General features: G+C 44.0%; 2 protein-coding genes across 2 annotated transcripts in view; one reads left to right on the top strand and one right to left on the bottom strand.

The window, feature by feature from the left end:
* The window catches only part of MAGED2 (MAGE family member D2), a 160142-nt gene extending 156328 nt beyond the window's left edge, over positions 1–3814 (bottom strand). The window contains 6 exon segments of the mRNA XM_046673272.1: positions 450–529; positions 793–856; positions 977–1285; positions 1917–2408; positions 2775–2846; positions 3728–3814. Coding sequence (XP_046529228.1) covers positions 450–529; positions 793–856; positions 977–1285; positions 1917–2408; positions 2775–2819 — 990 coding nt within the window. The 5' untranslated portion in view covers positions 2820–2846; positions 3728–3814.
* Positions 3815–11301: 7487 nt separating this feature from the next.
* ITIH6 (inter-alpha-trypsin inhibitor heavy chain family member 6) lies at positions 11302–40089 on the top strand. The gene is given in 17 exon segments (XM_046672873.1): positions 11302–11403; positions 12505–12656; positions 17289–17399; positions 18234–18291; positions 18293–18482; positions 18764–18768; positions 20660–20824; positions 25528–25644; positions 31102–31273; positions 32015–33330; positions 33333–33676; positions 33678–34074; positions 35898–35992; positions 37047–37078; positions 37262–37375; positions 38573–38955; positions 39880–40089. Coding segments are annotated over 17 exon segments (3963 nt in total).
* The last annotated feature ends 30067 nt before the right edge of the window (positions 40090–70156 follow it).

Below are 70156 nucleotides of genomic sequence, written 5' to 3'. Positions count from 1 at the left end.
TGTGTGTGTGTGTGTGTGTGTGTGTGTGTGAGTGAAATCAGTGAGATAATGCATGTAAAGCACTTAGCTAAGTGGCCAGCACACAGCATACAGGTAACAAACGTACTATTGTTATCAACATCATCTTCGTGATTAGTGGGAACCTAGGGAGACAGAGAAGGGGGAACGGAAGGGAGAGGTGAGCATCTGAAATACATTACAGGACGTGTCCAGCAGTGGACAGAAGCCTGGACTAAGTCAGGCGGCTTGGATCCAAGCTGTGCTTTTACGACTGACTTGCTCTGTGACTCTGGGCTACTCTGTGCCCCTCCCTGAGCCACCATCTACCCATCTTCACAGGGACGGGGCTGGATTAGGGAGTCTCTGTGTTCCCCCCAGAAGGGACATGTACACCTTTGTTCAATTCAAGGCTTCCCCATTGCGCCCATCCCCCAGGACTGCCCCTTCACCTTCTCCAAGGAATAGCCTGCTCGTTCAATGATCTCTGGGTACACATCAGTGTATTCTTTGATGATGTCCTTCAGCATGTCTGCAAGGGGAGAGTGCTGTGAGCAACTGGTCTGAGGCGAAGCCAGGTGGCCCCCATACCCAAGCTATAGACCCTTTGCCAACCCTGCTGTGGGTGATACAACATGTTCTGAGCTAATGAATAGAGATGCTAGTGCTACCAAATTAGAACTTTGGGAGGACAGAGGTAGAAGCAAGGAATAAGAACAAGGAATGTCCCTAGCACATGGCGGAGAGAGTAATGGAGGGCAGAACTAGGGGTAGGGAGGGCTAGCAGGACTCTACCTGAGCGTTTGATGGGAATCTTTGTCTGGTCTTTAACCAACAGGTACTTCACCAAATCATTTGCCTGGGAGAGGAGGAAGAGATGGAAAGATCAAGATATGTTCACAGAAGACTTGAGAGGATGGCAGAGAAGAGGGCAGGCAAGGTGGTGGATAAGGCAGAGTTCAGCAAATAGCATTCTTACCCTCCCTTGCAAAAGGGCCACATCTCGAGGTGGTGGTGCTTCAGGCTCTTGGGATGACTGGAGCTTGGCAGCTCTGCGGCGAGCCTTGCCCCTACGGGCCTTAGGTGACCTCAGGGAGAGCAAAGCTCTCCGGGCCCAAGCAGCCAACCGAGTCCTTGATGCCCTGCGGGCCCAAAAGGCTATGGGACCCCTTGAAGCCCTGCGGGCCATTGAGGCCATTAGGGCCTTCGAGACTCTTCGGCCACCTGTGGTTCCAGAAGCCTGACTCTGATCACTGCTGCCATCCTCTTCCCCATTCAGATGCTTCACCTGCATCAAGGGAAAGAGAAGGACAACATCGTCAGATGAAGCAAATGGTCCTTTTTCCCCTCATCCTATCTCTTCCAGGAAGGCCCCTCTAATCCCACCTCTGTAGTAACAGCCTGACTAACTAGACATTGGCCATGTTTGGTCTTGGGTTTGTCTTTCCACAGGCTTCCAAGTAGGAGTTTCATCTCCCCACCAGGCCAGGAGCAACCCAAGGGTAGGGTCAGAGGCTTCTTCTCTTCCTATCTCCACCACTAGCTCTGATTATACCACTCTAGATAAATCACTCAAGTCACTTTACTTCTCTGGGACTCAGCTTCCTTCTCTATAAAACTGGATTGCTTTCAGTATTTAACGAGATAACCTGTGTGAATGTGCCCAGTTAAAGGCCAAACACATGGTAGCTACTACGTAAATATAAACTGTATTACATTCAGACTGCAGCTATACATGTTCCTGTCTCATCTCCCTGCCAGTCTGTGGGCTCTCTGAAGACAGGAATTCTATCATATTCCTCTTAGTGTCTCCCACAACCTTAAAGAACACAGTAAACTGTCTAGATGTTTGCAGAATAAATGAACCAACTAAAAGAAGAGAAGTGGAAAGGCAAGGGTGATGATTGCAGAGGTCTTACCTTTCGGGCTTTCTTGGTCTTGACCTTGGGCCGAGTATCCTGATTCTCTCGAGCCTGGGCAGCTGCACCCTCAGGCTCAGGTTCATCTGCTGGAGCCTGAGAGGCAGCAGCCTCAGTCTCCAGGGCCTTTGTATTGACCTTCGTATCAGCCACACAGCTGACCTTTTTGGTCTCAGTGGCAGGCACTGTCACAGCCTCAGGGTCAGCATTCTGCATCTTGGTGTCAGCTGCTGGACTCTTCTTTTCAGCTGCCAGAACCTGGGTATCAGTCAGCTTAGTGGTAGGTGAGGCCTGGGTGGCAGCTGCCTCCTGGGCCTCTGGAGCCTTTGAGACCTCTGTGGCCTTTGAGACCCCGGCAGCATTCAAAACCTTCACAGCCTCTGAGACCTCTGGTGCCTTTGGGGCCTTCGGTGTCTCTGAGACCTCCAAGTTCTGGGTTACTGTCAACAGGGTCTGCATCTTCAAGCCACTGTCCTTTTCTGAGGCTTCAGCCTGCAAGAGAAAGCAGGGAAGCTCACAGACATTCCCCCCACCCCCAACTAGGCAACCGGCTTCAAAATTCCAGATCCTCACTTCTCTGACCTATACTAACTCCTCGCAGCATGCTCTGACCACCTCGGCCCTCCCCTTCCTCAGAGCAGGAACTGATGGCAGAAGAGGGGCGGGCCTTCCCTCCCTCCCTTCCTCTTTCCTTCCTCCCTCCCTCTCTTTCTCCTTTTCTCTACTAGGGGAGGGGGTACCCAGGCAGGGAAGTGGGTGGAGAAGTACAAGAATGGGAGGGGAGGTGCCAACGGATTTGGGGCAGCAACAGGGGCTGGAGAGGAAAAGAGCTAAGAAGAGGGCAGAAGGAGGCCTTACCTGGAAGCCGGTTGGGCCCGTACCCCTCTCACTCGTGTCAGACATGTCTCGTTGGCCTGGCAAGCGCTGAACCTGAAGGAGAGAAGGCCTGGGTCAAGCAAAGAGCCCACTGAACGTCCTCTCTTCTGTTCTAACTGGAGGCTGATCTTTACTTTCCCCAGGGCCCCAATCCCAAACCCCTCCCCCACCCCCACCGACTCCGTTCACAGATTCAGTAATCCAGAGCGTCTAGGTCTCAATTCTGTGCAACCGCACCCTCCCCTCCTCCAAGAAGATGTGCCAGCGCGGCAGCTCTAGGGACCCCGCCCCTTTTCCCAGTGCACTCCCCCCAGCCGCAGGTCTACACTGCGCATGCGCGTCCGCTGCAGAGCCCATCTCAGCCCCGCCCGCTTTCCCAGCACAAGCCTTTTCTTTGATGTTCACTGTGCACATGCGCATTCAGCAGCTGGCCCGCCCCTCTGCTGGCCCTTCTCTACACGCCCCTTTCTACCGATCCATAGTACGCATGCGCAATAGTCACGGACTCAGTCCAGCACCAGCTCACAACACACGCCCCTCTCCAGGTTCGCAGCACCGCTGGGTCCCGCCCCCTCCCCAACAAGCCTCCCTCTCAAACTGTCGCAGTGTCTGGTGGTCCTGGCCCCTCCCCTACTCACACCCACCCTACCAAGTCCAGAGTACTCGCCCGGTCCCGCCCCTTTTCATAACACGCCCCCCTCCAAACAGGGGCAAAGCGCATCTTGGTTCCGCCCCTTCCCTAATACACCCCCGCCTCAAATCAGTATTGAGCTAGTGATTCCATCTTGGGCCCAGCCAAGCCGGGTCCAGTCCCCTCCCTTTCCAGCCGGATGGATCCGGTACGATCCGGTCGCTACAGCAGGTTTTCTCCAGATCCCAGAGGGTGGGGCCGACCCCTACTGGGCTCTGATCCAGAGCTGGGGCCTGCTGCTCACCTCGTCCTTCTACAATTCCCGAGTGCGTTCACTCTCTCCAAGCCCCTCCGAAACTCGAAGACTACCCTCCCCGGTCCAGGCCGGAAGTGGTCCCGCCCCTTTCCGCCTCCCTAGGGGGCCTCCGTCCCAGCAAGTCTGCCCTTCCCCCGCTCCCTGCTCCTCATTCCTTATCCCCGCCCCCCTCCGTATTCCCTCTGTCTTGCTCCCTACTCTCTCTTCCCCCATCGCATTTCCTATTTACCCCACCGAATTCCCTATTCCCCTTCCTTACATCCTCCTTCCCTTTACCTCTGCACGCCCTCCTCCAATATTCCTTAACCCTTCTCTCCATCCCGTATTTTCTTCTCTGGATTTCCACTTCCCCTCAGTATTCCCCTTCCCCCTCATATTCCTCGTCTGCCACCCAACATGCCCGGTTGCCCATTTTTCTCCCCCTCCTCCTCCACTAGTCTCTGCTCCCCAGTACTCTAAGTCGTCCTCCTTGCCTACATCCCACTCCAGGTCACCTCTCCCTCAGCTGCAGTGGTGCAGTAAGAATTGCCCCCTTGCCTGGCTATAGGTTCGAGGGGGCTGGAACCACTATCTGGCTGCGAGGAAGCCCCAATCTTAACGCCCCTCACCTTCTTCTCGAGTGAGTCCGGGCTGCGTCTGCCCTCTCTCAGTCCCTCTGGAAGTCTCAGCCTCCTGGACTAGAGCTGCAGCCAGCCCAGCCCAGCCCATCCCCTTTCCGCAGCCCCCTGCCACCCCTCCTCCTTCCTTGGGGGTGGGGCAATGGGGCCCCGCTCAGGGCCGTCTGACGCCAAAGTCCGTGTTTATGCCACTGTACCAGACTCGGTCTGAAGCCCTTCCAACCAAAACCACCCCCTCAAAGCGATTTATTCATTGAATTTATTTATTTTTATATCTTTATTTTTTCGTATTACAAAGGTAATGTGTTGTGAAAATTCAAATAATGCAGAAATATGTAACATACCAATGAAAGGCCACCCTTATCTCATCCCCCAGAAATAACCACTATTAACATTTTGACATACATTCCTCCAGAATTTTTTGTATTCATAAACTGATTATTCGGGTTTTCTCCCCACCAATGGTACACTATACCTACTGTTCTGCAACCTGGTCCAGTTATATAATCTAAACAGCTTTCCATAGTGCATATTTTTCTGAACAGCTGCATTGTGTTTTCTTGTGTAGATGTCCCATAATTTATTTAACCAGTCCAGGATACATGGATATTTAGCATTGTTTCCATTTTTTTTTTACTATTAGTGTCCAAACAATATTACAAGGAGCATCCTTGTATCTGTATTGGGCTTTTTGTTGTTGTTGTTATTTGTTGTCTTTTTTGCTGACTCAAATGCTACAAAAAAGCCTTCCGTTTTGATACAAAATTTGTCAGCTTACTCTCAAAAGGTATATGGAATAACATTCCCACCAACAATGCATCTCAAACGTTTGTGTGGCATATATTACAAATATTTTTCACGTTATTTATTATAATCTTTGCTATACAAAAGGATTTCATTATTATGTAGCTAAATGTATCAGGTTTGCCTTTATCATGACTGGATTCTGCCTCATGCTTAGCGATGCTTTCCACATTACTATGCTATAACAATCCCTGGCTTTTTTCTAAGCACTTTTATGGCTTTATCATTTACATTTAAATGTTTGATCATTCCAAAATTTCTTTTGTATAAGGATTCAGCTTAATTATTTTCCAAAATCGTAGTCTCTTATCCTTACACCATGTGCAAGTTAATCCATCTTTTCCCCCACTGATTTGAAATGTCACCTTTATCATAATAAATTCACATAAGTAATTGGGTCTATTAAAGAAAACAAAATAAGATGTATAAATAATGGAAAGTAGACAAAATTATCATTAATTACAGAGTATATTAATGTAGACTTGGACAACCCAAGAGCATCAAGTAAAAATTATTAGAAACCATAATAAAATTCAGTACAGTGGTCAGTTACAGAAATTATATTCAATACCTTTCCTACATCCAAAAGTAATTCAAGTGGTCATAAGTCTTCTGCTTTATGAGGTCACCTTTTCCTTTACTGAGCAAATAAAATATCATGAATCCGTATGGTCTATAGATAACTCAGTGCACACACACACACACACACACACACATTACACACACTTCGTAGATATTCAAAGTGGGTTTCTGTTCTCCTGACTCCTCTCTTTGTCTGAACTGTTGCTTCCTCTAAGTTTGTGATATCAGCTCAACACTTTCTTGCCTCCTAGGTTCTCTCTCTCATCTGTAGGGCTTTATTTCATGCTAAACACAGCCTCTCCTTTTCTTCTACTTCTAGCGCCCCAAATTCCCATCCCTTCCAAATCATGGCACGCCTTGAATGCCAAGATAAGGACTTTGGTCTTGATCCTGAGAGAACTGAGAAGTTATTGAAGGGTTCTATGGTTGGATACAACATACATTTGTGTTTTAGAAAGAACGCCCTGGCTGCCTAATCCATAAGGAGTATGGAATAGATGTCTTCCTGCAGACAGAGTAGTCATCCAGGAAAGCAATGATTGTGGTTTAGTCTAGAGAGGGAGCAGTGGAGATGGTGAGAAGTGACTGAATTCAGAAGATATTAAAGAAATAAAAAGCAACAAGACTTTATGAATAATTGGATGTGGGGAAGGGGTGAGGAGGAGGAAAGTGTCAAAGGAAACTCTTGGGGATCTGATTTGAGAGATCAAATATGTAGATGGTAACCCCTTTCACTGAGATATGGAATACTAATGGAGGGGAACTGAGCATCAATTTTGAGGTACTTGTTGGATATCCAAATGGAAATGTCTCACAGGCATTTGGATATACACATCTGAAGCTCAGGAAGGAAGTCTGGGCTGGGGTTATAGATCTAGGAGTCATCAGTGTGTGAATGGTTCTTCAATCCATGGGAAAGGGCAAGAGCACCTGGGAGGAAGGTCAAGTCTTAGAAGAGACGAGGCCCAGGGAAGAACCCTAGAGACCAGTGACTATGGGTATAGGTGGAAGAAAAGCAGACCATGAGAGAGACGAATAAGTAGTGACCAAGGAGACAGGGAGAAAAGCGAGAGAAAGTAGTGTCACAAAACAAAGGGAAGAGAATGTTTCAAGAGGAGGGAGGGGTCAATAGTGTTGAATGCTACCAAGAGGTCAATAAAAGGCCTGAAAAAATGTCTAGGGATTTTAATAATCAGGTAGTGGTCTGGTCCCTGGTGACCTCAGAGGGGATAATTTCAGTATAGACATTTGTGGCATAGATTACTAATTGCTTATACCGATATCCATTCTCTTCTTCTTCCTTAGTAATAGACCATCTGATTTTTAGCTGGACACATAGCCTCCTGGAATAAAGGTCATAAGGACAAGGGTCACACCCTAAGGATAGTGGAGCAGTAAACTAAAAAGAACGTGGATCTCTAAGAATGTCATAGTGCCACGATAGCAACTTTGGACTGCATACCTCCGGATTTCTTTTAAGTGAAATAAATACATGTATGTCTTATTTAAGCCACTGTTATTTGGAAGTCTATGCCATGCAGCAGTTTCAAGATTGTAGCGAGATGAGATGTGAGTGGCAGGTGAGGTATTCATGACATGATTACATGACAATGACTACTCTTTCAAGAAACGCCTGAGCCTGATTTCGAGGCTCTCCCAAAATTTAGCTCTAATTACTTTTCCAGCCTTTTTCTTGCTATTTTTCTGAGCACTTTCTGTATTCCAACCAAACAAAACACTTCGCTATTACCAGATGTGCCCTGCTTTCTCCTGCTTAGGGGCCTTGGCTCATACAATTTCTCCCCCATGGAACACCCTCTGTTACAACCTCAACCGTTTTAAATTCTACAACGTTTTAAGTCCAATTTGTGGCCTTTGGGATCCTGGAGTAACTTTAAAGGAATACAGGGTCAGAACCATAGGAGATTCAAGGGACTAGGGAAAAATCTCATTCCAAATCCATCAGAGGCATTCCCAAAGATTTTCAAAGCCCAACTTCCCCAGTCCCCTCTCAATACCACCACCTTCATAACACAATACCATAACCACCCTTTCATAAGACCTGGGGATCAGAGGACAAGAGAAAACCTTATCAGGAAAGAAAAGACAAATTCGTTCACAATCTTCACCCTTTGACCAGACAGATTTCCTCTCACCTTCTTCTTGTGAACTCTTGGAATCTTTTGTTCTTTAACATCTACCCATAAACTCTGAAGAACCTAGGTCACTGGGTCCCAGACCAGTTTCCATCATCTGTAGATCAGCAGGTAAATACCTGAGATCATGTAGATCCTGCATATCAACTAAGGGTAAAGATGAAAAGCTGAGTTATCATCAGGCATATCTGTTCAGGAGATGAGGAAAGGCCGAAAGCACTAAAGATTGCTTTTAGTGCAGAACGTCAGGGGATAAAACTGCCTAATCCCAGAACATCCAAGATTTCAGACCCCTGAAGCTTAAATGGGAAGCCCAGAATATCCCCACCACCAATTTTGTCCTAGCACATTTCCCTTCCCCTAAACTATACAAAATCAGTACCTCTGAATTTTACAAAATTTCCAAAATTTGGAAAATTCAGAGGTAAGGCTGAGAGTAGGTGGCAAAGGTTTCCTTCCAAAGCCACCTATCACCTCTTTAGCCGTCTAAGTCGCACAGCACAGCATAGCAAACAACTTAAAATTGGACATCAGACGTTCCTGTTCTTCACGCTTCCACAGCCATTCTCACCACTGGGAAAAGCCTTATCCTGGGGCCCTACTCCCCACCGCTGTTGGGCCCTTTCTGTCCCCCAACATACAGAGGGGGCAGCTCCTCTCCTTTCCATTTCCAGGTTCCTATCCTATATCCTCTCTCTTGAGCTGCTAGTGGAATACGATTTTTTCTTCCTCTTATCTACAGGACAATTTAATTCATTTTGTACCACTCTAAGCCCTGAGGGCTATCTTTCCACAACCAAAGTAACCAAATTTTGTTAAACCAAAGCAAATTTCCCATAGATGAGGAAACCAGCTACCCAAGTGGATACCTGGGGAAAGAACATTTCAAACAGAAAAAACAATCAGTGCAAAGCCTCTGGAGTAGGACCATGCCTGGCATTTTTCTTCTCCTGCCTTTTTTTTTTTTTTTTTTTGAGGAAGATTAACTCTGAGCTAACATCTGCTGCCAGTCCTCCTCTTTTTGCTGAGGAAGACTGGCCCTGAGCTAACATCCGTACCCATCTTCCTCCACTTTATATATGGGACGCCTGCCACAGCATGGCTTGCCAAGCCATGTGTATGTCCGCACCGGGATCCGGACCAGTTAACCCCGGGCCGCCAAAGCAGACCGAGTGAACTTAACTGCTGCACCACCAGGCCAGCCCTCATGCCTGCCATTTTTGAAGGTCAGTGTTGCTAGACTGGTAGAGGAAGGTGGGGAGGGAAGTAATAGGAAATGAGGTCAGATAGGTAATAGAGGCCTAATCTTATAGGGCCCTGTAAGCCACAGTGGGATCCACAGGAGGGTTTTGAGCAGAGGTGGGAGAGGATCTGACTTGGTTTTAAAAGGATCCCTCTGGCCATCGTGAAAATATATTGGTGGGGGATGAGGTGCAGATGATAAAGGGGGAAGCAGGAGAACAGTGAGGAGGCTGCTGCAGTAATCACTTGAGTTGGATTCACTGTTTCCTGGGTTCACTGTTCTGGGCATCCTTCTTCAGCTTTGGAAAATTAACTTCTAATACGTTTTTGATAAATTTTTCTTCATTTTTTCTGTTCTTTCTGTCTAGGACTCCTATTATGCAGATATTGAACGTTCTGGATTAATCTCTCTCTCTTAAATTTTCTCTCATACTTTGTGTTTCTTTGGGGTTTTTTGCCCTACATTCTGGGAAATTTCCTCAATTTTATTTCCCAGTCCTTCTGTTGAGTTTTTTTTAATTTCAGCCACCTATTTTTCCATTTCTAAGGAGTCCCTCTTTCTTCTGATTGTTCCTGTTTTGTGTCATCTAGGTCTTGTTTTACTCATGTTACATCTTCTTGAATTTTGCTGAGAATATTACCATTTTTTTCTGAAATTCTCTTTTGTTTCCAAATTTTCCAGATTGCTCTGGTGTCATTGTTCCATTTGTTTATTTTAGGTTTTCTCTTTCATGATGCAGTTTCCCTTAATTTGCTTGAGGATCTTTGGTTATCCATTCTTAGTGAAGGGAAAAGGACTGGTATCTGATGTGGGTTTCTCTGTTGTTATATAAGCAGGGCTATTTTCTAGCTAGGGCTCTCCTCCATAAGGAAATTCTGACAGGAAACTTCATGTGGACTTGGGGGAGGTGGCAACCAACAGGCTATGGGTTGCCCAAATACTGAAATCAGAAAGCTTTTTTCTGTAGTACCAAATGCCATAAGACAAGTCTAAGTGTTCCCTACACAGTTCGTAAAACACCGTTAGAGATTTTGCCTAAAGGTAAGTGCTGGAGCTGCATGTGCTCTATGTGGGTGGAAAGGGCAGAGAGATAGGGGTTCTGAGTGATGCCGATATCCCATGAGCAGACCTTCAAGTAATTTCCTTTTTCTCAGCTCCACTCCTCACTCTCGCCCTCCACAGTACCTGCAGACACAGTCCAGAGCATCTGCGGGTTCCCACAGACAGAATGACAACCATCAACTTGGCATCTCCCCAGCCCTCCCACACAGGTCTTTGGAGGGACAGGAAGCTTCCCATACTTTTGATCTCAGTCAGGCCTCATCCCGCTCTGGTTCTAGCAGCTGATATTTCCTGAATTCTTACCATATGCCAAGCATTCCAAAAGTACAACCTCACTCAATCTTCATAGCAACTTTATGAAGCAGGTACTATTATTATTCATTTTATAGATGAGGAAACTGAGGCTACAGAGTGATTAATTAACTTGCTCGATATTACACTGTCAGTAAGTGGCAGAGCTGAGATTCAAACCCAGATGGTCTGAATCCAGTAGTTCTATTTTGAACCGCTATGTTATATTTTCAGTCCTGCCCTAGCCTGTCTTGGCCTCTGACTATTCTGGAGATTGTCTCATATCTGTGGGACTCCTAATTTGTTCTGGAACCCTAAGTAAGTCTCTCCTGTCTCAAGGCTAAAAAGTCAGTGCCAGAAAGGACCAGGATTGGGCCCTTGTCCCACCAACCCCTCTCTCATATCTGCTACCTCTTTAAGATGATCAATGCTAAGTGACCTTTCTTTGGCTTCAGTTACTGGGCTCCTGTGGATGTTTATAGGAAAGAAAAGCCCCACCCTGAGCCAACATAGCAAACAGACAGACCCAGCACTCTAGTATGTTTGGTTTCCATTCATTTTACAGCTGGATGAGGGGAAAACGGGAGGCATGGAACTGGCCCCTCTCCAGGCAAGATGCCACCCCCAGCTCTTGGACAATCTTGGCTTGTGTGGGCCTCAATGCCACATTCAGAGCCTTCTCCACCCTTAAGGATAGTCCCTCCCTCTCAAGAGAAGGGATACCTCGAGGTTTAAAAGAGCAAGAGTTTGGAGATCGGGCTCAGACCTTCTGGACGCAAACAACAGACCCAGGCCAAAGGCGGCATCATGTCTGAGTGGAGGTGCCTCATCTGTGTCAGCTTTTTGCTGACCATTCTACTTGAACTGACATACCAGGGACCTCCAGGCTGCCCCTGATCAAGCACAAAGGTCAGTTCTGGGATGAGGGAACAAAGCTCTAGGATTTGTGAAAAAATTAGCTCCTTGGGGGGAATAGGGGAAGGTTATTTGGTCTGTTTCCTCAGTCCCATGACTGAGAAGCTAGGGCCAAAGAAAAGAGTTACTGTTTGCTGAGCACATGTTAGGTGCTGCACCAGGGATTGTAGAGTTATTGTTCCATTTAGTCCTCAAAGCATCCCTGTGAGCTAGGCTCTATTATTATCCTCATCACATAGGGAGGAAACAGAGGCTCAGAGGTTAAGACACAATTAAGTGGGAGAACTAGAATTTGAACCTAGGTCCATCTGATCCAAAATGCCCTCATTTCCCACTGCCCCACACTGAGATTGAACTAGATGTACATTATGTGTGGGTAAATGGAGGGATCATGGTTTCAGAAAAGGTGAGGAAGAAGATTGATATCTTGCTGTGTGACCTCAGTCTCTGGGTCCAGTTAACACGTCCATAAAATGTGGACAATAATAGTATCTAGCTCATGGAGCTGATGTGAGGATTCAATAAGATCATGGATGCCAAATGGTTACCGTGCTTTCAGTGCATGATTGCACTTATCAAGTGCAATTCTGTACACTTGAGATCCTAAAGAGGAAAAAATATGTATATTTATCACAATGCCTTGTGCAAAGTAGGGCTCAGTGAATGACAGGCACTCTGTTATATTCTAAAGCCTTGCTGCTCAAAGTAAAATCTGTGGACCAGCAGCATCAGCATTACCTGGGAGCTTGTTAGAAAGGCACAATTTCAGGCCACACCCAAGACTTGCAGAATCAGAATCTGCATTTTAATAAGATCTCCAGGTGATTTGTGTGCATTTGGAAGTTGGAGGAGCACTTGTCCAAAGTTCCCTTGATTTGTGATCTTCTGTGAGTCTTTGGTTCTGAGACTTGGTAAAACTCACTAAAATATTAGGCAGATCCATGTAACGGATGATGGAGTCTGTTTTCCCTCTGTGGGCCTCAGTTACTCCACCTGTAGCCTGAGGCCTATCCAGGAGTCCTGGGTTCCCAAGTACTAGCCCATCTAAGTGAAGGATAGAGTCTACCTAACCCACTTCCCTATGTTTTCTCTCAGCTGTTGATGACAAACTATTCACAGTGTTCTACTGTGGTTTCCCGCTATGCCCACACCTTGGTCACCTCTGTCTTGTTTAATCCACATTCTGAGGCCCATGAAACTGTCTTTGACCTGGATCTGCCTCGCCTTGCCTTTATCGCAATTTCACTGTGTAGGTCTGCTTCCAAACTTACGGCTTCATCCATGCGTGCATACATTCATTCATTCTTTTGCTCGTTCTTTCAACAGAACATAGTGCTGAAGAACATGCACTCTGAGATCAGACTTCTTGAGTTTGAAACCCGGCTCTGCCAGTTATGGGACTCAGGACAAGTCACTTCACTTCTCAGTCTCATTTTACACATCTGTAAAATGGGGATAAAATTAGAACCCATCTGCAAGGATTAAATTAGTTAATGTATGTGATGATATATGCTAAAATCAGTGTCTGGCACATAGTAAGTCCTTGATAATGTTAACTTGATTATTTCTTTAAGAAACATTTCCTGATGCTGACTGTGTGACTTACACTGTGCTTGGTACTACAGAAAGAGGAAGATGAATCGCACAAAGGTCCCTGCTCCCAAAGAGATCACAGTCTAATGGGGGACATAGAAAAAGAAACAGATAATTTTTAAAAAGTATGCTTGGAGGAAAGAGAAGTGTGTGGGGGGAGGGGGTGGTGGGAATGGTGAGGCCTACCAGGAGACATTGGTCAGTTCCCACCCCTAGTCAGCATGAGAAAACCTCACAGAGATGACACCGCAACTGAAATATAAGATGTTCACCAGGCAAGCAGGATGAGGGCAGGGCTGGGGAATCTGGGCAAAAGGAGTACAGGAGCCAGTGTTCCCTCATTAGGGGAACTGCAGGTCCTTCAGTGTCACTGGAGTGTAAAGTACAAGCAGGGGTAGAAGAGTGGTCAGAAATGAGACTGGAGAGATAGGGAAGGACTGAGAAGTAGAGGGCTGCCAATGCCAGGGCACGAACCTGGCCCTTACTTGATGGTCTCCAAATCATCTTAAGGGTTTGCACACCCAGGAGGAAAAACTTGACCATGTACTCCCAAAATATGGCTATTTATTAATTTATAAATTATATAAATATACTACTGAACAAGTATATGAGGTACAGTATGAAGCATATGCAAAAATATAAATAAAGGATGAGGAAAAAACTCCTATAATTACAGTGTTAATATTCTTTCCACACTTCTTCAGGATTTGTCTCCAGCACCCCTTGGAGAAAATACATCCTACTTTAGAAATAACTGTGGCCATAATAAAGAGACATGGCAAGGTTTTAAGCAAGGAGTGACAATAATGAAGTGGGGGGGGGGCTGAAAGGGCCAGCCAGGAAGCAGGAAGAGCAGTAAGGAACTTGGGGCAGCATCCATATGAGGGATGCTGAGGGTTGGAGGAGTCCAGTGGCGGTGGGATTTGAGAGACTATAAAGAAGGATGTGGGGAGTAAGTACATATGGAGGATGCCATCATGGCTTGTCTGACCTGGTGGATGAGAGGCCTTCTTTGAGATGGTGAACGTGGGAGGAGGAGAAGATAAGGGAAAGCTTAGCGGGGGCCTCATTAACCCATATAACACCTTAGTCTGAGTTACAAAAACACCCCTGGCTTTGGGGAGAGGGACTCAGATTCAGCAGATGAGTGAGGATGGCACAGGCAGAGTTTCAGCCTTTGCTCAGACCCCCTCACTGGAGTGGGGCCTTGTGCTGTAAACAACCTGTAAGCCTTGGAAAAGCAGTCCTAGAGCCTGGGCTTCGTCATCAGAACCCTTCCTGGCCTTGATGGGCAGATGGCACTCCCCTGGAAAGAGGAAAGGCTAGAGGAGGTAAGAGGTGTGCTCCTGGCCAAGGAGTTCAGGGGAGAGGTGCTGAGGTAGTCAAGGAGGGCTTTCTGGAAGCAGGATTTCCATATGGGTAAGTTTTGAAGGGGCCAGGCCCACTTCATGTGGGAAGCCCAGGGAGACCAAAGGCAAAAGAGCAGGCATGGGTTTGGAGTACAGGGGCTAACCAGAGAGGTTGTTGGTCAAATGATCCAAGGGCCAAGCAGTCAGACAGAATTTGGATTTTTATTTCAATAGAAAAAACACCAAAAGAAATTTTTTTTAAAAAATTAAGCAAAGCAGGCTGGAGGAAATGTTCTTGGGCAGACTCTGTGGAAAGTATGCTGGCTGGAGGCAGCACACACACAGAGGCCCCAGTGTGCTGCTGCCAGACCAGCTCCACCCTAAACCCCTACACCCCCTAGGAGATTTTGGGGCAGTGCCAGCTCGGCCCACCCCCACACTAGCCCAGCCACAGTAATAGTCTGTTTCAGCTGCCTAGAAACACTTCTCACCTGAGTGGTCTCTTCTTGCAGGCTGCATATCCTCAAGTGTTCCTGGAAGCTGCTGCTTTGGTCAAGTAACTCCCTTCCCCCAATATTTATGCCTCAGTTTCTCAATTTGTAAAATAGAGACTTGTTCCTGCCTCTTACAGAGTTGCACTCACGTCCCCTAGGACACCGAGCTATCACTCCCTTCAAAGGCCAGCTGTGACCCATCCCTGCACTTTTCAAGATTTCTCCATGACTCCCCATTCTCCATAGGAAAAGTCTTCACTGCCATATGAGCTCATTGAGTCTGGTCTTCAAAGCCCTTTATTCTCCTTTATTCTACCCAACCACTCCAAGCTTCTCTCCATACCTCCTTGTCCCTGCCCCTCTGCTCCAGCCCAATCTAACTAACTACTTGCAGTTTCCTGAAATGCATTCTGTGTTTTCCTGCTGTGTGTCTGGAACGCACACTCCACACATAATTGTTGAGTGTCTGCTGTGTGCCAGGCCATAGTCCAGACACTGAGGACATAGCAGCAAATAGGGCAGAAAAGCTCCCTGCCCTCAAGGAGCTCACAGTCCATTGGAGACGACAGGCAAGGAAAAAGCAAACAAGGAAGCATATGTCAGTTTGTGTATAAGAAGTGCTACCAAAAAATAGAAAGTAGAGTAAGGGGGGTAGAAAGTGAGTGGGCAGGTGCTATTTTAGAGTGATCAAGTATATCTCTCTGAGGAAATGACATTTGAGCAAAGACCTGAAAGAAGAGGGGGTATAAGTCTTGAAAGATCTGGAGGAAGAGTGTTCCAGGAAAAGAGAACAGTAATTGCAAAGGCTCTGAGACAGGAGTGCACTGAACAAATTCAAGAAACAACAAGGAGGTCAGTGTGGCTGGAGCAGAATGAATGTGGGAAGAGTAGGAGATGGGGTTAAAGAGGTGACAGTGAGCCAGACTGTGTATGGCCATGGGGGCCCTGGTAAGGACTTTGGCTTTTACTCTGAGTTGAGATGGAAGCCACAGAGTTTTAAGCAAGAATGGGACATAGCATGACTTAGGATTTAACATGACTGCTCTGACTTCTATGAAGAGAACAGATAATAAGGAGGCAAGGCTTTACAGAGGGAAGTTAGTAGGCTACTGCATTTATCTGAACAAGAAATGTTGGTAGTTTGGACCAGGGTAGCAATTGTGGGAGTGGTGAGAAGGAGTCAGATGGTGGATGTATCTAAAGATAGAGCCAAAATTCCCAGATGGATTAAATGTGGAGTGTGAGAGGAAGAAGGGAGTCAAGCATGACTTTAAGATTTTCAGCTGAACAACTATGTCCTGAGATAAGGACAACTAGGGAAGGAGCACATTGGAGAAGTGGGGGAGATACCAGGAACTTAGTTTTGGATATATTAAGCCTTAGGTGCCCTTATTGGACATTCTAGTGGAAATGTCAAGTGAGCAACTGGATATATAGACCTGGAGTTCAGGGGACAAGTTCACATTGAAGATACAGATTTGGGCATCATATGTGTACAAATGATATTGTAGCCATGGGGATAGATGACCACACCTAGGGAGTCACTACAAAGAGGAGAGGAAGGAGATGTTGAAAACAGAGCCTCGGAGTGTCTCAAAGATTTAGAAGTCAGGAAGGGAAGGAGACTGAGAAGGCATGGCCACTGAGGATCATGTATCCAAATCCTCCCTGTCTTTCAGGTCCAGCACAAAAGCCACCTCCTCTAGGACCCTTTCCTGAAGACTTGGGCAAAAGTGCTCCCTCCCTTCTTTGAACTCCTTTGCCTTTTATTACCTTCCTTAGAGCAATGGAAAAATGGGTGTTAGCAAATCTGAATTAGCATCCCATAAGTCTCTGAGCTCTCTGAGGTCACGGCCCCCACCTAATCAAGCTCAGATGCCTTTTGCATTCTGCTTTCATAATTTTTATCACCTGTACCACCCACCATGTTATTTACTTAATATGGTTTCTTTAAATAGGTACACTTTTTAAGATTACCTAAGTTAGTCTTATCCTAAGCAACAATATCTGTGAGTTCATGGGTTCAATGTGCTAGTTATATTTTTAATACACATTACTTACTGTAATGTTTTCACTAAACATAACAATTATAATAAAAACATTCAGTTGTGTCCCACCTAAAATTATTTTATATTCCAAAACATGGAATTCATTCAACACTTGGGAAACATAAAGTCCTAACACAAGGTCTACCATATGCCAACTGTGTGGTCTCTATCTCCCATCTTACAAATGGAGATAATGATAACTGCTTCACTTGGTTTTATCTCCCTCACCTCTCCTCTCTTCTCTTGTTCCTTCTCTAACTCTGGCTTTATGGTACTATTTTGCTCTTTCTCCCCATCTCCCATCCTCCTCCTCCTTCTTTGTATGTCTCTTTCTCTCTGTCTCTGACCATCTTCTTTTTCTCTGTCTCTGTCTTTCCTCTTTGCTGTTCCATCAGGACCATCAACAATGAAGTCTACATTGCAGAAGTCAAAGAGAAGCATCAGGCAAAGAAAATCTATAAGGAAGCCCATCAGCAGGGAAAGATAGCTGCTCATGTAGGCATCATGTAAGGCTCCATCCAGTCTGAAACACAACAAGTTCATCTTAGCCCTGTGATCAGGGGCTTACACATTGTTTTCTCTGGGCCTCAGTCCCTATCTCTGTAAAGTGGGGACAATGATCTCTACTTCATAAGATTACATGAAGATGATGTGGTTAATGAATATAAGAGAGTAGGTGCTCAACAAATGGGAGTTTACTTCCCCATTTCCACTTTCCTCCTCCTAGCAGGATGAGGCTTATTTGAGAATTGGTACCTTCTGGTAAGGTTATGTTCAAGGGAGGTTTTTCTAAATCAAATATTTTTTACTACCTGAGTTCCATTCTGCTGGCAGAAATGTATTGTCTTCTTTCAGTGTTTTCTCCCAGCTTCCAAGAATTTCATTAAGCACATAAACTTTAGGTTTGGGTACTGCATGCTGAGGAATTAATGCCACATAAACAAGGTTAATCTAAAGCATGGGGGGGGGGGGGCGTGAGGGACTATTTGAAGGGGAAAAGGCATTGTGTATAAATTGAAAACCCTTTTTGTAAAACAAATCATTAGCCCCTTATTTTTCTATTCTGGATTCAGATTTTCACCAACAGAGTTTCTTTATGGGTAAGCTGCCTGTGATAGAGTTTCTCAGGCAAAACATTTAGGAAGGTGAAAGAGGAAGAGAGAGAGATTAATGAGTGGATGAGTGGATGACTAACTGTGGGCGAGAGACTTAGTTGAACTAGAAACCTGGTCAGATCTGGTGGGGCCAGGGTCAGGGTGGGAAGAACTAGGTAATCTAGCAGCTCCCCTCCCCTTTAAAAGATCCCATCCCCTTCCCACTCTCCTCCCTTTCATGCCCAGGGACCCGGAATCCGAGAAGTTCCACATGTCCACCAGCCCAGCAGCAGGCACAGAGGTGAGAATTTTCCCTGGCCTATGAAGAGCTGCTACAAAGGCACCAGGGTCAGTATCAGCTGATGGTGAGCCTGAGGCCTAGCCAATTGATGAAAAGGCTGAGTGTAGAGGTCACACTGTCAGAAAGGATGGGCACTGGCTATGTTCACAAACCACCTTTGAGGACCAGTCGCCTGCACACCAACATCCATACCAGTATGTGGACAGCACTAGGGGTGAACCATCAAACTGACCTTCCCTGAATGGAAACCTACCTGTTTTCCCTGAGCTTCCCTCCGGTACTACTTCTGCCCTGTGCTCACTGCCAAGATCATTCCCCATTCAAACAATGGAAAGAGGACATGTTTGGAGTTGAAGATATTTGGTTTACAAACTTGGTCTGATCCTGGCAAGCTGTATGAAACCAGCAGTTCAATAACTTCCCAGAGTCATGATTTCCCTCAGGAAAAAATAAGGATTTGGGGAGGGATTACTAGGTGAGGTCCATGAAATCATGTGTTGAGAATGCAGCAGGTTTCAGAAGCCACACTGGCCAAAGCTTGCTTTCATCTGGAATCACCACTGAGAATGGAAGGGCAATGGGAGGACAGTGTGAAGTTCAGGCTGCCCTGGAGGATGCCATCTCAGGCCCTGTAGGCCGGAGAGATGTCCTGTCTGTCAGCCGTGCTTCAAATTTTCTTCTAGAGGTGTTTGAAGGCCAGAGTGGCCACATCAGGCTCACTATGTGAACTGTTGGAAATGTAGATTCCTGGACCCGACCCTTCTGGAGTCTTCTGGTTCGGTACCTTGGGGAGGCGCCCAAGAATCTGTTTCTGACCAGTTTGCAGGAGAGGGCAATGTCCAGCCAGATTGGAGAACCACTGAGCTGGCCTACCCACCTCCTCTGAGAGATGAGTGGACAGGCACAGAGAAATCACTCATGTCACGTGGCCACCCTCGCCAAACTGTTTTGCTTTGGAGGTCCTGCCTAATTTGACCCTGCTGGCCCAGAGAGACAGTGCGGTGCACGTAGAGGAGAGAAACAGACACACAGATCTGGGTTCAAATCCCAGCTTTGACTTTCTCCTAAGGTGGGACCACAGGCAAATCACTCAATCCTCTGCTTCACTTTTCCCATTCGTACAATGGGGAGATGCCATCCATGGCTCAGGACCATTGTGAGAATTTGAGAAAATTCCTCCCTGCGAATCAGTGGTAGAGAGTAATGAAGATTAGATGGTACCTGTAATCATGAGCATGATCGAGCACTTACTAAGTGGACAGAGCCAAGTACGGTTCCAAATGCTTTACATGAATGGTCTCATTTAATCCACACAAACACTGTCTATGAAGTAGGAGCGATTATCATGTCTGTGCTACAGACGAGGAGACTGAGGCTTAGAGTGTGGGTAACTTGTCCTCAGGCAGCATCTGAGTCCTTGGAGCCCGCACGCTTAAGCCCTAAGCTATAAATGGCAGCTCCCTCCCCCTTCTCCTTAAAGGTTAAAACAGAGGGTACAGCCAATCCTGTGGGGATAAAACAGAACAAAGACCTCTGAAAGGAAGGAAGCCAAGGGAACGTATGGAAGCAGGCGCCTCAGAGAGTATGGGGGCTCAGTTTGCCCCTAAGCTTCCTGACAGCTGTAGCAGGAAGGGGAGGGGAGCAGAATTCCCAAGTTTCCATTTTCTGGGAAAAAGGAGGCACAGAGACATGTCTAAATGGACATTTGTCTTGGACTGAAATTCCAGAGGAGTTGATCTTGTGGCCAGCTCAGCAAACATCCGGGACTAGAAATTCATCTGCGATTTCATGAGGCGCTAAAAGGCCTATTCCCACACGTGATTCTGAGAGTCGGAAGGCAGCGGGGGAAGAGAACACATGAAATTCCATCCCAGAGGAGAACCTTGCTAGACTGCAGTTTCCCACAGCAGTAAGGGGGCATGGGAGGAGACCTAGGCCCTGTCTGTGTGTCTGGATCTCTCCACAACACATCCCACACGGCCCTTCTGGGAGGAGACCCAGGCTCCTGGTCGACCTGGGAATGTGACACTCCTCCAGAGACTGGGCCCCAGGACGGATGGCAAGTGAGCCAGGGCGAGGTCGTGAGTGAGGGGCAGACTGCCAGAGCCTGGGAGCTGAGGGGAGGGCTGGGTCTGCCAGGCTGGGCTTGCTGGAAGAGGCAGAGCATGAGGAGGTGGTTGTAGGGTTTCCGGAGGAGCGTGGCGTTTGCGCAAGTGGAAGGGCATTGTAGGCAGGAGGAGCAGCAGGTGGTGTGGGGGTTATTTCTCACCCTCCCCAGATATTGCCCCCTTTGAGGTCCCTTTACCTGGCTTTCTGCCTGGTGAATCCTCCTTGCCACCCCACCCTAACCCTCCGCATCCACACGGGTGAGGCTGACTCGCCCCCATCCACCAGGACTGAGAGGGCAGAGATCCGTGTCCGAATCACTTTCTACCCGACACTGCAAGACCAGTCTGCCTTCTCCAGCTCAGGCATCACGGCCGACTTCACAGTCCAGTATGACGTAGTCCTGGAGGACGTCACGGGAGATGTGCAGGCGAGGGGGCTAGGGGAATGGAAAGAGCACGGGCTCTGGAGTCAGACCGGCCTGGGCAATAATCTGGCCTCCCCAAGTTGCTCATTTGGTTCTTCCTAGGGATCAGTGAGAACTAGCGAACCCGGACAGGATGACGTGTAACGACGTATGACTTCACACCTTGGGAGGCACATGTGCGCCCTCAAAGGGTTAGAGACCTGGAACTCTGTAAATTGAATCAAGCTCCAAATGAATCCGTTCCTGCTTGAATCCGGTCATAGCCCACTCTTAACCAGTCCTTTTGGAAAGTGAACCGACGGCCAGTAATTGGTCTCTCACACTTTCGACAGCTCTGATATTCTCACGTTCTCTTGGACTTTTTTGCTGTTTCTAAGTTTTAGAAATTCTTTTTGCCTGAGTGAGCCATCTGCCTAAACAGAGAACCCTTAAACTCTGAGCTCACACACTCATGGAGAACATAGCGAGGTCCCACGCTGTACCAGGAGGGTAGAGGACTGGTCCAAGACCCTGGGCTTGACGGCAGTGACTGCACGGCAGCCTGAGATGTCTGGTCCCAGCCTGCCTTTCCCGCCACACCTCTCACCACCTCGAGCACACAAACCACCCTCCAGCTGTCCCACACCACATCACACCACACCCCTTTCTCCCCGAATACCCAAACCTGCCGTTCATCCATGTCTCAGCATTTGTTCATACTATCTGCTGCCCTGGGAATGTCTTCTCCCTCCTTTCTTCACTGGTCAGTGTCCTCCTCGTCCTTAAAGACCTTGTTCAAATGCCACCACCCTGGTGATCCCACTCCACTGACAATTCTTCTCTCTGCTCTGGGCTGGTATACTGCTTTCATTACACCTCCCCCGGTGCACTTACTCATTCATTCATTCATGGACACATCTCCACCGAGCAGAGTAACTCTAGCCCGCTCCTGTCCTCATTGACTCTGAGAACTCAGAAATGAGTGGGACACAGCCCCTAATTTCCCTCTGGAATGTCCCAGTCCTGAAGGAGTCAGATACATAGAGGCCGAGCAGTCATAAAAAGTTCTAAGTGCTGTGTACAAATCTGTAACGGGCTACGTGAGGATCCCCTGAGGAAGGGTTCAGGAAAGCCTGCCTAAAGGAGCATCCTTTAAATTAGCATGGGAAAAATGAGTAGACTCTACCTCCACCTAGGCCAAGAGGGGGAAGGGAAACGCATGCAGAGAGAGGGGGAACAGCATGTGCAGAGACAGAGAGGTATGGCACAGCCTGTTGCGTAGGAGGAATAAAAGTAATTCACCCTCTCAGAATAGGAACTGAGGGTATCCTGCCAGCAGGTGGCAGCAGGGGCCTTAACCTAGTGTTCTGCCACGTGTGTGTTAGTTGAGGTAGTTGTCTGCTTGTCCATTGTTTGTTTACCTATGCCACCTTTGCCTGGAGTGGAAATACAGATAGAACAGATGGAATGAGGCATTAAATAGCATGATCGATAATCCCATCCACTGTGTGCCCTGCCTCCTGCGTCCTCCCACCCAGAACCCCTCAATTCACCTCCCATTCCTGCGTGAGTACGCCCACCTTTCAAAGCCCAGCACATTTGCCCCTTCATTCACTCAGTCAGGACTCCCTGGGCACCTAATCTGTGTCGTGCCCAGTGCTGGCTGATGTCGGGCAGCCCGAAGTGAATCGCACACAGACTTTATTCACTATCTCCGGGTGAAACAGAAAGAGGCAATAATGACACGAGATGAGAAGTGCTCTTTCAGTGACAGCACAAAGGATGATGGAAGCCATCACGAGGGGAAAGGAACTTCGGGAAGACTCCCTGGAGGAAGTAAAGACCGACCTGGGTGTTAGAGAACGCAAAGAAGCGTACCAAGCTGGGAGGGGTGCTGTGCGAAGGGAAAGGTATTCTAGCAAACTAGGGGCTGCATGATACAAGGAATGGAGGCTGGAAATATCCTGGGTGTCTAGGGAGCTTCCAGTGGGTTGGAGTTCCTAGAGCGTTAATTTGAGGCACAAGAAATGGTGAGAGGTGAGTCTGAAGGCGGTGAGTGCTGCAGGGGCATGATAAGGAATGTGGAATTTGTCTTGAAAGTGACCGGGGAACCCCGAGAGGGAATGACGTTATGAGGTCAGTGTTTAGAAAGACCAGACTGAGCAGCTGCTGCAAAGATGCATGCACAGGAGGGGCCGCAATAGAAGCAGGGAAACTGGAGAGAAAGAAGTCCCTAATTTGGGCTTTGTTAGTTTGGGGTGGAGAGGACATGGACCTGAGACATATCCAGCAGCTAAGACCAGCAGGAATCTGTGGCTGGTTGGATGTGGAGAGTGAGGTGCACAGGAGGATTCAGGGGTGACACTCAGGTTTGTATCTGGAGTGGCCACGTGGATGATGGTACCTCTAAATGACAAAGGCACACAAGGCCAGGATGGGGGGTGGGGAGAAGAGAATGAATTTCTTGTTTGGGTAAGATACGTTGGAGGCATCTTCAGACATCCAAGGGAACAGGTCCAACAGTGAGTGGGTATGCAGCTGTGGAGGGCCAAGAGAGGAGAGCATTGCACTGGAGAAAGAGATGTGGAGTCATCAGGGGAGACCCATGGATTGAAACCGAGAGAACCAGGCAGGTGACCCAGGACCAATGTGTAGAGCCAGAAGAACAGATCCAGGATGGCAGTTGCTAAGGCAGAGCTTCTCAGTGCGGGAGCCGGAGCTCCTCAGCCTTCAGGCTGTCTGGCCCCACCAACTGCCGACAGCCTGCTCAGAGCTCTAAATCCCCACCACTTCCCTCCATTGTGCTACAAAAACGTGATCATTTTCTCTGCATGCCATGACTGAAAAATATTGGGAAGCACTGCTTAAAGGACAGGGAGAGAAAATGGAACCCAGAAAAGCAACTGAATCAGGTGGGCCAGAGAGCTGGTAGGAGAATAAGGAGAGTTCATCATCTCAGAATCCCAGGGGAAAAGATTTCCTGGGGACCAGAAGCAACCACCAGCTGTGAAATGCACGAGGGAGGTGCAGTCCGGTGAGAATCAAAACACACCCATGCAGTTTGGAAACCAACTAGTCATTGTTGCCTCTAGTGAGAGAAGGGTCAGTGCGTGGTGGTGGGGGGAGCCAGTCTGTGGTGGGCGGAGGAGTGAACTGGAGGTAAGAAGACCACTGCGGGTGCCGATTTCATTACTGTGGCATGGTACAGGGAGGAGAGAAGCTGTTTTGAAGTTTGGGTGTGCTTGGGATCAATGGCGGCTGCCCTAGTGGATGGAAAAGACACAAACATTTTTATATTCTAAGGAAGTCCCAGTAGGTAGTGTGGCGTGGGTTGGAGAGAAGGGGCCTGACTGGTGGAGGAGGTGCTGGAGGCTCGGAGCGCATGGAGTCCAGGGCAGGACTGTGCTGTCCTTAAGTAGAGGAAGAGGTATATGGGGATGTGGACCCTGTGCAAGGGTGGGGCGGGCAGTCCAAGAAACAGGGCCTGGGGCCCTTAATTTTCTTCATGAAGAAGGAAGAGAGACATTTCCTAGAGTGGGGTGGCGTGACAGCTGAGGGGAGTGTGAGAGGTTGGTGACCTGGGTCGTGCCTCTGGCTTATAGGATATGAGGTTTGGGGCCACCGGTGAGAGGGAGGGACCATGGAGAGGTAGGCATGTGATGTTCCCAGAAACTCTCACCTGCCCAGGTGTGGGAGGAACAGAGGACGGCAGCCGGACTCTGCCTTTGGCTTGGGCAGTGGCAGGATGCTCGACCCAGGCCTTTGGGAAATGCTGTAGAATGCCAGGAGAAAGTGGAGACTGAGGCTGCACTTGCACTTGTGAACTAAATCACAGGCTGGGGTCGAGAAGAAGAGAAAGATGCCCTCCCATCTCCTTCTCTCCCCACCGAGAGAGGAAGAGAGAGTGTGTGCAGCCTTGTGATCAGAGAGTGCCTGAATGGCAGAGAGGAGAATAAGCTGGTTATCGCAGGGCAGAGCCTGCTTCAGGCTACTAGGCAGCACAGACCCTCAGCAAGCCCATACTTCCCTAGGCTGAGCTGCCACTGGTCCTGGGGGCCCTCCCAGCTCCCCCTCCCCTTCCCTCAGCTGTCCCAGCCCCCAGGCTCTGCAGAGGGTGAGATGGAGTGGGGAAGGGGGTCAGCAGCCAATCACATCCTGGACGGCCCAAGGCATCTGCACCTGGTCTAACCAATCCCCTCTGAACAAACAGCTCAGTCAGCCTCTACTCCCTCCTCCCCTCCCTGCTCTGCCCAGCAACAGCAGAAAGGAGGTTTAAGGAGGAGAGGGAGGCCCTGCAAACTCCCAGCCCCTGGCAGCAGTGGAGCTGGGCCCCAGGCTCACTCTATAGAGGGAGGTCAAAACAATACTTACAGTTCCTGGAGCCCAGGCAAAATGTCCCCAGAGGCCCTCAAGACTGTGCAGGCCCAGCCCTCATGGACAGGAACTCAAGTATGACAGAGATCCTGATCCTTGGAGCCTTGGGCCACCAGCCAGTCTCATTCACTCCACAGCTCTGAGGCAGGCCCTGGGCTGACAGCCTGAACAGCAGAGATACAGATCTGGTGGAGGAGATGGACGTTGAACAAACAATTGCACAAATGCCTGTTTAACTAGAAACAGTGATAAAGCCTAGGAAGGAAAAGAGCAGGCTGTTATGCGGGAGAATAAGAGAGTCTGATTTAGACTGGCTTTCACGGTTCTTGTTGGTTTCACTTCGTTTTGTCCAGATTTACGCTGGCTATTTTATTCATTACTTTGCTCCCAGAGGCCTCCCACCTGTCGAGAGAAACGTGGTGTTCGTTATTGACGTGGGCGGCTCCATGTTTGGTATCAAGATGAAACAGGTAACAAGGACCTTTGGGACCTTTCATAACTCTTTTTCTAGAAGGCTCAGAAAGCAGAAAGTGCTGAAACAGTGGTTCTCTGGGGCCAGAGACCATCACCCTTGGATCTTATAGGCCTGAGCCTACCTTAGGGTCCTGGTACCTTCGTTGTCAGGAGCCATGTAGACCTGGAGCCACAGAGTCCTTGGAACATTGAGGGGTCGGCCCCGTGGCTGAGTGGTTAAGTTTGAGCGCTCCGCTGTGGCGGCCCAGGGTTTCGCTGGTTCGGATCCTGGGTGCGGACATGGCACCACTCATCAGGCCACGTTGTAGTGGTGTCCCACGTGCCACAATTGGAAGGACCCACAACTAAAATATACAGCTATGTACTGGGGGGATTTGGGGAGAAAGAAACAGAAAGAAAACATAATAGATTGGTAATAGTTGTTAGCTCAGGTGCCAATCTTAAAAAAAAAAAAAAAGAAGAAGAATCCTAAGAACATTGAAACATTGAATAATGGAGCCTGAAACAATTGAGACCCTCAGCCCCAAAACTCCAGGTCTCATAGGGGCCCAAAGTCATAGAACCTTTGAGCTAGAGTACTCTGGTATCATAAAAGCTGTGTCAAAAAAATAAAACCTTAGTCGTTTCAGACTCTGAAACTTTGAGAGGCCACAGGTTTTTGTTTTTTATGTTTTATGTTTTTACTTCAAAGCCAAAAAAATACGGTGCACTAGCATTAGAGTGCTTAGAAACCATAGAGACCTGGATCCATCTGGGTTTAAATCTTGTAGGTCTTCTACTAGAGCACCCTCGAAACAGGTCTTGAGTCTTAGACCAAGGAGATTTTGACTTTAGAGCCTGAATCGTAAAGTTCTGAAAGCAGCATTTTCAAACCATAGTACTCTGGGGCTCTAGAATTGTAAGGTTCATGTGTTCTAGGCAGTGTAGGCTTTTTACCTTGAAGTTCTGAACCACAGAGCCCATGGAACCTAAGGCTCACTGACTTGTTTTACCCGAGTGTAACCTAACTGGGGGAAGGGAAATATTGAAAACTGTCTCCCTCTAGCCTTCAGTGTAGGGGAAGGCATATATCCAACTCCAAATTTTTCTAACATTTCCATCTCATCTAAGGTGAGAAAGAAGCTGGGGAGCACTCGTGAAGGTCATATTCCAGGGGCACAGGCACCCTAAAAGACTGAGACCTAATTATAGATCTAAGGAATGCTTCCCCTCCCCCTACACATTACCACCACATCAACTGGCCTCCTGTTTAACCAGGAGGTTACAGCTGAAAGAACTGGAAGCCTAGACTCTGTTTAAGAAAGAGTCTCTAGGGAAACCCAAGACAATAGAGGAGACAAAAACAAGGACCCTAGAAGAAATTTAACTTCTGACACCTGCAACTGCAGCAGCCAGCAAACACAACCTAACTCCTAGGCTGATAAACATAAAACCTCACACTAAAGCCTACTTACCTCAGTTACTTTTACCTCATACACCACGTCTGGCTTTCAACAAAAATTTACAAGGCATGCTAAAGGGAAAAATCACAGTCTGAAGAGATAAATCAAGCATCAGAACAAGACTTATATGGCATAGATATTGGAATTATCAGACTAGGAATTTAAAATAACCATATGCTAAAGGCTCTAATGGGAAAAGTGAACAACGTGCAAGCATAGATAGGTAATGTAAGCAAAGATGGACACACTAAGAAAATCAAAAGGAAATGGAAGAAATATAAAACACTACAACAGGAATGAAGAATAGCTTTTTTGGGCTCATTAGGACACTAAACACGGGCAGAGAAAGAATGAATGAGCTTGAAGATATGTCAATAGAAACTTCCCAAACTGAAAAGCAAAGAGAACAAAGGAATGAAAAAAAAAAACACAAGAGAGTATCCAAGAACTGTGTACAATTACAAAAGTGTAACATACGTGTAATGGGAATACCAAAAGGAGAAGAAAGAGAAAGTAACAGAAGAAATATTTGAAGGAATAATGGATACAAATTTTCCAAAATAAATGACACCCACCAAACCACAGATACAGGTAGCTCAGAGAACACTACGCAGGATAAATACCAAAAAAATCTACACATAGTCGTATCCTATTCAAACTACAGAAAATCAAAGACAGAAAATCCTGAAAAAAAATCCAGTAGCAAATAACACCTTACTTATAGAAGAACAGAGATGAGTTACATGGGACTTCTCTTAAGAAATAACGCAAGCAAAAAGAGAGTGGAGTGAAATTTTTAGAGTGTTGAAGGAAAAAGCCACCAGCCTAGAATTCTGTATAGCAAAATTATCCTTCCAAAGTGAAAGAGAAATAAAGACCTTATTAGCCAAACAAAAATTGAGGGACTTGTCAGTAGACTTGCCTTGCACATGTAAATGTTAAAAGAAATTCTTCAGAGAGAAGGAAAATGGTTAGTTCAGATACTTGGAACTACATAAAGAAACGAGCAGTGTTAGAGAAGGAATAAATGAAGGTAAAATAAAATATTTTATTTTTTAATTACTTTATGTAACAAATAATTTGTGCAAAATAGTAATAGCAGCAATGTATTCAGTGACTATAGCTTATCGATCAGTGAAATTAATGACAGCAACGTTATAAGGGACAGCAGGGAGGAATTGGGAGATTCTGTTACAAGGTATTTGTACTCCGCATGAAGCTGTATAGTGTTATTTGAAAATGGGCTTGGATTAGTTGTAAAAGCATATTGCAAACTCTAGGGCAACCACTAAGAAAAGTTTTTTTAACAAAATGGATATGCTAAGAGACGAGGGAAATGAGATCACATAAAACACTCAACTGAAACCAGAGAAGGCAGAAAAAGAGTGGAAGATAAAAAAAAAAAAAAAGAAAGGACAACAAATAGAAAACAGTTAAATATGGCAAATTAGTAATCACTTTAACCATGAATGGTCTAAATACACCGACTTAAAAACAGAAACTGTCAGTGTTGATTAAAACAAAACAAAACATAAACAAGACCCAAGTATATGTTGTCTACAAGAAGCCCATTTTAAATATAAAGACACAGATTAAAAGTAATGGGATGGAAAAAAAATATACCATGCTAACACTAATCAAAAGAAAGCTGGAGGGGCCCGCCCCGTGGCCGAGTGGTTAAGTTCTCGGGCTCCGCTTCAGCGGCCCAGGGTTTCACTGGTTTGGATCCTGGGCGCAGGCATAGCACTGCTCATCAGGCCATGCTGAGGCAGCATCCTACACAGCAGAACCAGGGGCAGTCACAACTAAAATATACAATTATGTGCCAGGGGGCTTTGGGGATAAGAAAAAGAACCATAAAAAGAAGATTGGCAACAGATGTTAGCTCAGGTGCCAATCTTAAGAAGAAAGAAGGAAGGAAGGAAAGCAAGCAAGCAAGCAAGCTGGAACAGCTATATTAATTTTAGACAAAGTAGACTTCAGAGAAAGTAAATTATCAAGGATAAAGAGGTGCATTATATAATGATAAAGGGGTCAATTCTCCAAGAAGACATAACAATCCTTAATGCGTATTCACCTAACAACAGAGTCTCAAAATACATGAGGCAAAAACTGATAGAACTGCAAGGAGAAATAGATGAATCCGCTATTATAGTTAGAGGCTTCAATTCCCCTCTATCAGAAATAGACAGATCTAGCAGGCAGAAAATCCATAAGGACATAGTTGAACTGAACAGCACTATCAATCAATTGGATGTAATTGACATCTACACAATACTTCATCCAACAACAGCACAATACGCATTCATCTCAAGCTCACATGGAACATTTGCCAAGATAGACTACATTGTGGATCGTAAAACACATCTTAACAAATTTAAAAGAATATAAATCATACAAAGTATGTTCTCAGACCAAACAGAATTAAACTAGAAGTCAATAACAGAGAGATAGCTGGGAAATCTCAAAATAATAGGAGATTAAACAACATGCTTCTAAAAACCTAATCTGTCCCTGGTTAACAGGAGCTTCTCAGGAAAGGCTATCCTCTATGTCTCAGCCCTCTCAATGAAAACAAAAATATGGTGCTTAGCTACCTATCCTAGAATGTGCGGCCTATCCCTGAGTTCATCCTATGGCAGGAAAGACTGATCCACTTAGAAGCATTTGAAGCATTTTCTATCAGTTTCAGATATAGAGAAAGGTGGGCCACAAGTGCCCTTCCTGTGGTCTCTGGAACTCATACCTATAAAAAGGGTTGAAAGTATAATATTGTGCTTAAAATAACTGGATTTAATATCTCTAAAATATGGATTTCAGTCCCTGAGCCATCAGTGACTAGCTGTGTGACCTTGAACAAGTCATTCCACCTGTCTGAGCCTCAGTGTCATCACCTGCAAAATGGGGATAATATCAGTACCTTCTTCATTGTGTTACTGTGAGGATTAAATGAGCCGATGCATCTAAAGTATTTAGCACAGTGCCTGGAATATAGCAAGTGTCCTATAAATAATGTTCTAATACTAGAACCTATATACCCTATTCTTGGAACCTCCTACATGTCTAGCCCTATGCTAAGTATTGTCATGGAGCAGGGAGCCAAGAGGAAGAAGCTTTCTAAGTTCTGTTCTCAGAGAGCTCAATACCTGGATGGAGAATGAAAATATTCTACATAAGACAGTCAGTGAACAGCTTGGGAATGGGAATGTGTGGGTGCAAAGGGCATGGGTCAGAGTAGGCAATGAAGGAGGGTCTGCCCAGAGAAGGAGCAACTGAAGGAACAGTGAAGACATGAACAAATAAAAAGGAAGTAGGAAAGTCTGTTATCTACAGGACACAATAAGAGTAAAGTTGTGGAGACGAAATGGAATCTGGGTTATCTGGGGGCTGGTAACAAGACCAGCCTGCAAGAAACGTACGGTGAGTAGAAGAACAGATTAGATAGAACAGAACCAATGCATGCAAAGTCATTGAAAGGCAGCTATAAAGATCCGGAATCATAAAGCTCTTAAACTTTAGAAATTTGGAATCATTGAATCCTGAGTCATGGGTTCCAGGAACCATGGAACACATAGAGCCTACTGCTCTGAAAGCATAGAGCTTGAACCTTCTAAACCACTACTGTCCAAGAGAACTTTCTTGATGATGGAAAGGTTCTAAAATTCTGAGGTCTCCAATACAATAGCCACTGGCCACATGTGGTTATCGTACACTTGAAATGTGGCTACTGCAAGTGAAGAAACAGAATTTTAAAATTTTAACTAACTTACATTAATATTTAAATAGCTATAGTTAGCAGCTCCCATTGGACAAATGCAGTTCTAGGCTTTGGGCCATAGAGCCTCTAGAGCATTTTGATTTGAGAATCCTAGACTTATAGAGTGCTGGAGTCAGAGAGTCTTAAAATCATATAATGCTTAGACTTTAGTCCCGTATATACAAAGAGCCTTTCAGTCTTCAACAAGACCTCAAGTCTTGGTCCATCTCCTTCACTTCATCCAAATCCCACAGACTAAAACGGCCATGAATGTGATCCTTGGTGACCTGCAGGCCAATGACTACTTCAACATCATCTCCTTTTCTGACACAGTTAGTGTCTGGAAAGCTGGAGGCTCCATCCAGGCCACCATCCAGAATGTTTATGATGCCAAGGACTACCTGGGCCACATGGAAGCTGGTGGCTGTAAGTGTCAGACCTACCTACCCAAATGAGCAGACTGTGGTTATATGGGAAATTCTTGAAATGCTCCCTCCATTCCCCCATCCACCTCACTTATCACAATGCCTGAAATATCACTATTACATTTTATACAAATATGTCCCTTCATCTGTGTTCCTTTTCCTAGTGGAAAGAGCACAGCTGATTCTCCATGTATTTTTGGTCACACTTCTCTTTGGGCCTGAGTTTCCTCTTCTTTAAAGCACATACTCAGAAGAATTTGTTAAGAGTTTTTCAAAATCAATAATCCAGATATTTATTTCCAAGATCTGTTTCCTAGATATTTATTTATTTGAGCAAGCTACTGCCCTGATTCTGGTTTTTGATCAATCCTCTCTCAGACAATTACTGAAATCTTCCCCACCCACCACCTCTTGTCAACTCAGCCCTTTCTTCCCCTGTAGCATGGAGGTGGGGGTGCTATCTTTGGGGAGCTGCCATTCTGACTAGAGAATGAGACTTTCCCCCAGGAAACTGGCAAAGCACAGTCTGAGACAGGGAGTGCTAAAAGCTAAGGACATATGGGCCCCACTGTTAGATCTCTGTGTGGGGGTAAGGGAGTTGGGAAGGATGAGCAGTGGAAATAGTCTGAGCAAAGATGAGGAGATATGACTGAGCCTGGGAGGTTGGTGAGATGCCCAGTGTGTCTGCAATGGGGATAGAAGTAACTAGAAAAGATGGTCTCACAGTCTACTCCCCAGTTAGGGACCAACATCAACACAGCTCTGCTGGCAGCTGCTTCAGTGCTGTACCCTAGCAACTAGGAGCCTGGGAGGGGCCCCAGTGTGGGGAGAATCTCTCTTATCATCTTCCTGACAGATGGAGAGCCCACAGCCGACATGATGACCCCCAGTGTGATCCTCTCCAACATCCTTCAGGCACTGGGCAACAGGGTGAATCTTTTCAGCTTAGTTTTTTGGGATGATGCTGACTTCCCACTGCTACGTCACCTGTCCCTGGAGAACTGGGGAGCAGCCTGGCACATATACAAGGACACTGATGCAGCCCTACATCTGGAGGGCCTCTACAAGGAGATCTTCATGCCTCTGTTGACAGATGTGCGTCTGGACTACCTGCGGGACTTAGTTGGGGCCTCCCCTTGGGTCCTTTTCCCCAACTACTTTGGTGGCTCAGAGCTGGTGGTGGCAGAACAGGTGCAACCAGGTGAGCAGAAACTAGGCATCTACCTGGCAACCCATGGCCCCAGGGGTCAGCTTCTCATGTCCCGCCACAGTGAGGTGGCCACCAACAGCAGCCAGAAGGCCTTTGTTTTCCCAGGGGAGCCAGTCCCCAGTGTAGCCCACTTCATCTGCCACCTCTGGGCATAGGTCACCATTGGAAAACTGCTGGAGGCACGCTTCCAAGCCTGTGATGCCACCACTTACCTGTTGGCTGCCGAAGTCCTCAACCTGTCACTTGAATACAACTTTGTCACACCTCTGACTTCACTGGTCACGGTGCAGCCCAAGGAGGCTGGTGAGAAGGCCAGGAGACAGACTCCCACCACAGGTGGACCAGGCACCATCATGCCCTCATCCACCAGCATGCATGGCCTAGGGGCAGGCACAGCCTGACCAGCTTTGGCAGCTAAGTTCTCTCCCAAATCAAGTCTTGTGAAACCAAAGTCCTACTTATCCTCAACTACTCCTGCCTCTACAAAGAAGATGCCTAATTCCAAGGAGTTGGAGCCACTGGGTCAGAGCCGTAGTACTCTATCCACTCTAGCACAGTCAAAGCCCAAAATTTCAACACAACAGGATTCTGGAACCTTGGCTCAGCCAACTCTCAGGATGAAACTGGCTGCCCTTGTGCCTTCAAATTCTGGTGCTCTATTGCTTCTGAAGCCTAGTACATCACCACACCAGAATCCTGGTACCCTATTACCCATGAATTCTAAGACACAAGTCCCACCTCTGAATCCTGGCACTCCATCCCAACCCAAAGCTGGCATTATGAAACATGTTTCTCCACTGCACTGCAAACATGGTGCTCCATCACAATCTAAACTGGATGCCCCAACACACCCCAACCTGGGGTATTCACATCACAGTCACCCAAAAGGCTGCCACAGCCCAGGCCTGAAGTCTCCACACTTCAGATCCCCAAATACCCACCACACACCAAACCAAGAGTTCCTCCTTCCAAGAGCCCAAATAACCTGCCGCACTCTAGACCTGGGATCCTCTTACCCAAGACCTCTAAAATTCTGTCACCTCTTAAATCTAGTGCCCCACCTCACCAAACTTCCCTCAGTTTATCACTTTCCAAACCTAGGACCTCAATCCCCAACAAACCCAAAACCCCATTACCCACTAGACCTACCAGATCCAGGCCCCTACCTCCTCAGAGCCGAAGCACATTCCCAAGCAGTCTCAAGTCCTACAAGTCTCAGCAGTACCATAACCACCTCTGTTCTTAGAGAACCCCTCCCTACTCCCTTTCACCCCACTCTGCCCTCTCTCCTGCCCCCTGGAAGGCTCTGGCATCAGCATAACCTGCTGCCATAACTCCAAAACACCAGGCAAATTCTGAGACCATCTGTGTCAGGAGTCCCAACAATGGGCCTACCCAACAGCTCCAGCCCTATGCCAGAAGGCAGCCCCTCAAACCTGCCAGTCTTGACTTCTAGCATCCTCCCTGAGGCAGTCAGCCTGCTTCTTCTCCCTGAGGAGCTAGAGCTGCTCTCTGAGTCAATGGTGGAATCCAAGTTTGTGGAATCCTTGAACCCACCAGCTTTCTATATTTTCCTCACTCCTGACAAAGATGGTGAGTGCCATGGGCAAGAGGTTAAGCCACGATGGGGAGGTATGAATGGAGAGCACCAGGAACTGGGCATGTACAAGACTTGTGCAGATTCTAGTGATAGTACAGCTGCTTGCTTACCTGCTTTGAGACTTTAAACCAGCTACTTAACTTCTCTGGACTTCAGTACATAGGCACAGAATTAGAGACCCTTGGAGGGGAGGAATGTTAAGACTGGGAAGGCTGAACAGATACAAACCGGCCAAGCTGTGGCTTTGACATTCACTTTGTTGGACAAGAGAATTACTCATGCTTCCCAAACAGGGGAAAGATGTGGGGTTATAAATGGGAGCATCACTGGGCAAGGCAAGTCTGCTTGATTCTTTTGTGCTCTGTGAACAGCCCTACTTAATGAGAGGAGTATAAAAATTAGGGAAGATGATGACAGTTATCTTTAAATTTCCCAAAGACTGAAATAACAACAGTAAACAGTTTTCAGCTCTTCCTATGTGCAGGAACTTCTCTATATATTGTAGTTGTAGTCCCTCATTTAATCCATTCAAGAAACTGTTAATATCTGCATTTTATACATGAGGAAACTGAAGCACAGAGAAGAAACTTGTTCCATGTCACACAGCTAGTAAGAGATTTGAACCTACATAATCTGGTCCCAGACTGAATGTGGTTCACCAGTCCACTATTCCGCCTTCCTGAAAGGAGCGACATTTTGGGAATGACCTTATAGGGCAGGATTAGAACCAGTTGGCCGTGGCAGTAAGTCACAGGGATACACATTTGGGCATGACATCCTGGACATGCGCCTCTCCCTTACCACCTCCCCTCCCAATATCCCATCCATCTTCAATTCCTAACAATGTTACCTCTAATATATTTGCCCAATGCACTCACTTCTCACCACCCCAACTGTTATTATCCTAGGGCATACTACCATTGTGTCTCACCTAGAAAACCGTTCCAGCCTCCTCACTGGTCTCCCTGCTTCCTCTCTTAAGAGATTCTCTTGGCCATTCTCCCCCAGCAGCCAAAGGGATCACTTAAAAACATAGATCTCTTCATGTCCTTTCCCTACTTAAGTACCCTCAAGGGTTTCCCATCATACCTAGAATGAAGTTCAAAGTCCTCTTTATGGCCTACCATCTATCCCATACCTCTCTGACCTCACCTTCTCCCAGTCACTCTCTGAACTCTAGCCCCAGTGGTCTCCTCTCTGTTTCTTCAATGGGCCCTTCCCCCACACCCACCCCCACTCAGGGACCTCTGTCAATCTATTCTCTCTGCTTGATAATTGCTCTGACCTGCCTTGCCCTGCCCTCTTCCTACCACCTTCATCTCTTCCACTGCCACTGAAACTCCAGCTCATAACTTAGATCTCAGCTCAGATGTCCTTCCTACCCTCCCCCCTCACTGCCCCAGACTACCTCAAGTATCTGTAACTCCCTCAGTCACTCTATTATTTTTTTCTTATAGCATTTGTCACCATTGGTAATTATGATTTCATTCATGTCTGCCTCCCTGACTGAAATACAAGCTTCATCAGGTCAGAAATCACGACTGCCATTTTCACCACCATATCCCTGATGTTTAAACAGTACCTGAATGAATGAATGAACAAATGAATGTGTGCATAAATGCTATTAGGAAGAACTTTGAACATAACTGAGCTTGAAAGACTAAGATACTGCAGAGAGCATAAGGTCCCAGTCTTGGAAATATGCAGGTTAGATTGGGAAGCCAAAGAGAACTCTCCTGGTCAGAAGGAAGGTGGGCCAGGGCATCTTTGCCCTGGGAGTGTGAAGGATTTTTCTTATTTCTTTTGTGCTTGGTGGGGAATCCACACTGGGATGGCAATTCTAAAGACATCCTGGGAGGAGCTGGAAGTAGGATGGACTCTCAGGAAAGCTCTACTGGCCTAGCAAAATGGTGAACAAGGAGCTCCCCTGACAAAGATCCCTAAGTTTTTATTTCCATTCAATTAGAATTCTCATAGGTGTTGTGTGAGCACAGAGGAGGGGCAATGTATTAGTTTTCCATTGCTGCACAGCAAATTACCACAAACTTAATAGCTTAAAACGACACCTATTAATTTTCTCACATTTCTGGAGATCGGAAGTCTAGGCACAGGTTAATTAGGTTCTCTGCTCAGGGTTTCAGAAGACTGAAATCAAGGCGTCTGTAAGACTGAGTTCTTGTCCTCTTCCACGCTCATTCATGTTTTTCGCAGAATTCAGTTCTTTCTGTTTGTAGGACTGAAATCCCTATTTCCTTGATGGCTATTGGCCGGCAGTCACTCCTAGCTTCTAGAGGGCATCTGGGCCACTTTCAGATCCTAAGGGGTTTTTTGCATTCCTTGCCACCCAGTTCATTCTATCTTCAAAGACAGCTATGGAGAACTCCTTCATGTCAAATCCTTCTCACACTTAAAATCTCTCTGACTTCTCTGTCTCTGACCTCTAGACTCAGATTCAAAGGGCCCATGTAATTATATCAGGCCCACTTGGATAATCTTCCTATTTTAATGTCAACTGTACCACATAATATAACCTATTTATGGGAGTGATATCTCAGTCCTGGGGATTTTACAGGGTGTGTACACTGGGGCATCATGAAAGCCATCTTAGAATTCTAACTACCACAGGCAGAGAGCAAGAGAAAAAAGCATTAGAGTTGGCCTCAAAAGATAACTAGAAATTGATCTTTGGTCGCTAAGGAAAAGGAAAACATTCCAGGTGGAAGAAAAAAAAGGGTTACTAGCAAGAGAAGGCAGAGCACTCATAAGAATAGTCAGTTCAGTTAGGCTGGAGCATGAAGAGGAGACTGGAGAGCTAGGCAGGGGATAGATTTGAGAAAAGACTTAAATGCTAAGCTCAGGAATTTGGCCTTTATCTGGGAGGAGGTGACTCAGAGGCCGGGGGTGGGTCCCAGAGTTTTAGAACTATGATAGATCAGTCACTAACACACTCTCCTTTGTAGGCAGGTTTCCAAACGGCTCCACCTTCTCATCCTCAGGTAAGACAGCCACCCTCACTTTCCTGTTTGAGTGTAGGAGAGCTTGTGCATGGGCACTAGGGCTGGGCTCTCTCTCTGGGGAAGTAGACATGGCCTCCTACTGTCCTCTTCTCTCCCCTTCCCTCTCTCCCCTCCCATGCCTTCTAGGGCCATAACTTCAGAGTTGCATCTCCTACCTTGCAGTGGATGGGGACACCCACTTTGTAATTCACAAGCCACGCTCAGAAGAGAGGATCTGCTTCACAGTGGATGGGCATCCAGGGGACCTGCTACAGCTCATAGATGACCCGAAGGCAGGTGAGAGGTCCAAGGACTCTACCCCACATAACACCACAGCCGGATATATTCATGTCAACACCCCCAGACATTTGTGGACTGATACTTAAAAACATATAGCAGTGGCCCTCACTAACACAAAAGTACACACTCAGACACATGAAAACACACATGAATACACTGTAACACCAAGACACTCACAGATATGGACACACACACACCAGAGCATATAGTAAACTCACACAAAGACATACCCAGGCACACATATTTTGACACTCTCCACACCCACACACAGTAACATACAAATATGCACCCAGATACACAGTGACACACCACATATGCCCAGATATACACAATGACACATACATCAACACACTCAGACACACATCACAGATACCCCCAGATTCACCCCAATATCCAAGAATTCAACACACATGGGCACACATACTCTGCTAGTCTAGACATACAAAACTCACTGATGCACACAAATACTCACCGTGACACACACTCACATGCATTCACACTGACACCCCCAGATACACATCAATATGTACCAACACACAACCAGACACACACAACATAAACTATTCATCAAGATGTATAACACAGGGGCTGGGCCCGTAGCCCAGTGGTTGGGTCCACATGCTCCGCTGTGGCAGTCCAGGGTTTTGCCAGTTCGGATCCTGGGCGCAGACATGGCACTGCTCGTCAGGCCACGCTGAGGCAGCATCCCACAGGCCACAACTAGAAGGACATGCAACTAAGATATACAACTATGTACCGGGGGGATTTGGGGAGATAAAGCAGGAAAAAAAAGAAGACATATAACACCAACATATCCAGAGACACATATAAACATAAAAAAATATGCTAGCATAGCAACTTCTCCAAATATGCAGATGCACTGATATGCCCAGAGATACTCATATGAACATGATCAAACACACACATTTACACACTCAGAGGCAAACACATACATGCAAATAGCCCCACTAGGGTGAGCATGCACACACATACACACATGCCCACACACTGCACAGGAAGGAGCAGCTGGATGGGCTGTGGTAGAAGCACTTTCCTCAGGAGCTAGCTCTCTGACCACAAACCTGCACTACTTCATCTGGACCCTGAGCCCTGAGACCTCACCTCTCACATGGGTGACCATGTGAATAACCATGTGAAAGCCTGTGCTCCAGGCATGCACTTTCTTCCTTCCAGGGCTGCATGTACATGGACAGTTGCTTAGGGCACCACCAAGGCCAGGCCACAAGGACCAGACCCGTACCTACTTTCAGATCATCACAGTTACTGCAGACAAACCCCAGGCCTACACTATGATCATCACTTGCAGTTCTATATCTGTGCAAGGCAAGTGTACCTTGCTCCTGTCCTGGGACCAGCCTGCCCTACTGAGGAGGCCCCAGTTGGAGCTCCACGTGGCTGCTGCAGCCTGCCTCACCATCCACCTTGGGCCCCACCTCAAGCTCCTAGTCCTCTGGCACCACTACAGGCACCCCAGCACTCTGAACCTACCCCATCTGGGGTTCTATGTGGTCAATGGCTCAGGTCTCATCCCCTCGGCCTGTGGCCTGCTTGAGTAAGTGCTGCTGAGGATGAGAGGGGCCAGGGAGAACCAGTCCAAGAGAGACCCTGCCAGGCTGAAAGGCCAGTGAACTCCCAGCACCTCAACCCCCCAATCCACAAAGAGGAATAAGAGTCAATCTCTGCCCTTGGAGAGTTCCTGGTCTTGGGAGAGGATAGACTCAGACATGGATAGTGATCACAGGAAGTTATCAGTGCTAGAAAGTAGCCCAGGGAGCTGGAGGAACCCAGGATGGCACACCTCACTCAGCCTTGAAATTCAAGAAAGATCTCCTGGAGGAGAGAGATCCACACTGAATCTAGAAGGCTGAGCAAAAGTGTAGAGTAAAGGAATGGAGATTGTAGGAGATGGAGCTGGAGTGGTCAGAGTAGAATTCCAAGATGAGAAATTAGACTTTATCCTAAAGACAATGGGGAATCATGAAAGGTTATGAGCAGGGGAAAGACACAGTCATATATGGGTATTATGAAGATCCCTCTGGAAGCTGCTATAAAGGGGGATTGCAGGAAGCCAGATTGTAGGTCAAGAGATACTAGCAGAACTTGAGGCAGAGGCCCACACCAAAGAGTTTGGGCAGTGATGGTGGATTGGACAGATATTTTTACTTCCTCTGGGCCTACCCACTCCTCTCCTCTCCTTCCCTCCAATCTACCCTGTCTTCTCCTCCAAGCAAAGCCTGAATGTCCCCCTTCTGCTGCCATCTCATCTACTTTGGCTCTCTACTTCCATACTATACTCCTGTCCCATCTGGCTCCTCCACATTTTCTACAATGTCCAGCCTCTCGCCTCCTCCAGGTCTTTGCTGCCCCTCCTCTCTTCCACTTTTTCTTCTAGGTTTCCTGCTTTAGGATCTTCTCAGAGAACTCACTGGGGACTCAGGCCACTACTCTGACTGGCACTGAATCTTTCTCCCTCAGGGAAGTTCCAGCACACAGACATCCGGTTGGTGGCAGGGCCCACGGGACCAAGACTGCAGAGGCACCAAGGCCCAGATGTGCCTGTGGTTCTAGGCAAGAGGCTGCTGAAGGATTCACCAGGGATGCTGCCCTGCTGGGCTTTCTGCTGGCTGGTGAAGTGCTCTCATGTACAGCAGCTGCTGGGCCACCCTTACCTTGCCTATGTCCTGTTATAGTCCCTGAACCTCAGAGCCAGGAGATCTGAGCTTGGGAGATCCAGAGGCCAGGGCAAGAAGTGAGCCAGAAGCAAAGACTTAAGGACATGGAGACCGACACAGGGATACACACTCTCAGACATGTGCTAAGTGACATATATACAAGGACACACAGACATGCAGACCTATCCACCTAGAGGCTTAGGGACTTCTGCCTCCTCACAGTCCTTCCTGTCTCCAGTCTCCACTCTCTTCAACATACTCCATACCAGCCTTAGAAGTGACTTTTTTAAAACAAAAAACTGACTGAGTCACCAGTCATACTCACAACCTTCTCTGGCTCCCATGGTATATTTAAGGGTCTTGGAGTTCCTCTAACAAACCGTGCTCTCTACCACTGCTAGGCCTTTCCTTCTACATGGGATGCCCTTTTTTGGTTTCATGTAGGTAGATTTTATGCATCCTTTAAGTCTTACATGTCACTTCCTCTAGAAGGCCTTCCCTGACCTTTCTCCTAGATTGAGTTCAGTTCCCTCTGTGTTCCAATAGTCCACCACACCCCATCCAAACTCACAGAATGTATCATACTGTGTAGTAGTCATCTATTTATTTGTCTGGATCTCTGGCTTAGATTGAGCTTTTTGAGGGCAAGGACCTTTACTGAATCATTTATGTATCTCCAGTACCTGGTACATAGTAGGTGCTTAGTAAATATTTGCTGAATGAATGAACAAAAAAAGGAACATCAGCAGACACACATGTATACATACTTACAACCAAAGATACAGGACCATACACAGAAAGACAGCAACAAGGACACAGACGTGGATGGGGAAATAGAGCAATAGAGACACATGAAAACACAAGGCAGAGGGATCTCAAAACAAAGAAAATGGATGTAGGGACATGTAGACATACAAAGAGGGGTTCAGGGAGCCAGAGTGACAGCATCAGGGACATACACCCAGAGAAACAGATGCTCTCTTGCTGGGCTTCTGTATCCCCATTGTAAGGTAGTGTCTCTGTCACAAAGAGGCAGGGAGACAAAAACAAGGTCACCAAGAGACAGTCACACAATGACTAATGTGAAGACAGACATAACAACGTACAAACTAAGAGATAGATATGCACAAAGATTCAGACACAGGAGCAAAAGGGTCAAGACACATAATGACACACAGAGACACAGGGACACAGAGGTAACCAGGGAGATATTAGTCAAGACTAGAGTCCAAGACACTAAGGACAGAGAGTTAGAAACACAGAGACATACTCACATGCTGACTTGCAGACATTGAGTGGGAGATGAGAGGAGAACACAAAGACACAGGACCAGACACCTATAAGGATATAGAAACAGAGACGTTACACAGACCCAGACTTGGTGACAAAGACCCAAGGACACAGGCACATGCGGAGGAACACACTAAGAGTGACACAGGAGCACAGACTTATATATTTAGAGATCCAGTGATGAAGACATGCGGATACAGGCACCTGAATGGTGACAAACACCAGCAAAGAGATAGGGGTCAGGTCAGGTAACAGAAACATAAGGACAAGCAAGGTAGAGGCCCAGGTGTAATGGGGACATTGTGACACAGTGACAAGGACACAGGAATTCAGAGACAGAGATCCTAAAACAAGTAGACATAGGGATATGAACCCACAAATACAGTCATATAGATACAGGCTAGACATAGGGACAGAAACACAGGGACACATCTGGAAGGATCAAGATAGGAACAAAGAAACCTAGACACATAGAAACAGACACACAGCCATAAGCAAATGGGAAGAGACATGGTCACAAGGAAATATATCCAGAGAGGCAGGGATGAAAAAACACAGAATCAAGATACACCTGGGGACACCCAGAAATAGAGACACACAAATAGGCAACCAAGACCACAAAGGAAGGGATGGGGACAGTGAATCAGACCCAGGGACACAGAGATAGTGGCTCAAAAATAAAAAGACATGAATCTAGAGACCAGACACAAACAGAGAGACAGGGACACAGAAATGGTGAGTCAGATCAAAATAAAACCAGGGACAGAGGAAGACAAAAAGAGAAACAGATGCAGAGAGACACTCTGACAAGCGGACCCTTAGAAGCAGCACCCCACCCCCCCACCGCCATCGTGGGGACCCAGAGAAAAAGACCTAGGGACTGAGAAAGAGAGTTATTGAGTCACAGGACAATTTATGACACAGCCACACCAACATTAAGAAACAATAATATAGAGACATTGGTAAAAGCTGGGGAAAATAGAGAAGTAGGATAAATACCAAATGCTCACCAACAAAGGGCACATGGAAGGAGGCGTATGCAGATTCATGAGCACAGACACTGAAACACAGAGGCTCAGAGAGAGACACTCAGACCCAGGGAACACAGAGAATCTGGGACAAAAATTAGATCACAGAGGTTCAGGGACATGCAAAGACTTGGGGATACACAGAGATAGGAACACACAGACACTGGAACACAAAAGTTAATGGGCGCCCAGACGCAGAAATGAACAGACACTAGATCACATGCAAAGACTCAGGGACCTTTAAAGGTTCAGGGACATGCAGACTCGGAGATGGACAATGACTCAAGGACACATAAAGACTCAGGAACATGCAAAGATTCAGGAACATGTAAAGAATCAGGAACACACAAAGTCTCAATGATGCACAGAAAAAGAGATGCACAGACACTTGAACACAGAGGCTTATTGGATGCCCAGATGCTGAAACATGGAGATCCATGGGAACACAGAGAGAGGGAGACACAGATTCCAGATTGCAAAGGCTCAGGATGTGTAAATATTCAAGTACATTCAAGGACAAGTATTCACAGGCACTCAAACACACAGATCAGGGACACAGAAAAACAAGGACATAGAAGCAGGGGAATACAGATAGAGACTTAGGGACACCCAGAGATAGGGATATACATACGCTGAAACACAGAGACTAATAGGATGTACAACACAGGGATGCATAAAGAATGGAACACAGAAACTCACAGACTAACAGGGGGCCAAGGACATGCAGATACTGACCACATTATCCAATGGAAACCACAGACACCAGAACATAGAGACATTGGGACACAGAAACTTTGGGAAACTGAAATATGCAGACACTGAAACATAGCCAGAAACTTGCTCATACAGATATTAAGATACATACAGCCATTGGGAAACATAGGCAACCAGTAATACACACGGAGACACTGACACATACAAACACTTAACACACATAGGCACTAGAACAGACGTCAGAATACATAGGGACACAGAGACAATGGGATCACACACTACTACACAGACACTGGGATACAGAGGGACACATAGAACCTACGTACACACACACACACACACACACACACTGGGATACACACACCACTGGGGCACAAGGAAACTGGGTTACAGAGACTGAAGCACACAAAAACTAAAACTCAGACACACACAATGATATGTTGACCCTGGGACACACAGACAATAGGATACAGACATTGAGGCACACAGACACAAAGACATAGAAAAACACTGAGACACACAGACACTTTGACTCACAAGTAGTGGAACATGCAAATACTGGAATATACATACACTGAGGTACACTGGCATTGGGACACACAGAAAATGGGATACAACCTGTGACATACAATTATTGAAGTTTATAGAGACAGTGGCACATACAAACACAGGACTATACAGAACTGGACCATACAGACACTGGGTCAAACAGACATTGTGACACACAGATACTGGGCTACAGATACTGAGGTATACCGAAACTAAGAGACACATGCAACATGCAAATGGCCACTGGGTACACAAATGTTGGGACACATAGAAACTGAGGAACATACTGGGATATACACAGACACCAAGACTCACAGACACTAGAACATACAACCATTAGGACATAAACAGATATTGGGATACCCAGGCATTAGAGTACAGAGAGGCTGTGATCTACAGACACTGGGAAATATACAGATACTGTGACACACAGTCATTTTGACACAAAGACTCTGGTGCACAGTCAGAGGTAGGGACAGAAGTTAGGACTTATAGACACTGAGGTTCACAGACACTGGGATAGATAAACATTGAGACACATAGACACTTGGCTGTATAGACACTGGGACACAGCCCCTGAGACACATAGACACTTGGATGTACAGAGACACTTATGGATGTAGTCACTGGGACACTCAGGCACTGGGAAACAGGGTGCACAGACATTGAGACAAATAACCACTGGGATATACAGACACTGAGACACATACACACTGACACATACAGATGTTGCAGTACACAGATATTGGAATACACAAACACTGGGGTCTTCTGAAACTGGGACATACAGACACTGGGATACACAGACTTTGGTAGCAAACACTTAAACCTACAAATATTGGGACACACAAACACTGGGACATACAGACACTGGGATATAACTTCTAAGGCACACAGAAGCATTTGGAACTTAGACACACTACAACATGCTGACACAGGGACGCAGTCACTGAAACATACACACACTGGGATATGCAGACTCAAACACACAGAAATTAGGGTGCAGACACAAAAGCACAGAAAATACCAAAACATATAGACACACTGAAAACACGCTTACTCTGGAACACAGTCACTGGAACACACAAACACTGGGACATACAGACATTGACACAGACCCTGGAACATAGTCATTGGGACATGCACAGACACTAGGATACATAGACACAGGAACTTACAGACATGGGGATACACTGACACTGAGACATGCAGACACTCTTTTCAGAGATATTGAGACACACAAACACTGGCACAAAAAACTAGGGCACACAGACTTGGATACAGACGCTGAGGCACACAGAAATACTGAGACTGAGATACACAACTAGCATGCTAACACTGTGACACACAGACACTGGGGGTACAGACACTAATGCATTTACAGAGATAAAGAGAAGTTGATATACACAGACATTGTGGTAAATAAACACTGAGACACATAGACATTAAGACACACAGACACTTGGATATACAGAGACACAGAGACATACAGCGATTGAGACACTCAGACACTGGGACACATAAATACTGGTGCACAGTCACTAGGACACACAGACACTGAGATATACAGGCACTGGAACACATAGATACTGGTGCACACATATGGGGTACACAGACATTGGGACACACCAACACTGGGACATTCACAGAGTATGTGACATACAGACACTAGAAAAAACCGGCATTGGGATGCACAAACACTAGCACATACAGACATGGGGACACACAGACAGTAAGACACATAAACACTGAGATGTACAGACACTGGGTTACATAGGCACTGGGACAGAGAAACTGAGACACAAACACACACACACTGGGACTTACAGAGACATCAAGACACATAGACACTGAGATATACAAACATCAAGAAATACACAACATTGGAACATACAGACAATAAGATGTACAGACTGGGAAATAGGCATTAGTATATACAAGGACACATTGGGATGCACAAACAAAAGCACACTTGGTCAGTGGGACACACAGAAACATTGTAACACACACAGTCACTAGGACACACAGACCATGGAGCACACAGACTGGGATAACCAGTCATTAGCACATATACCCAGACCCTGCAACACACAGACATTAGGAAACACAGACAGTGAGATGTACAGCCACTGGGACATATTGAAACAGAAGAAACAAAGACGCTGAGATATACACACATACTAAGACACACTAACACTGTTCAATACAGTCATTGGGACATGTACAGACACTGGAACACAGAAACAGTGTCAGCTACACATAGGAGGAAATACCAACACCAGGAAATACACATATTGGGATATACAAACACTGACCCTAAGACACATAGACACTTGGGCATAGAGAAAAGCTAAGACATACAGTCACTGAGACACTCAACCTCTGGAACACAAAGACACTAGGATATAAAGACATTAGGACACACAGGAGCTGAAGTATATTGACACTTGGACACACTATCACTGGGATAGACATAAACACTGTGACACTCAGACATTGGGACACAAAGACACTGGGATACACAAACAATGGGACATATGGACAGTAGAATATACAGACAATGAGACACAAAGAATCTAAGAAACGCAAAGAATCTGAGGTGTTTTGGATGCTAGGTCTTGCAGGACCAGAGTGCTTTACCATCAGCAAAGAGGAGAAAAGGCAAGAATAGGGGACAGAGGGGCCTCATCCTGAGTCTTGAGACAGGGGTAAGCACGAGAGTGCTCTATGTGAGGAGAGTGCCGACTAGAGAGGAAGCTGGATGGCAAGGGGAAACAAGTGAAGTGGAGTGAGGGAGTGTGGATGAGAAATGTGAGCTTTCTCCTATGGCCAAAAGAACTAGTGCAGCCCGTGGCAAGAGGTGGAGGTGTTTGGAGCCAGCCTTGAGGAGCTTGGTCTGATAGGATGGGAGAAAGAGTAAAGGGGAGAAGAACAGGCCTTGTTGAGGTGTTAGTAAGTGGGAATGAACAAACACAAAGGCTCCATCCTTGGCACACATTCACACTCTTCATTCATTCATTCAATAAACTTTTTATCACAGGCTTCCTCTGTGCTGGACCTTGTGCTGGGCCGTAGGAATAAAACAGATAATGTGACCCAGGCCCTGTCTTTCAGGAACATTGAGGCTGCTTGAGGATACACATGTTGCAACAGACAATAATGACACAATATGAACAATGCTAGAAGAGAGGTAAGCCTAGGGGTCTGTGGGAACCCAAGGAGCTCAGGGAATCCAGACTGGGGGTCAGGACAGGTTTCCAGATGAGGCAATATCAAGGCCTAGTCTAGAGGTAGAAAGAATAATTAGTCAAAAAGGAGGCAGTGGCAAGGAAGAACATTGCGTACAGAGGGGTTATCTTGAACAAAGCCTGAAAGATTCATTCTTTTATTCATTCATTAATTCCACTAACATTATTGATCACCTAGTATATACCAACCACTGTGGTAGGTGTTGGGAATTCATAAGTAAACAACTGGACATAGTTTATGTACTCATAGAGCTTACCTTCTATAAGGAAAAAAAAGAAACTACTAAATATGTGCAGGGAACACTTCAGCATAGCAGGAACAGAGAGATCAAGGCGGGAAGAGGAACATCAGATGAGATGTGAGAGGGAGGCAGGAGCCAGATCATGGAGGTTCTTGTGGGCTGTGGTATTTGGACTAGTACAGTGGCAATGAGTTGGAGATATAAGGGCAGATTTCAAAGATAATAAAGAGGTAGGAGGGAGGAATTATGATGACTGATTTGATTGGAGGTGAGAGAGAGAAAGGAGTCTAGCGTGGCTTCTATGTTTATTTCTAGCTTGGGCAACTGGGTGAATGATGGAGCCATTTCTTAGCATAGAGGGACATAGAAGAAGTAGGCTTTTATGGGGAGCCTACATTAGTTTAAGGTGACTGTGGGCCTCCCAAAACATTTATTCATTAATTAATCACACCTCTTTCTCCGAACGTCTTGATATTTCATAAATCTCTTTGTTAGGATGATTTTGGTTGCAAGCAATAGAAAATCCAATTCAAACTGCCTTAATAAAGGGAATTCATTGGCTCATGCAACTGAAAAAAATTCAGAAGTAGGGTGGGTCTCAGATGAATACTGAATCAGTTCAGCTCAATGATGTCAATGACGTCAACACAGTGACATCCAGCTTCTTTCTATCTCTCCACTCTGCCTTCCACAGAGTTGCTGTATCCTAAGCTTGGCTCTCCTAATCACAGGGTGACTGCCAGCAGCAACAACAACTGAGCAAAACTCCTGAGCTTTCATTCTAACTTGGGTCCATGCCCACTTTAGAACCAATTATTGCGTCCCTGGATATAGGGTTGTGCTAACTGGCTTAGGCCAAATCTGGGCCCGTTCTTGGATGTAAGGGTTGGGTCAGCCCCACTCGAGTACATGGCTGATACATATTAGGTGAGGGGTGAAATGTATGCTGGATAGACCACCGAGCCTGTTACTACATTGGAATAAATGGCTCGGCTGCAGTAAACACTGTAAACCAGGCCAAAGGAATAAGTACCCAGTAATGATGGAGTAGTAATTGTACCAGAAGACTCACACAAGATAAAACTACTGCAATGCATCCAAAAACCTTGAGCTTCCTAGAAGCCATGGCACAAAATGACAACACAGTGATGAGTTCTGAAGGTGATCTTCATGTAGCTGTTTCTTCATAGTAGCAAATGACCACTGTCATAACAGTCACAACCCCCTCTATCCTTTATATAAGTTGAGTTGAATCTACAATATGGCAAGGCAAATTAACAGAGGATAAAAGTGAAGCCAGGAGTGTACATGATTTACTTTGGAGGACAAAGCAAGTCAATGGCAGAGCCAGGACCGAAACCGTCAATGTGTCTTAGCTGAAAGCAATAGAAATAAACTCTGGCTGATTTAAATAGAAAGGAATTTGTTAAACAGGTATTATATAGCTCACAGAGTCTGGGAGAGCTGTAAAACCAGATCCAGAGACAACATAGCCAGGTTGATGCCCAGAATCCCACTTCAGAATCTTCCCAGAGGAGACACTACTTGTGACACCACTGGAAACTAGATGCCACCATTTGCAGTTCTCAGCTACTGACCCTTCCATTGCCTCTGGACCCAGATGTAGCTGCTACAGCTGCATTCACCCATCACCCGAATGAATTCCATGCAATCCCTGCTTCCTTGAGCATTAACTTCTGATAAGAAGTCTAGGATAAGTTATTCTAACTGGTGGAGTCTAGTCATGTGTCCAAGCCCTAGTTGCAAAGGAGGCTGGGAAAGTGAGTAAGTGGTCTTTTCAGCTTCTATTGTGGCAGGTGGGCTCTGCCTCATAAAGCAGGGTATTACCAAGGACAGGAAAGGAATTGGTAACCAAGAATAGTGGTAAATATCCACTATACCTGGCTTATTGCTACCCTACCCGTGGTTTTTACAATGAAGGTCCTTATTGTTCAACTAGATGCTCAAAAACTATTTCCTGAGTATAGTCAGCTATCAACACTAGGAGGAAAATGTTGGGGGTGGGAGAGAGATGTCTCCCTGTCCTCCTCCCAGGCTGGTTGGAGTGTTCCAACCACACAGGGGCCCTTTGGAAAATATCAGCAAATACTCTGGGACAAGGTTTAAGACTGAGAGAGCTTCCAGAGGAAGTGAGGCTTGGTCTGGACTTTTGAAGATGGGTAGACTTCAGAGAGGAAAAGAAGAAGAAGAGAACATTGCATCTAGTCTCCACTCTTAACTCTCCTCTTTCTTATCTAGTCCTTACCTGGTCACTGGCTGTCTGAATACCTGTTCACATTGGAGCCAGAAAACCCTTAGGATGCCTAGAGGGTGGTTGAACATCACTGGTACCTCGAAGTCCCAGGGCTAGAGCTTAAGGGCCACTCTAGAGCCATCAGCAAACAGACACATGGTACAAATGGCTAGATGGTGCAAACTGAATGAGATCCAGCAGTGGTCTCCTCCACTGTCACTCACTTGAGTTAGGTGATTGCACACATCATTTCCTTCTCCCCTGCTATGTGACCTCAAGTCAGTCAGTTCCTCCCTCTAAGCCTCAGGCTTTGCTCTGTAAAATGGAAAGAATCAACCCTATTTTTCAGGGATATGAGATTGAAATAAAAGAATATATGTGCATGTATGTATATATTTACATGCACATATACACACATTTATAGTGCCCAGCTCAAAGTCTGACACATAAATGGTACCTGATGTTATTATTACTCCTCACAGAAAGTCAGAGGTAGAAAGAACTTTAAAAATTACCCATTCCAATACTGTCATTTCTCAGATGGAGTAGCTGGGGCCCAGAGAGGGAAAAAAAAACTTTGCCTGGGCTCTCACAACAAGTTAGTGGCAGAAAAAAACTAGAACATTCTTTTCCCAACTCCTTATTCAAGACTGTTTTTCACCCTGTCTAGCTAAGCCATTCTGGGGACAATCCACACTGTGGGGGGTAAAGTCAATGGGTCACCCTTCTATTGGGTGTTCACCTGTCTTCCCCAGCTGGAGGATTCAATTATCTAAGACTTTAGAAAGCTTCTCTGTGCCAGGTTATGCTGGACAAGCTTGGGGATGAGAGAGCACTCAGACCTGGCCTAAGACCTGAGAAGAGGTGGTTATAAACACAGACAATTGCAAACAAACAAAAAATAGGGATTTATGTGTATACAAGTAGTGAGGGAACTAAAGAATAGCTTTGGGGGATATTAGCCTTTCCCTCTATAAACTTCATCAACCTCTCCACATCTACTCCAAATATACTGAATGACAATGATATGGATAACTGCAGTTTCTCAATCTTATGTAAAGTGTGACAAAAATAATCCTGAGAGACTTCCAGCTACGGTTCAATGAGGAGATCAGAAAATCCTCCTCTCAAAAAGTAACCACAAAGCAGACAAAATTGATAAAAACAACCATTTTGAATCCAAAGGCTCACAACAATCTAAGAAGTGTTTATACTTTTTAAAACTGCCGAACTTGGAATAAGAACAGCAGGACTCTATGGCATTCTCGCCTGGGGCTGCTCCCACCCTCACCTCTCAGCTAGATGAGTGAGGAAGTTCTTCCAGGGTGGTGCAGGCCATAAGTACCCAGAAGTTTCCTTACTGCTGTCAAAGGTGGCTCACTTGATTTGGAGCAGTGAGTGATACTCATGATCAGCAGCACTGTCAGTGGAAGAGACTGCTTAACAGTGGGTAAGTGGGTGAGAACCTATCAGCTGAGGCTCTGCTATCCTGAGGTTGTGGTCATGGTTAGGGTAAGCATATTCCTGGGCAGAGCCTAATAGGCCACAGGCCTCCTGCCCAGCCCTGAGGCTCTGTGCATACACATAGGTGACTCAAAAGAGAAAGTAAAATCTGGAGCAGATTTGGAAACAGGCTGAACACTGAATTCACTCCTCTACCCACACCCAGATCCATTGGCAAAGTATGCAGGCCTTACTGGCTCAAGATGATTCAGCACAACCTCTTTCCAATCATTGACTGACCAATAAGCTATGCAGAAACAGGGGCAACCATTAGGAAGCCAGGCTTATAGGAATATTTAAAAAAGAAAACAGAGGGGCTGGCCCTGTGGTGGAGTGGTTAAGTTAACACACTCCACTTCGGTGGCCCAGGGTTTCACTGGTTTGGATCCTGGACGTGGAAATGGTACCACTCATCAAGCCATGCTGAGGTGGTGTCCCACATAGCTCAACCAGAAGGGCCTACAACTGGAATATACAACTATGTACTGGGGGGCTTTTGGAAAAAGAAAAAGGGGAAAAAACCCACTAGATTGAAAATGTCTATAAAAAAATAAAATAGATACATTTCTGTCTGCATACCACAGGGGATACAAGTCACTAAACAGAGAAATTTTTTTTAAAAGCAACAACAACAATCTTCATGGAGAAAATATCATAATCCAGAATTGCTACAAAAGTTTTTAAAAGAATCATATGGAAACTGGCATTAAAGAGCACAATAACTATAATGAAAAATTCACTAGAGGAATTCAACAACAAATTCAAGATGGAAGAAAGGATCTGAACCTGAAGATAAATCAATAGAAATATAATTTGAAGAACAGAGAGAATAATAGATTGAAAAATAATTAATAGATCCTCAGAAATCCATGGGACAACATCAAGCATTCTAAGACATGTATAATAGGAGTCCCAGAAGAAGAGGAGAGAGAGAAGGTGGCAGAAAAAAAATTTGAAGAAATAATGAAAATTTCCCAAATTTGATGTAAAGCATTAATCTATAGATTCAAGAAAATCAAGTAAGACAAATTCAAAGAGATCCACAGAAAAATACATCATAGTCAAACTTCTGAAGGCCAAAGACAGAGAGAAAATCATGAAAGCAGCAAAAAAAGGAAACATCATGGAAAGAAGAGAATCAATATTAACAACTGACTTTTCGTCAGAAAGAATGGAGGTCAGAATGAAGTAGAATGACACATTCAAAGTACTGGATTAAGACTAGAATTATCAAACAACGATGGTGAAATAAAGACATTCACAGATAAATAAAGACTGAGAATTTTTGACTAGCTAGCCAGTTTTACCAGAAATATTAAAGGAAGTTCTTCCGGCCGAAAAGAATGACACCAGATGATAACTCAAATCCACAAGAAGAATTGATAAATATGTAGGTAAATATATGATTCTAAAATTATTTTTGCTTATTTCTTCTATTAACTTCTCAAAAAATCTTAAGATTAACTAAAGCAATAACTATGACATTATATTATTGAATTTATAACATGTAAATGTAATAGATATGAAAATAATAGCAAAAAGGAGGAGGGTGAATATATACATATATGTGTATGTGTTTGATATAAATAGATAGATATCTAGATAGCTATCTACCAATCTATATCTACTGATTTCCAGATACTTATCTACCTATCTATCTATCCCAAATAATTGCAAAATGCACATTCTTTTCAAGTACATATGGAACATTCTTCAAGACAGACCATTTTGTAGGTCATCAAACAAGTCTCAGTAAATATAAAAGGATATGTGCTCTGACCAAAATAAAATTAACTTAGAAATCAACAACAGAAAGAAATATGGGAAATCCCTCAAATATTTGTTAAACAAAAAACCCCCCACAATTCAAAACAAACAAACGAATTTAAAAATGGGCAAAAGACTTTAATAGGCATTTCTCCAAAGAAGATATATGAATAACCAAAAGCACATGAAAAGATGCTCAACATCACTAATAATTAGGGAAATGCAAATCCAAACCACAATGAGATACTACTTTAGATCCATTAGGGTGGCTACTATCAAAAGGGGAAAAAAACAGAAAATAACAATTGTTGGCAAGGATGTGGAGAAGTTGGAACCCTTGTGCACTGTTGGTGGGAATGTAAAATAATGCAGCCACTATGAAAAACAGTATGGTAGTTCCACAAAAATTTAAAAATAGAATTACCATATGATCCAGCAATTCCACTTCTGGGTATACATATCTAAAAGAATTGAAAGTAGGGTCTCAGAGAGACATTTGTACACACATGTTCATAACAGAATTATTTACAATAGCCAAAAGATGGAAGCAACCCAAGTGTCCATTGATGGATGAATCAATGAACAAAATGTGGCATAATACATACAATGAAATACTACTTAGCAATAAAAAGAAATGAAGTACTGATATATGCTATAACGTGGGAGAACCTCAAAAACATAAGTGAAAGAAGCCAGATACAAAAGATTGCATATTATACGATGCCATTTATAATGTGCAGAAAGGGAAGATTTTGAGACAGAAAACAGATCAATAATTGCCTAGGACTGGAGGTGGGAGTTCAGATCAATTGTAAATGGGCAGGAAGGAATTTTTAGAGATGATGGGAATATTCTAAAACTGGATTGCCATGATGATTACACAACCCTATAAATTTACTAAAATCTTTGAATTGTACATTTATAATGCGTGATTCTTATGGTGCATGAATTATATCCCAGTATAGCTATTTCTTAAAAATCATCCTGAGAAGACTTAGATGAATTTTAAAATCAATAACATCTCAAGTGAGTAAATCCAGTGGGTTTGCTGTACATATATAGCTGCAAGACAAGTCCTAGCACCTCTCTTTTCAACCAGATTGCTGCTCATAAGCCACACTGTTCTCTCCAGGTAAAGGAAACACCATGTCGTCTTTAAAACACCTGTAGTTTTCAGGAACTATATGTAGTTCGCTACATCTGAATTAGAGAGTTCAAGTTGGGGAGAAAGGGAGAGAAGTCAGAAATTAGCTGTGGATTGTCCATATCTGCACTTCCTAGACAGCCTTGAATGCTGGGCTGAGGAAGTCTGAATTTATCCCAGGGGCAGCAGGAAGCTGTGAAGATTTTAGGCAGAAGATTGACACGTTCAGATTTGCAGATTAAGAAGAGCTCTATGAAGGCTGCTGTAGAAGATAGATTGGAGGGGACTAGCCTGGAAGCTCCTATTATGTTCTGGGCACTGTGAAAGCCTCTGGAGATGGAATAGTGAACTAGGTAGGCAAAAGTCCTTGCTTTCATGGAGCTAGTAAGGGAGGAGAACTGATAGTTAACACATAAGAATAACAAAAATAATTTCAGAGGGTAACAGATGCTATGGAGAAAATAAAATAGGGCAAATGAAGAGTGACTGGTGGGGCTCCTTTGGCTTGGTAGGTCAGAAAAGGCTTCCTGAGGAGGTGAAATTTCAGCTGAGACCTAAATGAAATGATGGGCCCAGTCATAGGAAGATCTGGGGACAAAATGTTCCAGACAAGAAGGAACAACTAAAGCAAAAACTCTGAAGCTGGAACCAAATTGGAGTGTGATGAATCTGGTCTGTTTTAAGAGTCAGTGCTCTAGAGGCGATAAGGCTAAAGCTAGGACAAGGGCAATGGGGTTTAGAGGAGGAGATGTATACAAGAGATATTAAGGAGGTAGCATTGCCAGGATAAACAGCTAAAAATGACAGAATGGAGCTTAAGCCAAATGTAATTAAATGATGAACAAGTCTAAGCAGGACACCTGGCAGAGTGAGTGATCGCCAGTGGCCATGACAGTTAGCCTTGGAGTTCAGTGATTTTTAAAAACAAAAGTATCTCAAGCTTTCTAGAGGCAAACTAGATGAATTTCATGCAACAGTGAGCAGTGATTACTTGCTACATGTCAGGTACTGTTCTATGTGTTACGGATACAGCAGTCACAAAACAAAAGCCCCTGCCTTCATAGAACTTATGTTGTAGTTGGAAGAGACTTAAAAGTAAACAGAGCTGAGATGAAAAATAAAGCAGAGTAAGGCAATAGAGATTGTGGGGAAAGGAGCATGCATTATTTTAGACAGGGTGGTTGGTCAGAAAAGGTCTCAAAGTGACAGAAGCATGATGGCAGAGTGAATTGTTCCCTTTGTCTCTCCCCTCTAAGTTACGACCAAACGGACATTCATTGACCAACAGAGGATCCTCTACACAGCAAACAGGATGCCTAAGACATCCATGCAGCTATACATCTGAAGGTGGGTGGACTGGACCACTAGGAAGTGGTGGAACCAGGGGAGCAGACCATTCCCCCTCCCTCAGTGGCAGCCATCTAGGGCACAGATCCTCATACAGCAGCCCACATGACTGTGAGTGGAGGCAAGGGCAGCCTGGCCCATGTGTCACTGCCAGCAGAGAGGCAGTGGTGGCCTGGATCATGCAACATTGCCAGCAGATTGGGCTGGAGAAGAAAAAAGAGACCCTGACCACACCCAGTGATGGAAGGCTGAACCTATGACAAAAAGCAACAGGAACTACATCAGCTCTTGTCTCCCAGCCTCCAGTGGCAGCACTCCCAACACCAGCTCCACCAGCACAAGGGGGTACATACAAGTCCTTGGCTCCCCAGGTCCCCACCTGTGACAGCAACACCCATGAACCCAGCACCTCTGTCAGCAATGCAACCAGCACCCCAGACAACTCAGGAACAGCAGCACAGGTGGTGTGTGGGGTAACAGCATCCAAGCCTGCAGAAAGCCAGTGGAGGAACACAAGATCCACATGAGCCCAGAAGCAGCAGAAGTGCTCACAGCCTGGTGACTCCAGTGGTGTCACCTGAGACTGCAGTGACATTGTAAGCAGCAAGGCAACAGCAACCACAGAGGTACAAGCAGCACAAGGAGGGCACTGATGACAGCTCTAGCAGAGGCAGTGAAGAGTAGAAAGTGCAGGCTCTCAAAAACAATCAGAAGCACCTCAGAACCAAAGTAGCCAAAGCTGTACCAAAATAAAAAATGGTGGTTACCACCACAAATGCACCAGCAGAGGATCAACTCATCAAACACCATAGAGAACTATAGTAACACAGCACAACAGAAGGAAAATGAGAACTCTCCAGAGACCAAACCTGAAGTCACAGAAGATTGCAATCTAAATGAAGAGAATACAAAATAGCTGTCATAAAGAAACTCAACAAGTGACAAGAAAACTCAGAAAGACAGTTCAATGAGCTCAGGAATAAAATTAATGAACAGAAGAAGTACTTCACCAAAGAGTGAAGCTCTAAAAAAAATCCAAACAGGAGCAGGCCCTGTGCCTGAGTGGTTAAGTTCCTGCACTCCACTTTGGCGGCCCAGGGTTTCACTAGTTTGGATCCTGGATGCAGACCTAGCACCACTTATCAAGCCATGCTAAGGTGGATCCCACATAGCACAACTAGAATATACAACTACGTAAAGGGAGGTTTGGGGAGAAAAAGAAAAAAAAGATTGGCAAGATGTTAGCTCAGGTGCCAATCTTTGAAAACAAACAAACAAACACACAGAAATTCTGGAGATGAAGAATGCAATTAATGAAATTAAAAAAATAATATAGAAAGCATTACAAATAGAGCAGAACTTATAGAGGAGAGAATTTGTGAGCTTGAAGATAGAAACCTAGAAACAACTCAGTCAGAGAAGGAGAGAGAATTGAAATTTTTAAAAACTGAAGAAATGCTTTGAGAAATATGCAACTCAATTAGGAAAAGTAATATAAGGATTATAGATATCCCAGAGGGAGAAAGGAGCAGAGAACTTATTAAAAGAAATGATAGCTGAAAATTTCCCAAACCTGGGGAAAGAACTTGACATGCAAGTACATGAAAGTAATAGAAATCCTAATTACATCAATGCAAAAAGACTTTCTCCAAGGCATATAATATTAAAACCGTCAAAAGTCAATGACAAAGAAAAAATACTAAGGGCAGCAAGACAAAAGAAAATAACCTACAAAGGAATCCCTATCAGGCTTTCAGCAGATTTCTCAGCAGAAACTGTGCAGGCTAGGACAGAGTGGAATGATGTATTCAAAATACTGAAAGACAAAAACTATCAGCCAAGAATACTCTAACCAGAAAAATTATCTTTCAGATATGACAGAGAAATAAAAGCTTTCCCAGACAAACAAAAGCTGAGAAAGTTTATTGCCACTAGAACTGCCTTACAAGAAATGTTGAAGGGAGCTCTCCTACCCCAAACAAAAAGCAAAGGTTTACAAAGCTTAGAGCAAGGAGATAGACAGATGAAATCAGAAAATCGTAGCTCTATATCAGAATAGGTTAGCACATACTTTATAACATAAAGGATGAAGGGAATGAAAGCATCAAAAATAATTATAAACACTCCAAGTGGGCTACAAACTCACAACACAAATAAGAATAATTTGTGACAACAAAAACATAGAAGGGGAAGAGGAAAGGAATGGAATCTACATAGGCTAATGGAGACAAGAGGCTATCAGAAAAAGGACTATCACATCTATGAGATCTTTTATACAAACCTCACGTGTAACCACAAAACAAAAACTCAGAGCAGAGTCACAAATCATAAATAAAGAGGCAACTGAGAAAACCACCAAACTGAAATGGTGGACAGAAATAGAAGGAAAAAGAAACAATGGGAATATAGAACAACCAGATAACAAAAGATAAAATGGCAGTACTCTGCCCTCATATATCAATAATCACTCTAAGTGTAAATGGATTGGATTCATCAATCAAAATACACAGAATAGCTGGATGGATTAAAAACAAGACCCAACAATATGCTGCCTCCAGGAAACACATCAGCTCTAAAGAAAAATAGGCTCAGAGTCAAAGGATGGAAGATGACACTCCAAGCAAATGGCAAGCAAAAGAAAGCATGTGTTGCCATGCTTAAATTAGACAAAGCAGACTTCAAGATAAAAAAAGGCAATGAGAGACAAAGAAGGGCACTATATAATGATAAAAGGGACATTCCATCAAGAAGACATAACACTTATGAATATATATGCACCTAACACAGGAGCACCAAAGTATATAAAGCAACTATTAACAGACTTACAGGGAAAGATTGACAGCAACACAATAATAGTAGGTGACTGTAACACCCCACTTACACCAATGGATAGATCATCTAGACAGAAAATCAACAAGGAAACAGTGGCCTCAAATGAAACACTAGTCCTGATGGATTTAATAGATATATAGAGAACATTCAATCCAAAAACAGCAGAATACACGTTCTTCTCAAGTGCACGTGGAACATTCTCAAAGCTAGACCATATGTTGGGAAACAAATAAATCTCAATAAATTTAAGAATATTGAAATCATATGAAGAATCTTTTCTGACCACAATGCCATGAAACTATAAATCAACTACAAGAAGAAAGCTTCAAAAGTCACAAATATGTGGAGACTAAACAACATGCTACTGAACAACTATTGGATCAATGAAGAAGCCAAAAGAGACATAAAAATATACTGGAGTCAAATGAAAATGAACACACAACATACAAAAACCTATGAGATGCAGCAAAAGTGGTATCAAGGGGGAAATTTATAGCAATACAAGCCTACTTCAAAAAAAAACAAGAAAAATCTCAAAAAAATAAGCTTACACTATACAAAGAACTAGAAAAAGAAGAACAAACAAAGCCCACAGTAAGTAGAAGGAAGGAAGTAATAAAAATCAGAGCAGAAATAAACAAAAGAGACTGAAAAAACAGTAGAAAGTATCAATGAAACCAAGAACTGACTCTGAGAAAACAAACAAAATTGACAAACCCTTACCTGGACTCACTAAGAAAAGAACAGTGAAGACTCAAATAAAATCAGAAATGAAAGAGGAAAGATTACAACAGACACCACAGAAATACAAAGGATTATAATATAATGCTATGAAAAGTTATACGCCAACAAACCAGATAACCTAGAAGAACTGGATAAATTCTTAGAATCATAACCCCCCCCCCCCCCAAAACTGAATCAAGAAGAGATGGAGAATCTGAACACACCAATCACAAGTAAATAGCTTGAAACAGTAATCAAAAACCTCTCCAAAAATAAAAGTCCAGGACCAGATAGCTTCTCTGGAGAATTCTACCAAACATTTAAAGAAAATTTAATACCTATCCTCAAACTATTCCAAAAAATTGAGAAAGAAGGAACACTTCCTAACTCATTCTATGAAGCCAATATCACCCTGATACGAAAGTCATAGAAGGACAACAAAGAAGGAAAATTACAGGCCAATATCACTGATGAACATAGATGCAACAATCCTCAACAAAATATTGGCAAACTGAATACAGCAATACATTAAAAAGATCATACACATGATCAAGTGGGATTTGTACCAGGGACACAGGGATGGTTCAACATCTGCAAATCAATCAATGTGATACACCACATTAACAAGATGAGGGAAAAAAACCCACATGATCATCTCAATAGACACAGAGAAAGCATTTGACAAGATCCAACATCCATTTATGGTAAAAACTCTCAATAAAATGCGTATAGAAGGAAAGTACCTCAACATAATAAAGGCCACATATGACAAACCCACAGTCAACATCATACTCAATGGGGAAAAACTGAAAGCCATCCCTCTGAGAACAGGAACTAGATGAGGGTGCCCACTCTCACCACTTTTATCTGGCATAGTACTGGAGGTTTTGGCCAGAGCAATTGGGCAAGAAAAAGAAATAAAAGGAATACAAATAGGCAATGAAGAAGTGAAACTCTTGCTGTTTGCAGATGACATGATGTTATATATAGAAAACCCTAAAAAAAATCCATCAGAAAACTATTAGAAACAATCCACCATTACACCAAATTGCAGGGTATAAAATCAACTTACAAAAATCAGTGCATTTCTATATTCTAATAATGAACTAACAGAAAGAGGACTCAAGAACACCATCCCATTCATAATCACAACAAAAAGAATAAAATATCTTGGACTAAATTTGACAATGGAAGTGAAAGACTTGTACACTGAAATCTATAAAACATTACTGAAAGAAATTGATGATGACGTAAATAAATGGAAAGATATTCCATGCACATGGATTGGAAGAATAAACATAGTCAAAATGTCCATACTACCTAAAGCATCTACAGATTCAATACAATCCCAATCAGAATCCCAATGATATTCTTCACTAAAATAGAACAAAGAATCCTAAAATTCACATGGGGCAACAAAAGACCCCGAACTGCTAAAACAATCCTGAGAAAAAAGAACAAAGTTGGAGGCATCACAATCCCTGACTTCAAAATATACTACAAAGCTATAGTAATCAAAACAGCATGGTACTGTTACAAAAACAGGTACATAGATCAATGGAACAGAATTGAAAGCCCGGAACTAAACCCACACATCTATGGATAGCTAATCTTTGACAAAGGAGCTAAGAACATACAATGGAGAAAGGAAAGTCTCTTCAATAAATGGTGTTGGGAAAACTGGAAAGCCACATGTAAAAGAATGAAAGTAGACCATTATCTTATGCCATACACAAAAATAAACTCAAAATGGATCAAAGACTTGAAGGTAAGACCTGAAACCATAAAACTTCTAGAAGAAAATATAGGCAGTACACTCTTTGACATTGGTCTTAAAAGGATCTTTTCGAATACCATGTCTACTCGGACAAGGGAAACAAAAGAAAAAATAAACAAGTGGGACTTCATCAGACTAAAGAGCTTCTACAAGGCAAGGGAAACCAAGATCAAAACAAAAAGACAACCCACCAATTGGGAGAAAATATTTGCAAATCATATATCTGACAAGGAATTAATCTCCATAATATATAAAGAACTCACACAACTCAACAATAAAAAATCAAACAACCTGATCAAAAAATGAGCAGAGGAAATGAATAGACATTTCTCCAAAGAAGATATACAGATGGGCGCTAGGCACATGAAAAGATGCTCAGCATCACTAATCATCAGTGAAATGCAAATCAAAACTACACTAACCATATGATCTCACTCATAAGTAGAAGATAAAAACGACAAAAAAACCCACACATAGCATTGGAGATTGGACTGGTGGTTACCATTGGGGGAGGGGGGAGGGCAAAAGGGGTGATTAGGGTCACATGTGAGGGGATGCACTATAATTAGTGTTCGGGTGGTGAACATGATGTAATGTATACAGAATTCGAAATATGATGTACATCTGAAAAAAAAAACTACGCTAAGATATCACCTTACACCCATTAGAATGGGTATAATAGCGAAGACAAAAAATAACAAATGTTGAAGAGGATGTGGAGAAAAGAGAACCCTCATACACTGCTGGTGGGAATGCAAACTGGTGTAGCCACTGTGGAAAACAGTATGGAGATTTCTCAAAAAACTAAAAATAGAAATACCATACGATCCACCTATCCCACTACTGGGTATTTATCCAAAGAACTTGAAATCAACAATACAAAGAGACTTATGCACCTCTATGTTCATTGAAGCATTATTCACAATAGCCTAGACGTGGAAGCACCCCAAGTGCCCATCAAGTGATGATTGGATAAAGAAGATATGGTATATTATATACAATGGAATGCTACTCAGCCATAAAAAATACAAAATTGTCCCATTTGAAACAACATAGATGAACCTTGACGGTATTATGTTAAGTGAAACAAGCCAGACATAGAAAGACAACATTGTATGATTTCACTCATATGTGGAAGATAAACAAACACATGGACAAAGAGAACCATTTAGTGGTTACTAGGGGGAAGGGGGGGAAGGGAGGGAAGGGGTGGGCCCAAAGGGTGAATGAGTGCACCTATATGGTGACTGACAAATAATAATGTACAATTGAAATTTCACAATGTTGTATACTATCATAACCTTAATTTAAAAAAAAGTTTAGGATGATATCTGGAAAAAAAAAAAACCTCTCAAAAAACAAAAGTCCAGGACCAGACGTCTTCTCTGGTGAATTCTAACAAACATTCAAGGAAGATTTAATTCTTATATTCCTATCCTTCTCAAACTGTTCTGAAAAATTGAACAGGAAGGACACTTCCTAACTTATTTTACAAGGCCTACATTACGGTGATACTAAAACCAGACAAGGACAACACAGAAAAGGAAAATTATAGGCCAATATCGCTGATGCACATAGATGTAAAAATCATCAACAAAATGCTTGCAAATCGAATACAACAATACGTTAAAAGGATCATACACCACAATTGAGTGGGATTTATTCCAGGGATGCAGAGATGGTTCAACATCCACAAATCAATGTGACATAGCACATTAACAAAATGAGGAATAAAAATGACATGAGCATCTCAATAGACACAGAGAAAGCATTTGACAAGATCCCTCATCCATTTATGATTAACGCTCTCAATAAAATGGGTAAAGAAGTACCTCAACATAATAAAGGCTATATATGACAAACCCACAGCCAATATCATACTTAGTGAAAAACTGGAAGCCATTCCTCTGAGAACAGGAACAAGACAAGGGTGTCCACTCTCTCCATTCTTATTTGACATAGTACTGGAAGTTTTAGCCAGAGCAATTAGGCAAGAAAAAGAAATAAAAAGGATCCAAATTGGAAAGGAAGAAGTAAAACTGTCACTATTTGTGGATGACATGATTATATATATAGAAAACCCTAAATAATCCACCAAAAATACTACTAGAAATAATGAACAAATACAGTAAAGTTGCAGAGTACAAAGTCAACATACAAAAATCAGATGCATTCGATGCACTAATAACAAACTAGCAGAAAAAGAAGTCACGAATACAATCCCATTTACAACTGCAACAAAAAGAATAAAATACCTGGGAATAAATTTAATGAAGGATGTGAAAGACTTGTACCCTGTCTCAGTTTAGCACTGAACACCCCACATCCTAGGAAACCCTTCAGTTCTAGGCAAATTAGGGCAATTGGTCACCCTAAGAATAGAAGGAGGTAAGGGAGGATCCGTGCAATTATCTGGAAGAACAGTAGTCCAGATAAAAGGAACAGCTTCACCTCAGGAAGCTGACACATTTCCCTCTTCCAGTGCAACAGGATAGGAAAACATCTTTTCCCTTATAACACTTCCACCTACACACAGCCCAGCTAGAAGGGAAGGAAACTGGAAGGAGTGAGAGGGTCTGGAAACATTGGGGAGGGCAAATAGGGCCTGAGCTCAATGTAACGTGATTGTGCCCTCTCTCCTTACACAGGTGCTAGAATAGCTTAGAACTGAATAAATACATAGCAAAACTAAAGTGTGTTCACACATTTAATTTTCAAATCTAAAGATACTTACTCAATTCAATTTTGAAATAAATTCTTGGTTGGCATCTTCGTGGCATAAATTTGCACCCAGGGACCTATGTCCTCCATTTGCTATGCCCTTCCATGAGTGCCAGGCTCAGGATTGTGGATCTTACTCTGTTGGTAATGAGTCAACACTGAATAGTTCTGAACAAGGACGGATTATGATGGCATAGGATGGTTTTAAAGGGAATTAGGTGGTATTATGGAGGAAAGGAGGAGGCTAAGGCTCAAAGAAGACAGATCAAACAGGAAGACCCTTTAGAAGCAGCTCTCAGCTGGCAGCCTGCATTACTGGATCTAACTAAAGGCAAAATTGGAAACCACTTCCATGTTAGCCTGGGGCACTGGCCCCTGGAATGATGGATGCTGGAACAGAGACTCTGCAGATTGAGGGAATCTGCCAAGTTTAAGCTGAATAGGTGCCTCCTGCCCTTTCCTCCTGTAAATCAATCTCCATCTTGGAAAGGGATTGGAGAAATTCATTCACAAGGAGGCTGACAAGTCTTAGTAGAGTTTGCCTTCCTGGAGGATTAGTCTTAACCAGCCTTACCCCAAAGAAATGCCTCTCACAAATGGTATTTCAGGCATCATGAAAAAAGGACAGTTAGAGAAATTTTCTGTTTAGTTGGAGGGAAGGGATAGCATTTATTGCCAACCTACTCAAACTAGTCCTAATCTATCTCAAATTGATGCAGAGGGAAGTCATAGTCAGCATTTAGAATGAGTTTTCCATCCATGGAGCTGTTCAAAGTGTGGCATATTCCTTGACAGGCACCTTGGGAGAGAGTGGAGGTCAGTCCTTCTTTTGGCAGACAGTTGGTTTCAGATAAATTCCAAGGTCTTTTCCAGTCCTGAGATGCTGGCCTAATAAATTAGCAATGAGTCTTTCCTCCTGCCGGCCTCTAAAAAAAAAACTGGAAGCTCTACTCTTAGTCTTGATGGAGTATGTTAACCTGCAGGATTTGGCCCAGGTTTTGAGTGTTATTCCCACTGGGCTATATCCTATTTAGGCCCTGGACTCATCCTTCCAACCTGTAGGCTGCCTTGAGGGCCATGGGAATTATTATGGATAAAACCCAAAACTATAATCTTGAATGAAAAACAAGGTACAGAATGATGAATTTACTATGATACTATTTATATATAATTATAAAACTTGTAGAACAATACTTTACATTGTTTATGGATGGATTAATATGTAGTGAAAGTATAAAAACTTGAATGGAAATCATCAAACTCAATTTAGAATAGTGGTGATCACTAGGGAGAGAGGAAGAGAAATGAGGAAACCAATTGGGAGGGGCACACAGGGGTTTAACTGTGTGTAATATTTTATTTCCTATAAAGAAAAAAATATGAAGCAAATTAGGCAAATGCTAAGATTTGACAAATCTGAGTGGTGAGTGTAATATTATTCTCTATGTTTTTTGTGTGCTTGAAATATTACCTTGAACAACAATGACAAAAAGAACACGAAGAGGGGGCCAGCCTGGCCCAGTGGCATAGTGGTTAAGTTCACAAGCTCCACTTCGGTGGCCTGGGGTTCATGGGTTCGGATCCCAGGTGCACACCTACACACTGCTCATTAAGCCATGTGGTGGCATCGCATGTACAAAATAGAGGAAGAGTGGCACAGATGTTAGTTCAGTGACAATTTTCCTCACGCAAAAAGAGGAAGATTGGCAACAGATGTTAGCTCAGGGCCAATCTTCCTCACCAAAAAAAAAAAACAAAACAAAACCATGAACAAGGAGGTTAAGGGAAGAGATTATTCTGGGAAGCTTCATCTTCTCAAAGAATCAGCATTTCTTCCTCTCTTTCCCAGGAGAATTTCATTTTCTCAAACCAGTTAGCTGGCTGGTCTTTCTTTACTCACTGTTCAGTACAGGCTCCCACAATTACTTGATCCATCTGGCTTTGAGCTTAACCCCTAGTGAGAGTAGTGGTGAGCCCCTACTGACTCCCACTAAGACAATGTCAGGTGACAGCTAAATAAAACAGGTCTCAGAAGACGCTGGTTTCTAGATCACTGTTTCATCACTAATAATTCATATTCACACTAGTCTCACATACTCACACAGAAAGTTATGTACAAAAATTTTTATTGATTTCTTCTCTATTTTCCATTTGTCTTACTCAGAGACCTATTTAACACTACTCTCTTTTGCTAACTCCCTTTCAGCTATCACAAAGCTTCCTAGTGGAAATGTTGTGTTCCTTCCTTGGTGGCATCTCACATGCCCAACAGCTTTACCTCCACTTTCCAATATATACTTTTCAGTGAACAAGCATCTCACACTTGTCCTTAAAATTGTTAATATAAACAAATTCACATTGGACTGTGAGTTTCTCTTTTCTATTTTCACAGTGACAAATCTTGAAATATTCCTTAGAGGTGGAGAATCAGTCTATTGGTTGTTTCCTTTGATGCCATGCTCTGGTCATCCCGCATTCCTCTGCCCTTCCAACAAAAGTCCACTAATGAGGTCAGTCCTATATCACATGGTGCCATCACCCAAATTGACTCATGCCAGAATGGTCTTCAACTATTCCCTGATACATGGCTCAAGAGAGAGGAGAAGAAGACTTCAATGCAAAGCTAAGAAAGATTGGTGTGTTACAGTGCTTTCAATAGAGGTTTGACTTTTCCAATCCCATTTATGTGAGTCCTGAAAATCTTAGCTATAATGCTCATTATCAGCCTATGTTTTCAATACAAGCCATGGTGAATTATAGCACAACATAAAGCTTGAGAAACATGCCCATTTAAAGGCCAACTATTGGCTGTTTTTTTCCAATGATTCTAATTAATATTATGCCACACCAAATTTCCTAGTAACAAATGCTCATAATTGTCAGTATATCTTTGAGCCAATGCATCTACATTTTCATGGCTCTTGAATTTAACTTCTCTATTTTAATCAACTTATTGGTATCTAGTATATTTAGAATTATAGACCAGTGCAGTTTCTACCCAGTGTCTTTGTCTTCATCTGATAGGTTCAGATTTTGACCCATTGTCTCATAAAGCAGCACTCCACTGACTTGATAACAGAAACTTTTACATTTTTAGGTTTGCATTAAGTATCATTTTCCACATAATTATAGAAGGTAAACCTTGGATTGCCTCAAAAGACTTACGCTTTTGGGAGTGATTATCATAAATTAGTTGTGTTCTTGGCAGAGCAAAGTATATCATATCAAGAACAAGTTTGAACAGTATTGTCGCTAGAAGGTCTTCATTCTGGATCCTTGTCTGCTTTAGAACTGACTCTTGATCTTGATTTTGTACTTCTGTATCTATAATGTTCTCTATTTGTGGCATTTAGCTTCTATGCCTATGTCCACTTCCCTACTCAGGCCAACTGATAAATCCAGTACAGAAACTTCTTTTGAATGTAATCAATGTCAATAGAGATAACCAAGGGAGGATCTGTTTTTAAAGATTTTTTTTTTCCTTCTTCTCCCCAAAGCCCCCTGGTACATAGTTGTATATTTTTAGCAGTGGGTCCTTCCAGTTGTGGCACATGGGACACCGCCCCAGCGTGGCCCGATGAGCAGTGCCAGGTCCACACCCAGGATCCCAACCGGTAAAACCCCAGGCCGCCAAAGCAGACTGCGCGAACTCAACCACTCAGCCACGAGGCCGGCCCCCACAAGAGAGGATATGCAAAGGCTGCTGAATCAAGGTTGAAATTCTGCCTCTTGGATTGGATCCTTTTTACTTATTCTCCACTCTTCTTATATCTGCTCACTGGATAATGCAGAAAGGTTTGGAATGCTAAAAAATGCTGAATATATCCCATTACCACAGGAAATCAGAGTAAAGAGCCAAATAGACTAGCTTAAGAAATTAAATCTATCCTAGATAGCATAAAGTTGTTTAACATTAATATGTCTCAATATAACAATATTCTTCCCATTAATCACAAATATTGATGATACACTCAAAACTCTTTTCCAGTTAAAATATTCACATGTATCATATGTTCAAGACTCTCCACGTACTATTCCACAGTTACTTGCACAGTAAGTAACATTTGCATAGCAAGAGTACTCCACAACAAGCTCCCAGTGGATAAAGCTGAACTCAATTACACCTGAAGAACAACAAAATTTTATATAATTTTTTACTTAGTTTGACTTATAGGCTCACTTTATTTTTATCAGGCTTACACCAACCAGATATGAGAATGCAAATGCAGGTAGAACTTATAAAATAGAAAATCTAACAACTGCTAAGTTCAGAGAAACAATAAATTCCCAATTCAGCCTTTTCCCCACTATTACTATATTTCTATTTTCCCAACATTTCTGTGATCTCTTTGGGAAATAGCTTCATTCCTTGATTCAATAAATCTTAGTCACCTATCCTTGCCAGGCACTCTGCTAGGCACTGGAGTTGCAGAGGCTGATTAGACCCACTTCCTATCCAAGCCGATTGGCCCAATGGGCATGACAAACATCATGCCCAGGGCCACTAGGCTCTTCAAAGGGCCCTGAGAGTGTTTGAGTCCTGAAAATAAGTGTATTGGTTCCAACACATGGAAAAGAAAACTGCAAAATTGAAGGTAGTAAATGTGAACTTGAACATCTACAAAATGTAGTACTAGGTCAATTTTATTGTTTAATTTAGAAATCATAAAATTTGAAGTATCCATTATATTTGAAAACAATTTGTAGATTTTTTCACACCACAAAAGTTTCCAAGCAAGCAGACTTTCTTATTGCTGAGAAATCTAAGCCAATTATAAATTGAATGAAGTACTTGTAGCCAAATATTTTCAAAAAGCAAAGTTATAAAAATCTTTTCAAAATATTTTACAGCAGGAAGACTATATTTAATGAGAGATGTGAAAGAATTTTAGTTTGTTTGAAAAATTGTGGAGTGGAGTCTCCAAAAGTAAGAGAGCCCAGAGTTTTCTGTAGAGATCTTAGTGTGGTCTGGCTCTAACCTTGAAGAGAATCAGGGGCCTCGGGCAAGCATGATGCTCTTCTAATTTTTTGCTTACATACCCTTTAAAAGGATCTTGAAAAGCTGTGTACTGCCTTGTGTATTTCTAATTCACAGCTGAAATTTTTCATCACGTTTAGTTTCAAAGGATATCACTTTCAGCTCACTGTAAACATTTCAATTCAACTGTCAAATCATTCTTTCAAATCTATCCAATGGAATCTACACACCATAGCCATGTGACCATCAGAAATTTTAATCTCTTGAGACCATATCTGTAAGTATTGAATTATTGAATTTTTTCTTCAAGATTGAGTTATCATAATAAGTAGAAGTATGTAATTGATAAAAATAACAAATTACAAATTTGAAAAAAGATAACATGAGGCAAAATTTTTTTGGAAATGTATCCCTTAATGAGATAAATGGAGCTTTTAAAGAGTTAGTTCATGTATCCATGGATCAACATAACTTACTGCTAGAATGGGATAGCATTAAATAACACTTCTATTCCTGTTTCTCATTTATATAGATTTAAGCACTGAGAAGTAAGCAAGTAGATGGGAATGAGAAAAGGTTTTGTTATAGTAATGTCACTCCATTCTTTGAACTCCCTATGAATTGTATGCTAAAGATTGCATACTGATCCATGATCAAAATTATTCATAATGATTTACCAGCATACAACTCCATTAGGTTCCTCTTTTCCATTTAGTTGAAAGCAAAGAATTGGAAAGCATCTAGTTCACAAAAGGATTTGTTTCCTAGTAATACACTCACTAAGTTTCTCAACACTAAAGTATTTGGAATTTCCCTTTTGTTGGATACCCAGAGGTTTTTGACACTACAGGGGTAGGGCACTAGGGTAAGATTTTGGAATGGTGTGAGGTCTGCCCTTCTTTTGTAAAGAGGGAGAAAGAAGATTGTGAAAGGGGAGGTGGTGAAAGAGAACCATACTCAGGCAGATCAGTTTTAGAAAAGCATAAACATTGAAGTTGAGGATCTGGGAGCTATTGATGGCTGAAGGATTGTGATTGCTTGGGTGGATTAAAAAAAAAATTCTGTGGCCCAGAGAAAAGGAAGAGTTATTTGTCTGAAAAAAACACAGCCAATGATTCAAGTTCCCTGTCTCCAGGGTCAGAGTTTTTGGGGCTACTCCACATTGCTTCTCAAGCTCCTGTCCTAATCAGGCAACAGCAAGTACTTATTAAAGGCTTATTGGGTGCTCAACATGCCAGGCAGCCTCATCCTCTGTCTTTTCCTTTTCCACCAAACCTTTCACTCTAGTTGTCTAACTCCCCCTAAGTTAATTTGCTGACATTTATTGAGCATTCAGTGCCAGTCAATAGTGCTTTATGTAGCATATCTCATTGAATCCTCACAAATCCAAAGTGGGGTAGGTGCTATTTTTACACTGTTTTCAGGATCTGCCCTTAAAATTGTGGCTGTCTATCCACGCTACATGAGATAATATTCTTATTTTGTCACCACGGTGGAATGGAAATTACAAGATACCAGGAGACCAAGGCTGGGTAGTGGATTTTACTCCACCTTTGTTCTCTAATTTTGGTAATTCCAGGTATTACTCCTATGCAAGCCCTTAGCCTTGAGACACTCAATCTCAGGCCCCAGACCTGATTGTGTAGGTCATTCTGGATTGGGGACAGAGAGCATAGTTTCACATTCAATCTGTGTCTGAGCCCCAGCTGACCCAAGGGGGAAATGTTCAGGGCAGCCACTTAGGGTTGCAAAATTTGTGCACAGCACAAAGTTGCCAAGTCAAAAGGGCAAGTTGGGGGTGAAATCCAGGATATGGTCCACTTGGCAAGTTCTACACACGCAGGGCTGCAGCCACCCAGAAGGGAGGCACTTTCCTTATTCATCTGCCTCAATGGATCACCTTTCTCTCATGTACACAAGAGCCTCCTATAGGCTGCCAGATGTCCTAGGAATTTTGTCTGTTGATTC

The sequence above is a fragment of the Equus quagga genome, chromosome 10 (genome assembly GCF_021613505.1).
Source record: "Equus quagga isolate Etosha38 chromosome 10, UCLA_HA_Equagga_1.0, whole genome shotgun sequence".
Classification (NCBI taxonomy): domain Eukaryota; kingdom Metazoa; phylum Chordata; class Mammalia; order Perissodactyla; family Equidae; genus Equus; species Equus quagga.
This window is presented reverse-complemented; position numbering and strand designations above follow the sequence as displayed.